At 37.2% G+C, this 63,919-nt stretch overlaps 3 protein-coding genes across 6 annotated transcripts in view; all 3 read right to left on the reverse strand.

Annotated features, from left to right (window-relative positions):
* LOC144964387 (adhesion G protein-coupled receptor A2-like) overlaps positions 1–22,447 on the reverse strand; it is a gene marked incomplete in the record, with an annotated part of 86,879 nt that extends 64,432 nt beyond the window's left edge. The window contains 3 exon segments of the mRNA XM_078898572.1: positions 16,405–16,476; positions 20,266–20,571; positions 22,215–22,447. Of these exon segments, the coding sequence (XP_078754698.1) occupies positions 16,405–16,476; positions 20,266–20,468 (275 nt within the window).
* LOC144964388 (uncharacterized) lies at positions 1,310–8,777 on the reverse strand. Of its 2 annotated transcripts, XR_013643822.1 has the most exons (3): positions 6,906–8,777; positions 2,396–6,683; positions 1,310–2,173 (listed from the first exon to the last, which is right to left on the reverse strand). XR_013643822.1 is itself a non-coding variant. In XM_078898574.1 (2 exons), the coding sequence occupies exon 2, from the start codon at positions 4,471–4,473 to the stop codon at positions 3,214–3,216; it is 1,260 nt and encodes a 419-aa protein (XP_078754700.1). In that variant the 5' UTR covers positions 4,474–6,683; positions 6,906–8,777; the 3' UTR covers positions 1,310–3,213. The 2 variants fall into 2 exon arrangements, 1 of the variants encoding a protein (XP_078754700.1); XM_078898574.1 differs by having other exon boundaries at positions 1,310–6,683.
* Positions 22,448–30,105: 7,658 nt separating the features above from the next.
* On the reverse strand, positions 30,106–56,726 carry LOC144964392 (secernin-2-like). Of its 3 annotated transcripts, none has more exons than XM_078898579.1 (6): positions 56,464–56,726; positions 50,106–50,260; positions 47,996–48,183; positions 45,429–45,634; positions 38,035–38,262; positions 30,106–35,884 (listed from the first exon to the last, which is right to left on the reverse strand). In XM_078898579.1, the coding sequence occupies exons 2-6, from the start codon at positions 50,247–50,249 to the stop codon at positions 35,403–35,405; spliced, it is 1,248 nt and encodes a 415-aa protein (XP_078754705.1). In that variant the 5' UTR covers positions 50,250–50,260; positions 56,464–56,726; the 3' UTR covers positions 30,106–35,402. The 3 variants fall into 3 exon arrangements, with proteins under 3 accessions (XP_078754705.1, XP_078754706.1, XP_078754704.1); XM_078898580.1 differs by lacking the exon at positions 56,464–56,726 and adding an exon at positions 54,425–54,476; XM_078898578.1 differs by lacking the exon at positions 56,464–56,726 and adding an exon at positions 53,199–53,300.
* Positions 56,727–63,919: the final 7,193 nt, after the last annotated feature.

A 63,919-nucleotide genomic window follows, 5' to 3' on the forward strand; every position in this document is an offset into this window, starting at 1 on the left:
CAACATCACAAGTGAACGCAAAGAAGGGATCAAAACGTTAAAGTGAACAACGAAACCCCAGTCCTGCCGTACTCTGGAGAAAAAAAAAAAAACATATTTAAAAATTTGGCCAGAAAACTCGTCCTTCAAATATCGATCGATTTAAACGACCCTCATCTTGGCAAAAACACTCAAACCCGAGATTCGCCGAAAACCCGGGTTTGAGAGTTTTTTTTTTTTTTGCCAAGATGAGGGTTATTTAAATCGATCGATATTTGAAGTACGAGTTTTCTGGCCATATTTTTAAATATGGGTTTTCTGCAGAGTACGGCAGAGTTAGTGCTGTCGTTTTTCTATTTGCTGTATTCTAATGAAACAAGAAGGTGATGTGGAGAGAGAGAGAGAGAGAGAGAGAGAGAGAGAGAGAGAGAGAGAGAGAGAGAGAGTTCCCTCCCAGTCAAAAGGTGAGAAATCATGGGTTGAATACGAAAGCGAGATTCAACTAACTGAAAGGGAAACAACGGGCGAAAATAAATGTGATGATAAAAGCATCCACATTTTCCATCGCGTGTTATCTTTGTGAAAGTGTATGTATGAGGTAAAAATGGCGAGTTTTTAACTTTTATCAGAAGGAACGAAAATGGTGTACTCAAGTATTCTCGTATCCGAACTGTAGCTAGTGAACTATCGTGTTTAACTAGTAAGAAAATAGTAGTCTCTTATGGCAAAGATAATTTCAAATAATGAAGAAGAGTTGTGCTCCCCGATATCAATGTTAAATCTTTCAATATTTTTGTTTTTACACTACAGCCTCTCTTTAATGTTTTTTTTTAATAAATAAAAAAAAAAGCCAGCTTATCAATGGTATTAGTTAGATTTAATTCCAATATTATGTTAGATGTTGTTGGGACGGTGGAGTGACTTCCGTCGATCCATGCCACCACTACATTCGTTTATTCTTGTATTTATCTATGTATTCATATTTTTTATTTATTTTGGTATTATAGTTGTGTATACACACGTACGCCCACATACATAGACACACTTATTACATGCACATATATCTTTTTGTTAATCCACAGCCTCGATTCCCCATTAGTTATATACCACAGAGATTTATCCCGATGACAAATGTGTATACATAGGTACAAAAAAAGCTCTCTTTTACTTTTAACCTAGAGGTAAAAACAAAAACTTGAGCTTTTATATAGCGCAATATCCACTTAACGTGCTCAACGCGCTTTACAAGGGGTTAATAGCAACACTTAACATGTAGGACATCACATGACGCCTTTTATGCGATGTTACAATTTTGTTCGGACAGAGACAACGCTGATAACACACGGGTATGCATTTTACACCCGACCACGGTGAGAGAATGTGAGTAAAGAGCCTTTTCCAAGGACTCTACTATGCGCCGAGCGAGGCTCGAACCCAGGACCTTCCGACCCGAAAGCGAGTGTCAAACCACAAAGCCGCACGAGGTAGGCTTAGTAACAGAAACGGCAACGAGCAATTTCCAACTAGAAGTTGATTTGCTCTTTGTCACAAAGTGACAATGCCAAAGAGTGAGTCGGTGGTCTGCAGAACCTCCGTCCCAGTCAATGGCCTTAAAGGGTTGCTAACGTCCAACAAATTGACCAGCCCAACAAACTAACAATCAGAGAATGATAAGTAAATTTTCATATTTCATATAATTTATTAATGCAAATTACTCTCTCACACTCTCTCTCATTCGCACATGTAATGACGAACACTCAATTCACTCGACAGTAACGATGAACGTGGAACAATGAATAAGTCACATAAGTCACAAACAGATTTACCTTTACAGAACACATAGAACACAATATGAACTGTCCGTCACAGGTCCGTCAGGGCTTCTTCCTCTTGTCGAGATGATGCAGTCTGTCGTCCTTTCTTTCTACTGTCACAATTTGTACTGTCCAACCTCTCTTTGAATCTAAGGCGTCGGCCTTATAACAATACAACTAAAATGTCCACGGCTTTGGCCGGATATGAACAATATTCATATGGTATAATATCGATGGCATCGGCCAAGGATAAGGCTATTAAAATGTTCTGGCTTTGGCCACAAATCAAACGAAGAAAAGTCTTACATCCAAAATTCAAAAGGGTTAAAGTTAATTCATATAATAGTTTCTTTGGCTTTGGCCCCAAATCAACAGGCCCACTAGAATGGGAAAGAAAACAATATTTAATTAACCATAGAAAAACAAAAGCAATAATACTTAAACTAGATCACCTTTACGCATATCACAACACTATAAACTTCTCAACACACGTGGTCACTGCCCTACGTGCTTGGCACAAACTATCAAATTAGAAAATCACTTGTATTAATACACTCATAATATAAGCAGAAAGATAGAATCAAATGAATAATTCCACCAACCGCAAGGCCTGTAACAATTAAAATCACAATTAATTGATTTTAATAAACTGAAGTAAAAACTTCTTGCAAAACAGCATCGGCTGAACTTTGCATAGAAAATAAAATACGCCCGAATCGTCGGACGGCCAACTGGTGACTGGGGAGGATGAAAGTTTTACAAAAACCAAGAAACAGAATTTTAAAAGAAAAGAAATACTTTTTTTTTTTTTAATGGTCTCTCTTTGTGTGCCCGGAAATGACTCGCGGGAAAATCCACGAACTGTGAAATAGAATTTCCGACCTCAAACTAAAGCCATTAAAACGGTTCTACTCAACACCAGGTCCCTATGTCCCTTTATCTATTCCAGAGAAGTCAACCACAAAAGGACGAATGCGATATGATCAACACATCGGGACATCACGAACTAAGGATAACATTGGGATTAGCGTACACAATAAACTTAATAAAATATTAATAATAACATTTCGTGACACAGCCCCCTTCTTAAGACAAAAACACAATTTTTGTTACAATACTTTGAACGAAATGTTCACATCCGAGACAAGAAGTCTGGCCATGGTTGTCAGTTCCCTTAACAGACCTCAGGGTGAACCGATACTGACTCAATAACAGAGCCCAACGCATGAGTCTGCCATTCTCGGACTTTGCTCGATTCAAGAAAAGAAGAGGCGCGTGATCTGTCTCAATGACAAATTGTCTCCCGACAAGATACGTGCTCAACTTCTGTATTGCCCAAACTAGAGCAAGACATTCACGCTCCACAACTGGGTAACGTTGTTACCTTGACAACAGTTTCCTGTTTACATCTTCGAACACTCTACGCCTTGGCGCACCCCAGACAATACGATTCATCTCTCAATGGAACAGTCCTAAGGGGCACTTTGGGTATTCGCCCTCTAGATGCCGATCGCTGACATCGGTCACACGACTGGCAAAATCTCTGGACATCGGTCCACACGCTGGGCCAGAAGAACTCGTTGAGAATCCGGTCAGTAGTCTTCTTAGCGGCCATGTGCCCAGCAGGTATATTTTCATGACCCAACTTCATGACCGTGGGTCTAAGGTCCTTCGGAACGACCAGTTGCCTCATGACATCTCCATGATTGGTCCGCTTTGACCTAAAATACCGGACGAGGACACCGTCTTCGAAACCGTACCAAGTCTCGTTAGATCGGCCAGTCTGTCTTACCTCCCCGGTCTGTGCCATCTGCATGCACTTCATCAGTGTCTGGTCGTTAGTCTGTTTCTCCACTAACTGCTTGACATTGATATCGATATTTGACGCAATCGGCGTCGTCAATGGCTTCATGCCCTTCTTGTGCGCAGCGGACCTCGTGTCCACCACATTCACTTCCCCTATGTCAATTCCTGGGCATTTTGCATTGGGAATATTCCCGACAACCACATCATATAATGTGTTGTCTATTTGCATTGCCGAAACCGGCCCATCGTAGTATGGACATCTCAACTCCGTTTCTACCACGGAAGCTGTTGCAATGCTACCATCTAGGAGCGAAACTGGTACCTTCCTGTCGCTCACTTTAGCTGGTGACAATATTCCCTTGCGTACCACCACGCAGCTACAACCGCTGTCACGCAGAACAGTCACACGTTTCCCGTCAATGAAGCCGGTTGCCACTGGCATACGCGAGAGTTGATGGTTGTCATCGGCTCTGCAAGCTGCAGAGATCACGGGTACAGTACACCCACATTTGAGTTCCATAGATCCGTGGTGATTTTCGCACCCCGGTTCTGTGGTCAATGACGCCGCAGTATGTGATACACGGTCACGTTTCTTCCAGCAGTTTTCTTCGGTGTGACCCCGTCGTTTGCAAAATGCACACGTCGTAACTTCCGCTCGAAGAGCAGAGAACTGGTGTGGCTTCTGTGGGCAATCACGAGCGATATGACCAGGTTTGGAGCATCGATGACAAGTCACCCGCTTGTCCTTCTGAGCCCCCGTTGGACTCGTCTCCACTGTCTTCATATGACGCTCATCCTCCGTCGGCTTAATTGTCAATGATGGCTCCTTACTCGTCCTAGGCATGGTCGAGTGAGGCCTAGAATAGGCGTTCATCGCCCCTGCGCCTCCACATAATTTTCAACCAACTTGACAACTTCTTCCGTGTTCCCAGGTTTCCTTTCCTTGAGAAACACCTGTAAATCCCGGCCACACGAATTGATTAGCTGCTCCTTCAGTATCAGATCTATAATCTCTTCAGCGTCGGATTTGTTTTTCCCCGCTAAAGAAATCCACCTGTCCAGGTACCCAGCAATTCTAATCTTAAATTGGCCCATACGCTCTCCATGCTCTGGCCTACTTGTACGGAAGCGTGCGGCAAACCCATCCTCCGTCAAATTGTAATGCGCGAGCAGCGCGTCCATGACCTTCCCGAAGTCTTTGGCATCGGCCTCGTCCATACGGGTATAAACTTCCAGGGCCTTTCCGGACAGTAGGGCACCCAGGTGGGTTGCCCAGTCAGAACTGTGCCAGTTATTGGCAGAAGCATGCCTCTCAAATCGCGAAATGTAACTCGAGACATCATCTCTCCTATCATCAAGCGGCGGTAGTCGTGGGCTCTTCCCGACCGACGACGACGGCACATGAGTCCCGGAGGATGCATGAGTTGGATGCTGTACCTTCAATCTTTCCAACTCCAATTCTCTTTCCAAAAGAGCGGCTTTCAGCTCCAGTTTCTTCTCTTCGCGGGCGCTCTCCTCCTTTGCCGATTCTCGATCGTGTTCTCTTTGCTCTCTTTCGTGCTCCCTTTGTTCTCGCTCGTGCTCCCTTTGTTCTCGCTCGTGCTCCCTTCGCGCCTTGGCCTCATTCAGAGCATCCGTCTTGCGAGCTTCTTCCTGCTTTATTTGTTCATCTACCCATTTCCTTAAAGCCTCACCTTCCAATGCCAGTTGTGCACCGAGTTTGATTAATTTCTCAACATCCATGATGGGTCAAGGAGGAAAAGACAATGTAGTTCAATAAAATAAAGCAAAGGAGATAAAACACTTGAGCAAGCAAGAGAAACTTAAAAACAAAGTCTTTGTAATTATACAATTAGAAAATCAGTCAACAATATCAACTAGTGGAAATTTATATACCTTCGGGTATAACTAAAGAATGAATTTAAATAGTGCAATAATTACTTACTTCAAGCAATTATCATTTCTTCTCGCCTTTAATGGCAAATAAAATAATCAGCGATGATGTGTAACAACACTTCTCATAATATAACAACCACGGGGATACAGTAGGTATCGACGCTCCCTGTTCCCAACTCAGTTTACAATAACAAGTCAATCTGACCCAATTCACGTAAATCTCAGCCACAGACAACTGGTTTAAGATAACCAACAAGTGACAACAATAACAGAAGGTTGCAACTTAGCCGATGTCTTTTAACAAAAGGCAATAAATCAATGACAGTGCAAGTTCCTATTCAATGTCATGGGATACGACTTTACAGTCTTACGTCAGTCAACAAAATATAAACTGTCTTTATAAGTGAGTAACAGATGAGGTGAGAGTCAGTTACAAATCACCCCCGACCATCAGTATTAGACAAAAATCAACCTGTTAAACGTCAGCAAGAAAACCCGGCAGCTCCACCAAAAATGTCACAAAGTGACAATGCCAAAGAGTGAGTCGGTGGTCTGCAGAACCTCCGTCCCAGTCAATGGCCTTAAAGGGTTGCTAACGTCCAACAAATTGACCAGCCCAACAAACTAACAATCAGAGAATGATAAGTAAATTTTCATATTTCATATAATTTATTAATGCAAATTACTCTCTCACACTCTCTCTCTCATTCGCACATGTAATGACGAACACTCAATTCACTCGACAGTAACGATGAACGTGGAACAATGAATAAGTCACATAAGTCACAAACAGATTTCACAAGAAGGTGGGGCCCCTTACCTTTACAGAACACATAGAACACAATATGAACTGTCCGTCACAGGTCCGTCAGGGCTTCTTCCTCTTGTCGAGATGATGCAGTCTGTCGTCCTTTCTTTCTACTGTCACAATTTGTACTGTCCAACCTCTCTTTGAATCTAAGGCGCCGGCCTTATAACAATACAACTAAAATGTCCACGGCTTTGGCCGGATATGAACAATATTCATATGGTATAATATCGATGGCATCGGCCAAGGATAAGGCTATTAAAATGTTCTGGATTTGGCCACAAATCAAACGAAGAAAAGTCTTACATCCAAAATTCAAAAGGGTTAAAGTTAATTCATATAATAGTCTCTTTGGCTTTGGCCCCAAATCAACAGGCCCACTAGAATGGGAAAGAAAACAATATTTAATTAACCATAGAAAAACAAAAGCAATAATACTTAAACTAGATCACCTTTACACATATCACAACACTATAAACTTCTCAACACACGTGGTCACTGCCCTACGTGCTTGGCACAAACTATCAAATTAGAAAATCACTTGTATTAATACACTCATAATATAAGCAGAAAGATAGAATCAAATGAATAATTCCACCAACCGCAAGGCCTGTAACAATTAAAATCACAATTAATTGATTTTAATAAACTGAAGTAAAAACTTCTTGCAAAACAGCATCGGCTGAACTTTGCATAGAAAATAAAATACGTCCGAATCGTCGGACGGCCAACTGGTGACTGGGGAGGATGAAAGTTTTACAAAAACCAAGAAACAGAATTTTAAAAGAAAAGAAATACTTTTTTTTTTTTAATGGTCTCTCTTTGTGTGCCCGCGGAAATGACTCGCGGGAAAATCCACGAACTGTGAAATAGAATTTCCGACCTCAAACTAAAGCCATTAAAACGGTTCTACTCAACACCAGGTCCCTATGTCCCTTTGTGATCTATTCCAGAGAAGTCAACCACAAAAGGACGAATGCGATATGATCAACACATCGGGACATCACGAACTAAGGATAACATTGGGATTAGCGTACACAATAAACTTAATAAAACATTAATAATAACATTTCGTGACACTCTTGATCCCTAGATGTAGTCAGATGGCTGAAAGTGTGCATCTCATGCCCTTTGACAAGACAACTGCCGTACTCGGGAAAAACACGAATTGAAAAATTTGGCCAGAAAACTCGTCCTTCAAATATCGATCGGGTTTTTCTTTCTTTTTTGTTTGTTTCGTTTTAAGTTGGGTTTTTTTTTTTTTTTTTGTGTGTTTTCTTTTTTGTTTGTTTGTTTTTCTTTCTTTTGTTTGTTTCATTTTAAGTTGTTGTTTTTTTCTAAATTGTTTATTTTGGTTGTTTGTTTGGGGTTTTTTTTTTCGTTCTTTGCTGGGTTTTTTTGTTGTTGTTTTTTGTTTTTTTTTTGGAAGGGGGGGGGGGGGGGTTGTTGCAGGGTTCTTTTTTGGTGTTGGTGGGGGGGGGGTGTTCTCCGATGTTACCAGAAAACTTTTTACATGATCGATAAAATAAATGCCACCCATATAACGTTTTTTTTTTTTTTTGTTTTTTTTTTTTTTAAGTTTCAAACTTAAGAATTCACTTGAAGGCTAAGTGTGAGATTTTCTAAACGAGCATGAATTTATCCCTAATCCATAGATTTATTTGAAATAAAAGTTGACTGGCCAATCTGAAAGTAAAGGTGTTTTTATCAGTGTTCGGGATCTCACATAGAGAATACAGTAGTAGTCTGAGGGACTCCATGCCCCCTGTGTTGTGACCCGGAAAGGTAAAAGATGCGGGATGTTTAACCAGTTAACTGCCGTGCCCCAGAAAAAGGTGTCTTTAAACAAATTTGGCCAGAAAACTCGTCCTTCAGATTATATCGATCGATTTAAATGACCCTCATCTTGACCCAAAAAAAAAAACAAAAACAAAACAAAACAAAAAAAAAACCCACTAAAACTGTGACCTCGCCAGGTCTTCCTTAGTCCCAGGGTTGACTTTTTTTTAATACTTTTTTTTTATTATTACCAAGATGACAGTCGTTCAAATCGTTCGTTATTTGAAGGACGCGTTTTCTGGCCAAAATTTTAAACACGAGCTTGTTTGGGGTTTGTTTTTTATTTCCACAGTACGGCAGTGAACTGATTAATTTCACCAGAGACAAATATTTGACATTAGTTTAGTTGGCTTCAGTACTATTTATGATTATGATTCTACCTGACGTTGCATTCAGATTAGTCATCTACGCAGGGAAGCTGGTGAAGTTTATTGGATTCACCACGCTATTTTCATTTTCATTGTAGCCATCAGTCAGTGTGGTGTTCACAAAACTATGAGAGATTTGCTCGATTAGTTGGTTGGAAAAGAGCAAGCTGGCTACATAGGAGGTTAATGTTCAGACGGCACGTACATGCCCCAACTCTCTCTCTCTCTCTCTCTCTCTCTCTCTCTCTCTCTCTCTCTCTCTCTCTCTCTCTCTCTCTCTCTCTCTCTTCTCTCTTCTCTCTCTCTCTTCTCTCTCTTTTCTCTCTCTCTCTCTCTTCTCTCTCTCTCTCTCTCTCTCTCTCTCTCTCTCTCTCATACACAACACATACACACACATACACAAAGACACATTATATACCGACCGACCTACTGCCCACCTGCATTGACTACACACCAACCTCTCTGTACCCCTCTTATCTCTATTTCCTACCCAGCTTCTTCAGATCAAAATCTATATAATATATTTAATAAACAATCGCTTAACTAAAAGACACCTGTTATTCCACCCGTTCCTCCCTGATTCGTTAAAAAGAAGGAAGAAAAAGAAAGAAAGAAAAGAAAAAAAAAGACCGAAAAAAAAGGGAGTGTGAGTCAGGAGCAAGAGATTAAAAAAAAAAAAAAATAAACGATGGAAAGCAAAGTAAAGTATAGTTCTATATACAAAAAAAAAAAAAATTGATAGTGTTGAAATACCAATTTGTAGATCAATACCTAAGGCGATACCCAGCCGGAAATACCAACGCTATCTCTTAAAACGTCTTCGTTCCTTTCATTTATTTCTTCCTGAAAGAAGGCGAAGGTGAGCTCACATCAAACAAGTTTTAACCCACACGGGCAACGTGCCAGACGAATTATTTGGCAGCCTCGCACGAGTCTTCTTGCAACCATTTGTTCACTTCCCCATTCTTTATAACAGACACTAATATACGTACAAGTAAGTATAGATAGTTCGAAGATGACGTCACTCATGTCTTTGTTATTGTTTTTGCCATCCGCGTTTATGAGTACTTTTCACTAAACTGTATTAACCAGACCATAAACCTTCAAGGTTACATACAGTTTGTGTGTTGGCCAGTTTTACGTCCGGATGGCAATGTTGTGAACTTCTTAGCCAAGTGCATACTATCTACAACAACAACAGCCATGTGTACTTATTCACAGGTCTGATAACTCAAATTGTCATGGGGCCATTTTTTTTTTTTTTGTAATGGAAATACATACTCTCAAACGAACACAAAATATTCTCCATTACAACAATGTGAAATCAGGACCGTAATTTCGTTTGGTTATCAGACCTGATAATATGTGTAACTGGTGCAACAGCCATGCCTGGTTCCCTTTTTTCCCCCCTTCAATTTGCTTCCAATTGGCCAAAACCGTATCTTAACTCACTCAATCCTACAGACTTTTGCTACTTTTCAAAATAGGGGAAAAAATGTATTAAAAATGAGCATGTTATTGATATGTTACTTCAACTACCATTAACATGCAAAAACTAAAAACATTAGCTTTGATACTACGCCTATAATTTGTCTCAGAAAAATGTAATAAATAGGCATGGGGTAAAAGTAACCCGGGTAAACTACGGATATAGTCGGTGTTAGGGTTGAGTGAGTTAATACCCCATGTTCCATGGCACCCAAGACATTTCACCCTCGTCGTTGAAAAAGGAATGCCCTAATAAACTTTAGTAGTTCTTTACAGTTACTAGTGGAGAACTCGCGATATAGGGAATGAGATTAGCGGAAGAGTAGCGTCCCTTGATTGGACGTCACCGGCGGAAAAGTTATTAGAGAGAGAACGTCATGTTGGTTGTGCGCATGCGTCTCTCGTCCTCGCTTCCGGTGAAAGCGGCTTGAGACACTTCAAGACCAAATTGACGTTCTCTCTCTAAGGTGACGTCCAGTCAAGGGACGCTACTCTTCCGCTAATCTCATTCCCTATTGGCGGGGAAATAAAGGCTCCAAAATGCACTCATCTATTTTAATTAATATACTACTGCACTGTGGAAATTAACATAGATCGCGAGACGAATCGTTTGGGTCGTCAACGATCAAAATCGTCTGGTAATACAGTCTGTTGGTGCGCGCAAATGAATCTGGCAACAGGGGACGCCAGATGACAATTCCCAACATCAAATAATGACCAATTATTATGCCTTGGCAGATTTTATAAATAATTATTGGAATCAACGGGTGGTTGGTTGAATTGCCCTTGACTTTTTTTTAAAAAAGTCTGCAAGTTACAAATGTATCAATCTGTAAAAAAAAAAAAATAGTTTTATATATGGTCGGAAGGTCCTGGGTTCAAGCCTCGTTCGACGTATAGTTGAGTCCTTGGAGAAGGCTCTTTACTCACATTCTCTCAACGTACTCAGGTGTAAAATGAGTACCTGGCCGTTAACAGTGTTGTCTGTCCTAAAAAATTTGTAATATCGCCTAACAGGCGCCATGTCCCGTCCTAAATGTTAAAAACGTTGCTGTTGGCCAGGGACCCCATGTAAAGCGCTTTGAGCACGTTTAGTGGATATTGCGCTATATAAATGCTCATTTTAAATTTAATTCAATAATCTTTAGGCTTGCCAGTCACACATAGATATTGTAATATATTTCCCTATTTATCTTGTCTAGATTCTTCCTTCAATCTATTTTTCAGTCGCAGCGAGAGATTTCAAGGCCTGTATCTGAGTGAACTGCTCTCATATTTGAAATCGTCATATCTAATCATCTCGTCACTCGCACATAAAATCCATTGATGCGCGGGCCAGCAATTTAAATTTTATCAAAATAAGAGAATGAGATAAAGATAGAACAAGAGTATACCGTGATTAGGTTGTAATAAACATTTTTCAATCCCTACTCTCTATCGCAAAACCCCAGTCTCCAGAATAATCCTCTGTAGATAGTGTGCGCTTGGCGTGAGAAACTCACAACATTGCCATCCGGAAGTATAACGGACCAACACACAGAACCATGTGTAACCTTGAACGTTTATAGTCTGGTTAATACAGTTTCGTGAGAATTACCACAAACATGGATGGCAAAAAACAATAACAAAGGCCCGAGTGACGTCAACTTTTTTATATCTATAGATAGTGTGCGCTTGGCTAAGAAGCTCACAACATTGCCATCCGGAAGTATAAAGGGCCAACTGACAAAACTATGCGTAACCTTAAACGTTTATAGCCTGGTTAATACAGACAGTTTAGTGAGAATTACTCATAAACGTGGATGGCAAAAAAAACAAAAAACAATAACAATAACAAAGACCCGAGAGACGTCAACTACATTCTATCTATAGAATTTGTTCATTCTCTAACAAAACATCAGGTCATTTTTAGTTCAGATATTCCTAGATTTTTGAATTTTTACATTTTGTTTTTAGAATTCTTTTTTTCATAGAACTTCACCTCGTCATACCAGACACACAACAGACAGCATCACGGCTAAGACAGAAGTAGGGCAGCAGAGGTAACGCCCAGCAAAATAGCATTTTCAGGCCTGCCGACTTGAAAATTTAAAAATTCGTAATTTTTAGGAGATTAAAGTTGTAGTCGCTATTGTTAACTTTTTAAAAATCAACGATTTACTTTCACAAAGGTAAAATAACACTTCAAAATCCTTGTGATTATGTAGTCTGGGATCAACCGTCGTCATCTTCAGTGAGTTTTCATGAGTAACGAAATAGTCATGAAATTCTGAAATTGAAGCCAAAAGTTCGTAATTCTACGAAATTTTTTTTTTTTATAATAGTGGGCAGGTTTGCAATTTACTTCCACCCACCGACACAAACAGACCATGTTTCATCACTTCCAAACAACTTCCATTAAACAAAAATAAAGCGCGCGCGCGCACACACACACACACACACACACACAAGCACATACACTACAGAGACAGACACGGGATGTGGTAAACGAAAGCATGTTCAAAGAGAGATTGGGGTTTGGGGCAAGCAGGTAGTCAGTCAGTCCCGTCTGGATTATATCAACACAACAACAAACAATATTAGTGGGATGAAAGAAAGACGCCTAGGTGACGACGATCTCGTTAGTTTCCGTAAATAACAAACAGAACGGTGGGCAAGACTCAGAATGGGGACAACCACGAACTGTTTTTATTTTTTTTTTTTATCTTTACTGTTTATTATGAAAATGCGGGGGTAGGGGAGGTGGGGGGGGGGGGGGGAAGAAGAAGAAGAAGAAGAAGAAGAAGAAGAAGAAGAAGAAGAAGAAGAAGAAGAAGAAGAAGAAGAAGAAGAAGAAGGAGTAGGAGGAGGAAGAGGAGGAAGGATGTATTATAAAATAGCAATTTCCCAAAAGGATGAATCCAGTTGTTTGCTTATACTCATATATCAATTGACATTCCAAATCGCGTACCATCTAATTACATAATTCACTGCGACTGTTAAAACATGCCCACTCTTTATAAGGAAGGAACAGATACAAAGAGAAATAAGGAAGAGAATTGGGGGGAGGAGACTATAAATACATAGTTCATCAAAGACGGAGTTTCGTAAAATCCGATTTCGTGATAGTATAGAAGATGGAGTGTATTCACTTATCTATATCCTTTTCGTTATTAACTTATTTATTTCCGTGTATTTATCTATCTATTTCTTTATTTATTTGAATTTGTTTATTCGTTTCACTGTATATTTACATCAAAGTGAGGAGCAGACACAAGAGAGATTTGGAGAAGACAAATGTAAATTTACGAAATGGGGGGGGGGGGGGGGGGGTAAAGAGATAAATGAAAAAGTAAGACGGATAGAGGGCGACGTGCACTTATTTGCAGGTCTAATCATCAAATTCATTATGGGCTCATTGTTGTAATGGAAATCTCAAAAAATGACGCAAAATATTGCCCATTACAACAAGGTTAAACCAGGTCCGTAATTGGGTTCCGATGTCAGACCTGCATATATGTTTACCATCGTGTTCATCTTAACAACAACACCACCACCACATTATCTCATTCGTCTGTACTGTTTCATTCATATTGTTTTGTTGATAAAGGGGAAACCCGAAACGTCCATTTTATCTGTTTCCGTATATTACATTGAAGCTTATATTCAATTTCACGTTGTTATTTACTGCATATATGAACACATCGATAGAGGGTACGAAAAATTGGTGTCCATTTCGAAATCAAAGCCGAAGGGTGGGAGGCTACAAACTGCGCGTTATACAAAACGTTATGTGTTAAAAAAGAATGAGAATGCAATGGGTATTACATAATACAGTTTCCCAACACACCCCCATTGGCCACGCAGAACTCAAGATTTAAGAATGAAGAGATGACATCACTCTCTAACTCACGTACTGGTGCCTGATAACTAGTGCCAACATTCGAATAAATACTCAATGATCAAACAACTTTATTAAAGAAACTCATCCGCCCCCCCCCCCTCTCTCTCTCTCTCTCTTAACCCCCCCCCCCTCTCTCTCTCTCTCTCTCTCTCTCTCTCTCTCTCTCTCTCTTACTTCATCGCTATTGCAGGTACAATAAGACAATGATCGACCGCTTGAACAATACAAAGAGAAAGAGAGAGAGAGAGAGAGAGAGAGAGAGAGAGAGAGAGAGAGAGAGAGAGAGAGAGAGAGAGAGAGATATGATGATGATGAAAATCAAGCAAAAACGAACAGGAAGATATCGCCAGGTAAAATCGGGGTGAATGGTAAATTAGAGGATTTTCTCAAGCTTCACTCACCAAGCGTCGCTAATGAATGACCACCACCAGGCGCACTCAGACCAGGGGGGCTGTTCACTATCCAGCTCTAACACCGTTACTTTGTCAACAGGCAGGTACAACGAAGAAGATTAGGAAGGAAGTAGTCTTGAGAAGAGATAGGTAGGAGCATTGCCACAGGGGTTAATGGCGTACGAACGCTGGGATGAGATTGCACAAGAGTCGAAAAAGCAAATAAACCTACACAACAACTAAGCTTCTTCGAGTCATTGTTTATTTAGCATTAGCAATGTACATAAGTAGTGCGTCGTGCGTCTTGCGCAGTCATTATTGTTTATTGAGCGAAAAGTCTTTGTGTATTCACGGTAGAACGAAAGATAAACATTCTTCAAAGACAACGGTATCTTTAATCTTACACGAGAGTACAGTCTCCTGACTTATTTGAATAATATTAGCCAACAAGAGCCTCTACACCTACTGCTAGGTGTCCACGCTTAACGTTCATCTCAATTATATTAATTATGATGTTGTAAAACAGAATCAACTCAACAACCGACTCCCATTGAGTCTAAATGTAAAAAAAAAAAAAAACATTAAAAACAAATTTTAAAAAGACTGCAAATCTATTATATTCGATTTAAAGCGTTTTTTTTTTTCTTTATCCTCCTCTTCATTTTTAATTTTTTAAAATCTTTATTAATTTTTGTTTTTTGTTTTTGGAGGGGGTTCTTTTTGAGTACCCCCCCCCCCCTTTCCAGGCCCATTGTTGTAATGGAAATACTCTCACAAACCAATACAAGATATCGTCCATTACAACAACAATGTTAAATCAAGTCCATAATTGCGTTAGGCTATCAGACCTGATGTGCAACTACCTAGCCCACAACCAAAACTCCTTCGCACATAAAAAGGGCAATCTCTCACTCCCGCATAAAATAGAATAATCTCTGTAGCAGACGACCCGCCTCAACATGAGAAATAGAACCAATGAGGCTATTTTCGTCACAATCATATTATATCCATGATTTATACCTTTGTATGAATTTACCTGCCTAGTACTACGAAAAATTCGTAGAGATACGAATTTTGGGCTCCAGCTACAGAACTGCATTCGCCTTTTCGACTCAATAAATCTTGTTGAAAAGGAAAGTTTAGTTCTTTAGAACCTACATTTAGAACTTAGGAGCATTTTTGGATCATGCTGAGGGCAAATTATTTATTTCTAAAGCTATTTAGAGTGGATGTTCTTTTTTTTCTTCTTGGAAACTACGAATTTTTGAAATTTCAAGTTGGCAGCTCTGTATGAAGTATGAACAACAACAAAACAGATTGACTCCACGAAAAGGGGGTGAAAGGAAAACCAATCGTTTCTTTGAAAATGTTGAGAATTTGATATATAAGCTGGCTGGCTGGCTGGCATTTGAAGTTACATTAGCAAAACATCGCATTAGTTGGATTGGATTAAAAACACTCAGATGGAAAGGAAGGCTTTCATTTGTGTGGAGTCAGCATGTGTACCACTCATAGCAATCTAGAGTGTATAGATAGCATTTGTACCAGTCAATTCAATATCCTCATGTATTTTCCATGGAGTAAACAACACACACACACACACATATATATATATATAACAAAACAAAAGTACAATTACAAGACACGGAAATGAGATTTCTTTGGACTTTCTTTGGCAGTTTGTAGTTTTTGTTTTCTTTTTACAAGATCAGGTGGAAAACAAAAAGAAAATGTTGATCTTTGGCATGCTCCCCCCAAACCCCCCCCCCCCCCCCCCCCCCCCCCCCTTCTCTCTCTCTCTCTCTCTCTCTCTCTCTCTATTTCACTTTTAAGCCCTCATATTTGGGTCATACGATATAGAGGATTTAATAACTTGATTTCAACAACGACAGTTTCTATGTACCTCTAGAGAGAGAGAGAGAGAGAGAGAGAGAGAGAGAGAGAGAGAGAGAGAGAGAGAGAGAGAGTGAAAGTGTTAGAGAGAGACACAGAGAGAGAGAGAGAGAGAGAGAGAGAGAGAGTGAAAGTGTTAGAGAGAGACAGAGAGAGAGAGAGAGAGAGAGAGAGAGAGAGAGAGAGAGAGAGAGAGAGAGACAGACAGAGGGAGAGGGTTTAAACCTTAAATACTCACAACTTTTGAAGACTTGAAAGTTGAATAAAAGAGCCTTTCTCCAGTATGACTAAGGCATTCAAAGATAGATCCCTGGGGTGTGGAAGAGATAGAGAAACACAACCATGAGTAAAATTAAAATGAAATTACAAATTACATGACGACCATGGAGATTCCTCCCACCAAATCCAAGCATCAGTAACACACTTTATAGTCACCTGGAACAACTACAAAAGACGCCTAACTTCTACGTCATGGCACAAGACCGAAGGGCTAGAGCTCAGGTGGTCGCTGGTTCGGATAAGTAAGTAAGACGACCATGGAGCTTGTGATTTAAGATGTGATCTTATATTACTGAGTGAGCTATAAATATACCAGATGTAGAATTTAAAAGTAAAACAAACAAAAAAAAAATTATTTGAGCTTTTTTATAGTGCAATATCCACTAAATGTGCTCAAAGTGACTTACAGAAGGTCTCAAGCTAACAAAAACATTGAAAATGTATGACAAGGCGCAATGCCTGTTTGGCAATATTACTTATTACAGCTTTTTATTGGGACAGAGGCACCACTGTTAACGGTCAGGTTCTCATTTCATACCTGAGTTCAGTGAGAGAATTGAGTAAAGAGCCTTTTCCTAGGACTCAACTATGCACTGCTCAGATCAGGACTCAAACCTTAGATCTTCCGATCCGTAGGTAAGTGTCATACCTTTGGACCACATAGCCGCACAGATATTATTTTCTAAATTTTATTTCTGTGGCTAGGTGGATATTTTAAAAACAAGAAAAGCAAAGCATTTTGGTAATTAGCAAGAAACAGAAAAGATCTTTTGCATATGAAAATATTTTCAATTTAAGATACACGCTGCTCAGATAGTCTAACATTTTATCATAGATACAAGTGCAGGTTTGATAAAAACTGCACTATTACTTTTAAGAATTCAGAGTCCTTGGAGAATTTATTCATTAAAGTGATGTGTTTGGAAATAATGTAAATGTTGCTGCTCGAATGACGATTTCTCATTCGTCAGGAGTGTTTCATTCATCCTGTTTTGTTGATAAAGGGGAAGCCCAGAACGTCCATTTTATCTGATTTCGTATATTAAATTGAAGCTTACATTCAATTTCACATTGTTATTTATTGTGTTTGGAAATAAGAGATGCAAGTGTGATTGAAACTACGAATTCTAAACTCTGAACCTTTTAACTTTACATTCACCTATAAACAAGGATTAGGACTAAAACAAAATTCAGGATTCAAACCTTTAATTTCATAATTGTCAGATAATGGCTTAGACGGTTGACTTAGAAGTTTAAACATGTAATCCTTCCTACATAATATGTATTATGAGGATATTAAAACAAGGATGCCATTTAAAATCCAATCATTGTCAACTTTCTTTTACTTCACAGATCAATGATATGGTTGTACAGTAAAATTTACTCTTGGCATCAAAAGCATCATCAACACATCTTGAATCTTTGAGTATTCAATGTTTATCAATCCACTCAACAAAAGCCAACCGACATTTCGAAACACCATCAAAACACATCAATCACCTTGACGTGTGTCACCCAATGCGTAGCATAGGCTTGGATCTCTTCATGATGAGAACTGACGAATCCACCATATCGCACTTGCAATAGATCTTGGAGCTCAGTCTGTTGACATCCATCAAGCATCTCCACTTACTAGAGGAAAACCTGGGAAGGTTCCGTCACATTTTTGTAAATTATATTACTTTCCAGAGGGCCATGTTTTTCACAAAGCACAAATCCAACTGTCCACTTGCATTCAATTCCTCAGTCAGGACCAGATAAAAGAGTTTGCTTGTCATGTGACACAATTCACAATGCATTTGAATGCTCATTATCAGCTTTGTTCCTGTACTTTGGTGATAGATCGTTTGCTTGTTTCGGTCCCAAGATTTGGAATGAAATGAGGGAGTGTACGTCTTTACCTGCCTTTAAAAAGAATCTCAAGACACATCTTTACTGTATTTGATTTTATTGACACTATGAATCCTTGATTTGGCTATGAATTCTTTTTTTTTTTTTCTTCTAATAATTTATATTGTAAAGTGCCCAGAGCTTGTGTTTTACACGAGTGTGAGCACTGTATAAATGTGTATTATTATTATTATTATTACTCAACTCATATGCAACTTTTACCTATTATCTGAAAAAAAAAACATGTCTTTAAATAACTGACCAGAAAACTGGTCCTTTAAATATTAATCGATTTAAAAGACCCTCATCTTGGCTAAAACACTCAAACCCGGGACTTTAATCAAGTCTTCACGACGTCTATCTATCTCATCGAATGACACAAATTTCATTGTCGTACTACCCCTTCTTTCATAGAATTATGATGCCATCTCAGTCGTCGGTGCTTAGAATTGGAGACTAGCGTAAGGTTAGATGACAATGATGACAGAATGCAATAGATCATCTCTCCTCAATTCAAACTTGTGCCATGCTACATTACAAACTGTGTTTTAACTTTTGATTTTGTCATAAGAATAGTTCTGCAATCGTGTAAGTGTGAGAGCATTATGGGTTTAAAATCAAAGTCATAAATTTCAAATTCACTATGTGCCAATCAGACTATATGAGCCCAATCAATAGGGTCTTGGGGACTAAAGACAAGAAAAGAAATAAGGGGGGGGGGGGAAGAGAGAGAAAGAGAGAGAGAGAGAGAGAGAGAGAGAGAGAGAGAGAGAGAGAGAGAAAATGTCTGGTAGAGTGGATCTTATTTATTTATATACTTTTTTGTCTAATAGACGGACTAGATTGGATGACTGGCAGACACCCTCTCTATATTTTATCGCCAGTCCAAGAAAACAAAGGGCCACATCTTGTCGTTGATTTCACTTACTAATATTGTAAATGCTTAGATTTAAATAATGGCACTTGCAATAGTCTGTGTGAAATAAATGACAATCTATGCTGCATCTCATTATAATCAAGTTATGAGCGAGTGACAACAGCTCATTTTGACCATGGGCAAGGTGCTCTGCACTCACCCTACTGGACTGAAATGTAATTTGTTGATATTGTAAGACTAAGAGTGTTACAAAAGGGCAAATGTGTCCAAAAGGTGATGTGACTTGTAATATAATATATGAAATGACCTTTGGTTCCACTCAGCTTTCTGTGAGAATAAATTGAACATTGCATCAACTGTGGAAAGCCATATTCTATATACATTTAATCCTCATTCTCTATTCAAATATTACAGATTAATTACCAAAAATATTGATCTGGTTGGCTTATTTTAAAAAGTGTTTGCTCGATGCGCACTTATTGGCAGGTCTGATAATTCAATTTATTATTATTATGAGCTCGTTATTGTAATAGAAATCTCAAAAAATGACGCGATATAGTCCATTACAACAATGTAAAACTAGACCCATGAGTGCGTTCGGATGTCAGATTTGCATATATGTGCGGCTATGTGGTCTAGTGGTATGACACTCGCTGTCGGATCGGAAGGTCCTGGGTTTGAGCCTCGTGCTCGGTGCATAGTTGAGTCCTTGGAAAAGGCTCTTTACCCACATTCTCCCACCGTACTCAGGTGTAAAATGAGTACCTGACCGTTAACAGCGTTGTCTTTATCCGAAAAATTGTAATATCGCCTAACAGGCGTTATGTCCCGTCCTACATGTTAAATGTTGCTGTTGACCAGGGACCTCTTGTAAAGCGCTTTGAGCACATTTAGTGGATATTGCGCTATATAAAAGCTCAATTTATATGCACAAGTTAACCTTGCTGCATACATTTCAAGTCATATCTTATATTTCAATACATGTCACTTGAAAAAAGAAATAGGTATCAAATGTGGTTTGACAAAATACTCTAGTTTAGACGTCATACTTACAGATGGACAGTGTCTGGAGGAAATTTCAAATTAGAAAGAGATGAAATGGGATCTGCTAGTTTTCTGCAATCAACATTACGACCTTTCTGTTTTCTTGGAGAGCACTGGCAGGTTAAAATACAAGCATGGCATAAGGATATTATCCATGGAGCAAGAACACAGAAAAATAAAACTCTGTTCTTTAGAACTACAAACGAGCCCATTGTGCTGGGTCGTTCTTCATCCAGCAAATGAATGTAACTTTAAAATCCACAAAAATTGCCAACTCGGTACAGGTACATCTTTCGGTAATCCCATCCTGATAATCTGGAAATGAGATTAACACTTTAATCCAATGGAATTGAACACAAAATAAAGGCAGGCCATATAATTTTCAAGATCAATATGGAGTAGAATGAAATACAGATTGCATTTTGGACATAAATTACAGCTAAAAAATTGACTGCTATTCTCCAGAGATTGCAAATACTGTAAAACTCCTATAATCAAAAACAAACAATGCCTCGAAATATATACCTATCTTATTATTTTTATGTAAAGCCATTTTTGTAGCCAAACTTTAAGTTTCTAAAACTAAAATAAGAAACTATTACGATTGCTTCTAAACCTGTTGTTGGATCACTGGTCTATCGATCACAAAGATTTGTTTCAGCTACTATCATTACTCAATGCCCACAGGACAGCCTGAAAAATGTTATCCAGTTTACACACCATCGCAATGTGAATAATTTACCTATATTTTAGTAATACATATATTATTAATCACCTCCCATATTTTTGAGTATAATCAATAAGACCTTGCAATTTTATGTGTGTGTGAAGGTACTTGGACTTTGTTAGTACAAGTTTTTGTACTTGAAATACTTTTATACCATCCAGCACTTTAAAATTAAAACATGTTAAATGACCGACGAGGACACATATGCAAAGAATTACACATTAATTATGACCCACGAGAAAGGGTGAACAAAATAAAAGTTTATTAATATAACAATAACATAAAACCTTTTTTTTTTAACCTGAATAAAAATAAACATAAATCAGTCATTTTCCTCCAGTTATTATCTTTAATGTATCTGTAGATACATTAAAGTTAAAGATAATAACTGGGGGAAAATACTTGATTTATATTTATTTTATATTAGAAATGTAATATATCAATATTCATAATGAATGCCTATATATTCACTGTCACTGAAACTTAAGTATCTTAGTCTTAATCTTATTGTCGTATTAGTATTAGTATTGACGATTAGACTTTGATTTGAGAGCGGCAGTTATAGTTAGGTACTTATTAAATATAACAATAAGTAAGCAGTAAATCAGACAAAGTCCAAGACCGAAATTTCATAATCATAAACAAAAGAAAGTAACTAACTTATTAAAACTTAAAATTTAACTTTAAAGTTTAAAGACAATAATAATCTTTATTTTCATTCACATCCTCGGTTGCAATCCTGCAACGCCTATTAGTCATTCGTGATCCAATTCGATAGCCAGATCAAGATCTTTCCAATCCCCAGTTCAATCATCAGTTTTGCTCAAAAATAAGGCTGCAATTACAAATTAAATAGTCAATACCCTAGCCCTATCTATCCGAGTTATACCTTATCAAATCAAAACAAAGTTTTCTCGCTTTACTTCCCCTCCACTAAAATACGTGAACCTCGACATTTTAATAATTTGGAATAACTCATTCGGTCGCTATCATCTTGTTTATCAGTAGACATAATTAAATTGTTTTAGTTTTCGGTGAAAAGAAGAGTTTGAACTAAGAATAAGAGGTAAAGACGGCGGCCGACCGCGTCCGCATCTCGTCAACCTCTTCGAGTTCGAGGTAAAGATTATCGGGGGAAGATTGATACTGATACTGATACATTCAAAAATGATCCAATAATAATAATATGAGGAGTATTCTTAAATGTTATACACAATATTCTCAAATATACTGGATGGTTTAGAACAAAAATCACATTATAATCCAAGAATAGCAAGGTAATGCAACAGCATGTCTTCACGTAGTCAACACTGAATTTGGCTGCAATAATGAAAGGCAAGGGTCTATCATCTTCATTTCAGCCTAGTTTTCCCCCTTCGGCCCTCGGTCGTTTCACGGTTCCCCATTCCGTTCGTTTACTGTGTAGCTGGATCCGTGCTTTCACACACTGAACACACACGCGCACACTCGTATTCTATTCACAAACAGTCCCAGTGCGTTCTCGTTCAGTGTTCAGATATAGTGACGTCACAAGTTCGTCGCGTTCTCTCGATCACGATTGGCTAGTTAGTCATATGAGTAAATAAACAACATAGGGTACCTTCCGACGGGTTCCTTCTTAACTGGCACTAACTACCTATCTTCTCATCGAGCTTTTTCTTTTTGCAGTTTACCTTTGAAATATTCAACCTCGTGAAAATAACTAACGCTAAATATTGTCTATTACAACACTGTGTAAATGAAGTCCCTAATTGGGTTCGGTAATCAGCAGACCTTCAAATGTGCATATCGGCCTAGTTAGCTCACACGGCAAATAAAATAAAATTTCAAAATAAGTTCAAACAATCTATTGTCATAATATTATCAATATTTATTAAATCAAATCATGTCTCTTTCACACTTATATGAATAGAGTCTATCTATATTGTTTTGTTGGGGGTTTTTTTGGAGGGGGTGTTGGTTTTTTGGGGAGTTTTTTTTTTTTTTTTTTTTTTTGTCTTGGGGGGAGTTCAGGGGGTTTGTTCTTTTTGTTTGTTTGTTTTTTGTTTTTGTTTCTTTTGTTGGGGGGGGGTGTCTGCTTTGTTTTGTTTTTGTTGCGTGTTAACATGCATCATCCACCAAAGTACTGTAATTTACATCATACAACAACACGTTGCATGAAATTTAATGCACACTTTAATTATTGAATCCCGGCTACCAGTCTACAATAACAGGATGTTTTTTAAATACCCGATAAAGAATTGAAATAGCTTAAAACCTAGAAATGATAAAAGCATCGAGACAGTTTTTTTTTTTTTTCATGGTTTTCCATCACTTTTCTAATTTTTTTTTTTTTTTTTTTTTTGATGTGCAAATTTCAGGAAGATGAAATAAGCCAGTTACAATACAGTCGCGCACGCTGTCCAAGTGAGCAAATGGGTAATAACCTTGCCCAAGGAAAAAAAACGAAAGTGCCTGAAACGGGGCTCGAACCCGGAACCTTCTGGATCACAGTGCAATGCCTTAACCACTTGGTCTCTTCGCCTCCCTTTGTTATGAGACATGCAAGAACACGGCGTGTCGTATCAATGAACACTGAAAGCATTATGATGATGTAGGCTTTTTCTGACTTTTATCATTACAGTCAACACCAGGCGGAATTCGTTTCCTGCAAGATTGTCAAAAGCCGTGAGCCCCCACCAGACTTCATGCTTATTACGTAAGTTCTAGTCATTGTGAATGGCAGCTACTTTAGTCAGCAAGCAACCCCCCCCCCCCCCCCCCAACCCCCATTAATAAAGATCTAAAGTTTAATTTCCGGAAATAATTTTTATGCAATAGATATTCTATAGTCTTTACAGCAGTGCTTACATTTATCATGTTTCGTTCTACACGATGTTTAGTGTTGCTGTTGACAAGGGACCCCTTTTATAGCGCTTTGAGCACATTTAGTGGAAATTGAACAATATAAACGCTCAATTGGATCGCAGCCTTACCTATCGGGTGCATCTCGAAGGAGTTGCCCGGAAGATAGAGAAGCGGGAATAGTCTTCTGAGGAAGTTGGCGGGATCGACTTGGGGCGCTAGCCAAGCGCTCCTGAGAACGTCCGCCTTGGCACTATGCTATTCCACCGCGCACCGCGGAGTATTGCGCTCCAGTGTGGGGTAGAAGCAGAAACGTTGAAAAGGTGGATGTAAAACTTCGCAAGTCGATGCACATAGTGACGGGAACGCTAGCAACAACCCCTAGAGAATGGGACCCGATAATGGCAACGATCCAGCCCCCCGATGTCCGAGGGAAACGATTACGGGAAACTGTCTGAGTAAGATCAAAGAGAGAGGGAATGGGGATACCCCTCTCATGCGCATAATGGACGGTGCCCCCGTTTCGAGCCGAAATAAGTACCGGCAACCCTTGTACGCAGAATCCCTGACTACGGACAGAGCTGCACATACGAGATGGAAGTCGGTTTGGACGAATTCAATCCCTCGTGGGGGCGGGGACCTACACTCCTCTAAGCTTGGTGAGAAGTTGCCAGGCTTTGATACCAGCAAGAGGAGACACTGGGTAGCTGCGGATCGGCTTCGGTCGAGGACCTGCCTAATGGCAAGTGCGTTACGTCGGTGGGGTCTAACTTCATGTCCAATATGTCCACGCTGCGGGCAAGAACCCGAGACGGCAGAGCATCTAGTCGAAAGGTGTGTTGTGACGATGCTACCAGGCGGGTTCGCGACGGTGCACGAATGCGGACCGGACTTTGCTGATTGGGTCGATCGTCATAACATAATAGTGTGAACCATAAGAGGCTGCTGCAAACTTGGTATGAATATATCACTTGGACAGTGAGTTTTGGAGTGGAAATCAAGGACGTTTTTGTTTTGTTTTGTTTTTAAGGGGTTTACGGCGCTTGTAACACATTAAGGTCATATCAGCGCCGGTAAAAATAAAAAGGAAGATAATGGATAGCAAAAAGTTCTACAATTAAAATTAAAGTACCCAAGAAAAGGTAAGACAAAGGGGAATTTCTTGTTTGGTTTTTGTTTTTAAGAGTTTTACGGCGCTTGCAACACATTAAGGTCATATCAGCGCAAGGAAAAAGGAAGAAAATGGGATAGTAAAAAGTTCTAGAATTATAATTAAAGCACCCTAGAGAAAGTAAGACAAAGGGGAATTGGGAACAAATAGGGATGTAGATTCCAAGAGCATACCATCAATGTACTTAGTCTGATATCACCTGTAAGTCTCATCCAGACACAAGCACAAAATCCAACAAAGAGGAAAACACTCAAATGCTTACATTTCATTATACATTAAAAATAACAAATATAATAATACACAACAGAGAGATGATTTACAAGGACAAAAATATCATCTCCCAAAACAATAACTATGCATTTGACTGTTTCCCTCCCAGCCAAGGTCGGGACAAAACCAAGCAATCTCATACCAAGATAAAGACAGAAAGCATGTTGGAAAACAGATATAAGGGGATAGAAGACACGGTATGTACCTCCCTGCCCACTGTGGAGGTAGGGAACCCCACCCAGTGAATTAATATAGGACATTTAGAAGCTGCCAACTTGGTATGAATATGTCACTTGGACAGTGAGTTTTGGAGTGGAAATCAAGGACGTTTTTGTTTTTTGTTTTGTTTTTTAAGGGGTTTACGGCGCTTGCAACACATTAAGGTCATATTAGTGTCAGTAAAAAGGAAGATAATGGATAGCAAAAAGTTCTACAATTAAAATTAAAGTACCCAAGAAAAGGTAAGACAAAGGGGAATTTCTTGTTTGGTTTTTGTTTTTAAGAGTTTTACGGCGCTTGCAACATATTAAGGTCATATCAGCGCCAGTAAAAAGGAAGAAAATGGGATAGTAAAAAGTTCTAGAATTACAATTAAAACACACAAGAAAAGGTAAGACAAAGGGGAATTGATTCAAATAGGGAACAGATGTAGATTCCAAGAGAACAGTATCAAAGTACTTAGTTTGAGATCACCTAAAAGTCTCATCCAAACAGAAGCACAGGTCCCAACTAAGAGGGATACACTCAAATGGTTACAAATCATATATAATATGTAAACAAAACAATACAGTACATACCAGAGAGATGATTTCCAAGGGAAGAAATATCTCCCAAAACTCTAACAATACATTTGACTGTTTCCGTCCCTGCTACGGTATCCGGCCAAGGCCTGGACAAAACCAAGTAATCGCATTCCAAGAGAAAAACAGACAGCATGTTGGAAAACAGATATAGGGGGAGAGAAGGCACAGTAAGTGCCTCCCTGCCCATTATGGGAGGTAAGGAACCCCACCCCACCCATGAAAATCAAGGAACAAATAAATAGGGGGGAAAAATGACCAAAGACGGGGATGAAATACTTCTAGGTAACCATCGGTTTTCATTTATTGATTCATTTTCATCTTTTTAAAAACATCAAACATCTACACCAAATCTATCACTTTTTGTACGTTCACAATAAGTAAAAATAGAACACTAACCAACAACTGAATTTGTTAAAGCACTATATTTGGTAAGATATACAATATTGCACATTGAACATGAGATGCATGTGCACTCACAAATTAATAGCTTGGTTTGTTTTGTTTTTTTAAGCAGCGGCTATTTTTACAGTCCAGTAAAGACGGTACTCAGATCTATTTTTTACACTCATGGATTGTGAGTTCCAAGACCTCTCCGAAATTCCATCCTCAGAAAAGGACCTATCAATGCAGGTCTTATTAGATCAGGGAGTTGACATTTCTGAGGCAAGGCAGTACTTCAGTGTGGAGGCCTGGGCCAAGGTGCTTGATTTAGATACGAGAAAAGGTTTTAAGGATTTTACGGCGCTTGCAACACATTTAGGTTATATCAGCGCCAGTAAAAAGGAAGAAAATGGGACAGTAAAAAGTTCTAGAATTATAGTTAAAGCACCCAAGAGAAAGTAAGACAAAGGGGAACTGGGAACAAATAGAGATCAGATGTAGAATCCAAGAGCATACCATCAATGTACTTAGTTTGAGATCACCTAAAATTCCCATCCAAACACAAGGACAAGATCCAACAGAGGAATACACTCAAATGCTTACATTATACATTCAAAATAAATATAATAATACATAACAGGGGGATGATTTACAAGGAAAAAAATATCATCTCCCAAAACAATAACTATGCATTTGACTGTTTCCCTCCCAGCCAGGGCCAGAACAAAACCAAGTTATCTCATTCCAAGACAAAGACAGAGAGCATGTTGGAAAACAGATATAAGGGGATAGAAGACACAGTATGTACCTCCCTGCCCACTATGGGAGGTCAGGAACCCCACCCAGTACGAGAAAAGAGAAACCCCATGATTGGATTTCCAACATATGTACTGATATGGAACTGTAAAAATAGATCTGAGTAGAGTCTGTACGGGACTGTAAAAATAGCCACTGCGTTTTTTAAAAAGCATAATAAAATAACATTATATATAAATAGGTAACACAAAAATCTACATCTGTGTATATGCGTGCGTGTGTGTTTTGAGAGAGAGAGAGAGAGAGAGAGAGAGAGAGAGAGAGAGAGAGAGAGAGAGAGAGAGGGGGGGGGAGGGAGAGAGAGGAGGAGGGAGAGAGAGAGAGGAGGAGGAGGAGAGGGAGAGAGAGAGAGAGAGAGAGAGAGAGAGAGAGAGAGAGAGAGAGAGAGAGAGAGAGAGAGAGAGATGTGCAAGCATAGCACATTTACTTCGGCTTCATAAATAACTATTCAATGTTTGGCGAAACACCCCAAATTTTATTTGTTGACTTATGAATGAAAATATAATCCATTGTTTGAAATAAAACAGCATATACATTTTTGCACTATGGATGCAGGGCATTGGTTTCAAGATATTTGACAATGCATAAAAATTACTGGAATGATGACAAAGTTAATAAAAAAAATATTAAAAAATATCGCACTTAAAATGGAACTTAAAAAAAAAAATAAAACAATTGTGCATAAAATCCATTTTCTACATTAAAAACAAAATGAGTCAAAAATTAATGAATGTTGTAGGAATGAGTGAATGATGAGCCACTGTGTTAGGTTTAGATGTTTGTTTTTGTTTTTTAAGGGTTTTACGGCGCTTGTTTTTTTGTTTGTTTGTTGCTTTAGGTCTCTTCCAACACAATTGAGGTTATATGAGAGACCGCTGAAACAAAAAAAACAAGCAATCCAACAAAAATAGTACAAATGTAAATCAAAATCATAACCTAAAGACATCATAAGCTAAATTATAAATAACCAAGAACAAACAGGCAGAAGATTTACAGAAAAAAAAATATCCCCTGTCAAAAATACAATCACAAACCAAAGAAGCAGGATAGGCTAGTAAAGAGAAGAAGAAACGACATCACTATCGGATCGTACACCCATGCGAACATCATACGGCGCTTGCAACACATTTAGGTTATATCAGCGCCAGTAATAAGGAAGAAAATGGGATAGTAAAAAGTTCTAGAATTACAATTAAAGCACCAAAGAGAAAGGAAGACAAAGGAGAACTGGGAAGAAATAGGGATCAGATGCAGATTACAAGAGCACACCATCAATGGACTTAGTTTGAGATCACCTATAAGTCTCATCCGGACACAAGCACAAAATCCAACAAAGAGGAATACATTCAAATGCTTACATTATACATTAAAAATAACAAACATAATAATACATAACAGAGAGATGATTTACAAGGAAAAAAATATCATCTCCCAAAACAATAACTATGCATTTGACTGTTTCCCTCCCAGCCAGGGTCAGGACAAAACCAAGTAATCTCATTCCAAGACAAAGACAGAAAACAATTGGAAAACGGGTATGGTGGGATAGAAGACACAGCATGTACCTCCCTGCCCACTATGGGAGGTCAGTTAGGTTTAGAAGTTAAAGACAGGCGCTTGAAACATTTAAAGATCATTTCAGCACCTTTGACAAGGATAGCACAAAACACACATAACAATTAGATCCTCAACAAAAGAAAGAGTAGCAACAAAACAAAATAAAAAATAAAAATAAATGTTTGTTTGCTTTTAAGGGTTTTATGGCGCTTGCAACACATTAAGGTCATATCAGCGCCAGTAAAAAGGAAGAAAATGGAGTAGTAAAAAGGTCTAGAATTACAATTAAAGCATTCAAGAATAAGGCAGACAAAGGAGAATCGGTTCAAATAGGAAACAGATGTAGATTCCAAGAGTACACTATCAGCGTACTTAGTTTAAGAACACCTAAAAGTCTCATCCAGACACAAGCACAGGTCCCCACTAAGAGGAACTCACTCAAATGTGTACACAAACAAAACATAATACGGTGCACAACAGAGAGATGATTTACAAGGAAAAAATTATCATCTCCCAAAACAATAACTATATGCATCTGACTGTTTCCCTCCCAGCTAGGACTCTGGCCAGGGCCAGGACAAAAACCAAGTACATTAATCTCATTCCAAGACAAAGACAGAAAGCATGTTGGAAAACAGATTAAGCGGATAAAGACACAGTATGTACCCCCCTGCCCACTATGGGAGGTCAGGAATAAAAATAAATAAATTAATAATAATAATAATAATAATAATAATAATAATAATAATAATAATAATAATAATAATAATAATATTAATAAAAATAAATAAATAATTAAACGAATAAATAAATAAATTAGATTACAGCAACAATCTACACTGAGCGTCAAAATTAAATGTTCGCTTGTACTTGTTTTTTGTTTTTAAGGATTTTACGACACTTGTGACACTTCTAGGTCATATCATTAAAAAGGAGGAAAAGTGGATAGCCGATCCCCATTAATTCCCCACAGTTAGAAGGAATGATAAATAAACGAATGAAATATCACAAACGATATGTAAAAAATAAAAATACTCAAAATCATGAGAAAATGAAAGACTGTTTGTGTCACCACTGACTAAAATACCAAAGATTTAAAAAAAGTTAATATCATAATAACTATTATAAATAAAATATAGTTTTTGGTAATATCCATGGCCTCGTTATGAATACAACTGTAACATGAGTGTGATGTATAAAAAAGTATTATATTTTTGTTTACAAAACGTGTGAGTGCATGACATAAGCAGACGGAAAGTGAAAAGTTTGGATTAGAATTGTTTTTTTTTTGTTTTTGTTTTTGCACTTTCTGAAAAAATATGCTCCTCAGAGCATTTCAATCTTTATTTGAAGTAAATCGGGTGATTTTTCATGAAGTTATGGTCAGATGAATGGGAAAGGTATCCAGTAACTTTTCTCAAATTTCAAACTTTTTCAACTGGACTAGCTGTAAAAGAATATTTAGAAGTGAAAGTAAGCGTTGATATTTCCCGAAGATGTACTAAAAGGGTTGATTTAATCATTTATGACAAGAACTCATTTTTGATATAAATTGACTTCAAACTAAATCTCAGTTCAAACCTTATCACCATCCGACTGATTATGTCATTCACTGTAACAAATGTGTTAAGACAAAATATGTTAAGTCAAACTGTGATTCAAATGAATTGTGTAAAATAATGATAAGCTTCATAATGAATTAGTCGTTTGTATTGCACATTCTAATTAGAGCATGGCTGAGAAAATCAACAAATAATATTGTATCTTTTTGACTATCGAACTCTTTTGTTTGTTTGTTTTTTAAGGGTTTTACAGCGCTTGCAACACATTTAGGTCATATCAGCGCCAGTAAAAAGGAAGAAAATGGGATAGTAAAAAGTTCTAGCATTACAATTAAAGTACCCAAGAAAAGGGGAATTGGTTTAAATAGGAAACAGATGTAGAATCTAAGAGCACGATATCAAAGTACTTAGTACTTAGCACAATATTAAAGTCTCATCCAGACACAAACACATGTCTCCACTAAGAGGAATACACTCAAATATTAACAAATCATTTTTTTTAAATAAAAAAATAACAGTACATAACAGAGAGATGATTTACAAGGAAAAAAATATCATCTTCCAAGACTATACATTCAACTGTTTCCCTTTCCAGCCAGGGTCGGGAAAAAACTAAGTTATCTCATTTCAAGACAAAGACAGAAAGCGATAGTAAAACAGATACAGGGGGATAGAAGACACTGCAAGTACCTCCCTGCCCACTATGGGACCTATCGAACTGTCCTTCATTCTCAAGAAGAACTACAAGTGACTCTGTCCACAGAATAAAAATCTGAAAAAGTATGTGTGAAACGGTGCCAGACAAAGCAAGCAATAAAAAATACAAGCAAAAAACAAACATCCCATAATATCCGTCTTCCTCGACTGGGTAGGAAGACCGATTTTTATTGGGATGGTTTTTTTTTTTCTTTTGTATTTTTCTTCCTGCTTTGACACTGTTTCATATGTTTTTTATGTTTTTAAGGGTTTTACAGCGCTCGCAACACATAAGGTCATATCAGCGCCAGTAAAAAGGAAGAAAACGTGATAGTAATAAGTTCTAGAATCACATTTAAAGCACATAAGGAAAGGTAAGACAAAGGGGAATTGGTTCAAATAGGAAACAGATGTCCATTCCAAGAGCACACTATCAAAGTACATAGTTTGAGATCACCTAAAAGTCTCATCCAGACACAAGCACAGATCCCACAAGAGGAACATACTCAAATGTTTACAAATCATATGTAAAAATGAAAAGAGTAACAGTACATAACAGAGAGATGATTTACAAGGAAAAAAATATCATCTCCCAAAACTATAACTATACACTCGACCGTTTCCTTCTCAGCCAAGGACTCCGACCAAAGTCAGGACAAAACCAAGCAATCTCATTCCAAGACAAAGACAGAAAGCAATTGGAAAACAGATAAGAGGGGATAGAAGACACAGAAAGTACCTCCCTGCCCGCTATGGAAGGTAGGAACCACACCCAGTCACTGTTTCATACAAATTTTTAAAAATCTTTATATTAAACCAGCACCTGCTCGCTAATTCCTCTGTACATCCCCGCTTGTTTTTTTCTTCAGAGCTTTTACCTTTACAGTATTGGGAAAATTTTAAGGTCATTTCATACGAGTAAAAAAGAAGCGGGTACAATAGACAAATTAATTACCCTACAGTCAAACTTGTGTGTAAGACTTCCTGAGCCAAGTGTCCCTGTCATCTGCATTTTTTGCGGCCGCAAATATCAGGGTGATCCGCAAATTTTGGCAAATTTCCCAAAATTGACAAATCGTGGCAAATTTTGGGAAAATTGGCAAATCGCGTGGCAAATTTTGAGAAAAAAAAGAAGCGAAAACAAAATAACGAAAAAAAAGTGCGAAACTTGAGAAATGTTGCAGCTTTGCCTGGGCCCAAACCAAGGGAAGCTACTCTCTACGGATAATGATCCTTTAAAATCTTTGTAACAACGCTATTCATAATGTAGCCTCCTCAAATGTAATAAATTGTCTTTTATATTTTTTTTTCGGTATCGCGTGTTAATTTTTACTGAAATGCTTAGTTCTTCTCGGCAAATTTTGGTCTTTTTGGGGATTTTTTTGCAGCAAATTTTAGGTCCCAATTTGGCAAAAAATGCAGATGACAGGTGTCCTCCTAACACAGGTGACTACAGGACCATCAACAACTGATTGACATTCTTCTAAAATAAAAGAATTCTGTTCATGTCATATTTCATCAGAAGGATATTCACAGGCTTTTGACTATCATTGGTCCATAAGTACAAGCCACTGAGTATTTCTACCTTTTTCTACCCCCCCCCCCTCCCCGCCTGCCCCCGCCCATCATGGAAGATCAGATGACCACACCTGAGTATAGAGAAAGAATAAATGTAAATCCCAGCAGCAATCTATTTTTGTGATTAAGTCACAAGATTTTAGACAAATATCTTCACAACATAGAGATGCAATAGATATGATTTAAAAAATAAATAAATGAAATTTTAAAAATGGTTCGACACAGAAAAACAGATTTATACATTAAATTACCTCCCTTGAGACAAAACGAAATAGTTTGATTCCAGGATTTGAACAGAAAGCAAGATGGAAAAGGGTAACAGTAACAGATATTGGGGGATAAAAGGAACCGTATACGTTTACCTCTCTCCGGTAGGGAACAGAGATCAAAACACTGCCGTTAATCACCCACTTAAGTAAGTGGAATTGTGGCTCATGAGTATTTTAAAAAGGTAATTCCAATAGAAAGCCCATCTGTCGAATAAGGATTGCATTGTAGTATAAATCGTGAAAGTGAAAGCAATGATCAACCATTGATTAAATAATTGAGAAAAAAAAGTATAAATGGGTTTGCATTGTACGGTATATATAACGTTTGGATTGAATACAAATTAATACTTTAAACAGCTATATGGCATTTCATATTATAAAAGAACTAGATATTTGGTTTAATAGTAAGAAGCTTGTAAATCTATCAATTTAGAAAATTCATGTTATAATTATTTTTATTTCATATAAATTCAAAAAGCCCTTTCTCTAAAAAAAAAAAACCAAAAAAAACTGAAATCATTCTTAAAAAAATTTGACTTCATCTTATGCCGGTGAGTATTTTGGGAGCAATAATATATTTTTCCGATATATTCCGGAATGAAAGGAAGCTTTTTAAAGAGGGATCAGACACATTATCACAGAAAATAAAACATAGGAAAAGAAAAAAAAGAACAACAATAACAATAGAAATTTTATGCAAACATTTACGATTCTAAAATTGCTTATAATTAAATAAATCATATCATAATTATCAGTGTGCGGATATGTTTTCAAAAAGAAAAAAAAAAAAAAAGGGTCAACCGTGATTAAAGATAGGGGGGTCCCAATATCTCAGCTGGTAGAGCACTCGCTTCACACACAAAAGGATAGAGATCAATCCTGGATGAAGTCAAGATTTTTTCCAATTTTCCTGTTCATCCAGCAGTGATTTTGGTAGCTGGGTCTGTTAGATCAGGTGGAAAGTATTTTTTAAAATAGACTAGTGTCCCAGCCAAAAGGTAGAAGAAAGCATTTATAGATACCGGGATAAGATCTGGCTTCGTGGGCTTTATGGCTGTTAAGGGCTAAAGTAAAGAAAGGTGATTAAAAACTAGAAACCTCTACTGATATTACACGTGTAGAGTATTGAATCAGCATTAATCAAACCCATGAAAATAATATAACATAACTATTTAACTACAGAGGACACCGTATTTAAATACAGAGTAGCATAATAATTATAAATGATTGTCTCTGTACCTCTTTTTATAATTCCATGATTGTCTCTGTTTTACAACACCTCTGAAATGAACGTTAATTTATCACACAATTTTGGGACCTTTGATACTTTTTACCATTTATTCTGTGGGAGAGATGGTAATTTTTTGCCCACTTTGTCATGTTTCATACTATTCAGCCATATGGCATGTTTTCTCAAAAGTGCGCGGGTGATTATATACAATATCTATACTTTTTTGAGTTTAAAAATAGCAAAACATTACCATGAGTTCAAATCAGATCAAATCATATGCAATTACCACCCCCTAACATCAACAACAAAAATCTTCCATTCACAATTGTCTCAAACACAAGAAATCGGTGTTGTTTGTTTATTTTGTTTTAAAGGGTTTTACAGTTGATTCAAATAGGGAACAAATGAAGATTCCAAGAGCACACTATCAGTGTACTTAGTTTGAGTTCAACTTGTTTGTTTGTTTGTTTTTAAGGGTTTTACGGCGCTTGCAACACATTTAGGTTATATCAGCGCCAGTAAAAAGGAAGAAAATGGGATAGTAAAAAGTTCTAGAATTACAATTAAAGCACCCAAGAGAAAGGAAGACAAAGGGGAACTGGGAACAAATAGGGATCAGATGCAGATTCCAAGAGCAAACCATCAATGTATTAGTTTGAGATCACCTATAAGTCTCATCCGGACACAAGCACAAAATCCAACAAAGAGGAATACACTCAAATGCTTACATTATACATTAAAAATAACAAACATAATAATACATAAGAGAGATGATTTACAAGGAAAAAAAATATCATCTCCCAAAACAATAACTATGCATTTGACTGTTTCCCTCCCAGCCAAGCAATATGGCCAGGGCCAGGGCAAAACCAAGTAATCACATCCAAGACAAAGACACAAAGCAAATTGGAAAACAGATATAAGGGTACAGAAGAGACAGTAAGTGCCACCCTGCCCACTATGGAAGGGAATCAGTGTTAACTAACTATCAAGTTTTGCATTGTACGGATTTTTGATTCATTCTTTTTTTTCGTGTTTAAAACTAACAGATGAAATGTAGTCAGAAGAAAGAAAGATAGACAAGTTGTGAAAATCTACAGAATCATATAAAGTAACATTTTTAAAAAAATGTAGACAAAATATTAAACATTTTAAACTATCGTAATTCTTAAGATTTAAAAATAATAAAGAAAAGATAATCAAGAATTTCTAGAAAAAAAACAAAAACAAAAACAACTGAATTACAAGTAAAAATTAATCTCCATCGTTGCCATGTGTTGAAAGATTTGCCTCAGTTTGGGAAAACTGGCCTCCTGGTAGGTGTTGATGATTTCATCCACGTCCTCCGTACACTTTTTCTCCAGCTCTTTCAGATGTTCTAGCACACCAATTGCCTTGTCCTCGTGAGTATTCATCAATTCAATCAACTTCTTATGCCCTCGATAAAGAGTATGGCCTTTCTCTTTCTCTCCATTCTCTGCTTTGGCGGGAGGAGATTGAGTTATGGTGCCGATTTCAGCCCCTGGTCCAAAGAAAAACGGTTTGTAGATAGAAGTGGATGGAGTCGGGGTGGCCGTAAACCAATGGACGCTTGGAGACGGACACGAGCTGGGAAGTAAAACGGATACATGACTTCCTGCCGTTATGAAACCACGATCCATCATGCAAATTCCCTTATCCTCATTTCTCAAAATCTTGAACATGTTCTGGTACGTGAATTTGTCTGAAAGTAAATATTGTAAGGTATTAACTCTAATAGATTATGGCCATAAACCAGTGTTTATGGTAACAAAAAGGGAAAATGGAGGAAAATTCTGAGTGATAGCCTTTAACCCTCTCATTACCAACTACAGGAGAATCATCCCATTATGAGCTCATTGTAATAGAAATCTCAAAAAATGATGCGATATAGTCCATTACAACAATGTAAAACTAGACCTATGAGTACGTTCGGATGTCAGATTTGCATATATGTGCGGCTATGTGGTCTAGTGCTATGACAATTGATTTCGGATCGGAAGGTCCTGGGTTCGAGCCTCGCTCGGCGCATAGTTGAGTCCTTGGAAAAGACTCCTTACTCACATTCTCTCACTGTACTCGGGTATAAAATGAGTACCTAGCCGTTAACAGCGTTGTCTTTGTCCAAAAAATCGTAAGATCGCCTAATAGGCGGCATGTCCCGTCCTACATGTTAAATGTTGCTGTTGACCAGGGACCCCTTGTAAAGCGCTTTGAGCACATTTAGTGGATATTGCGCTATATAAAAAAAAAAAGCTCAAAAACCCTCTCATTACCAACTACAGGAAAATCATCCCATTCGTTACGATGCAAACAACAACATTTTTCTGTTTTGTTTGTTTTTGTTTTTAAGGGTTTTACAGCACTTACGACACATTTAGCTCACATCAGCAACAGTAAAAATAATAAAATGGAAAAGTCAAAATATTCTAAATTTACAATCAAAGCACCCAAGAAAAGGTAAGACCAAGGGGAATTGGTTCAAATAGGAAACAGATGTAGATTCCAAGAGCACACGATAAATGTACTTAGTTTGAGATCACCCTACAATCTCATTCAGACACCAGCATCCCACTAAGAGGAATACACTCAAATGTGTACAAAGTACATTACTAACAATACGTAACAGAGAGATGATTTATAAGGAAAAAAATATCATCTCTGAAAACTATAACTATACATTTGACTACTTCCCTCCGAGTCAAGGACTCCAGCCAGGGCAGGAACAAATCTAAGTAATCCCATTCCAAGACAAAGATAGAAAGCAACTCGGAAAATAGATATAGGGGAATATCATCTCCCATAATTATAACAATATATTCGACTGTTTCCCTCCCGGGCAAGGATTCCGGCCAGGGTCATGACAACACTAAGTAATCTCATTCCAAGACTAAGACAGAAATCAATTGGAAAACAGATATAGGGGGAAAGAAGACACAAAAAGTACCTCCCTGTCCACTATGGGAGGGGCAGGGTCTTTGACCACTCAAGGTGGGCAGGAGGTCACTTGCTGTGTCTTCTATCCCCCATTTTTGTTTTCTGAGCTGCCCTCTGGTTTTGTCTTAGAATGAGGTTACTGACCAGAGTCCTTGGCTGAGAGGGAAACAGTCAAATGTATAGCATTAGATTCGGGGGATGATATTTTTTTTTCCATGTAAATCATCTCTCTATTATGTACGGGAACATGCTTTTTTTTTTTGAAAGTCATGTTTTATAAGCAATTGAGTGTATTCCTCTTGGTGGGATCATGTGCTTGTGTCTGGATGGGACTTTTAAGTGATCTCAAACAAAGCACATGGATATTGGTAGTTTTAGTAATACTAAACTCCTAGAAGTTGTGGACTGTAAAAAGTAATAAACAAAAATGAATACAACTTTAAAAAAAAAACAAAAAAAAACTAAACACGGGACATTTCGGGCTCAAAACCCTTCTTCATCCAACAACAAAAAACAATAAAAACAAATACATTACTAAAAAAACCAGATCAACGACTATATATTTTGTACGTCCCGAAATGTTCCATGTTTGGTATTTTGTTCCTATTTGAAGCTGTTATAGTCATATTTGTTTATTACACATTGATAGTAGTAGGCTCTTGTAATCTACATCTGTTCCATATGTCAACCAGTCCCCTTTGTTTTACATTTTCTAGGGTGCTTCAACCGTAAACCTAGATTACTTTTTTTACCTATCCTTTCTTCCCTTTTACTGGCACTGAAATGACTTAAAAGTGTATCAGGTGCTGTATAACCCGAAGAAAAAAAAAGAAACCCCCCCCCCCTCAAAGATTATTGCCGTATAACAAGTTCAAATGCGATGAGATTTTTATGATTTTTCACTGCACTAGACCATACCCTTTGCTATGACAGCTTCCATGAGTTCTTTTCCATTGCGATAGCGATCTGAATGGTTGTCGGGTGTGTCCTTGCCTTGCTGATGAGCACAAAACACAGCTCTGAAATCAAACGGTCCCTTATCATCCGCATACAACTTCAGTTTCTTGGCCTCTTCAATCAAATTAGGATGTGTAAGATCCAATTTTGTCCTTAAACTGAGTTCAGCCGACACATTCCTGACACCACCTGAAGATTAGAAAAATGAAAAACAGGAGTTATTAATCAGGGTTGCCGAACCAGGGGGAAATATTTTACGAATTGAATACTGAACTCCAGGGGGAAGCGTGGCTCAGTGGTACGGTCTTTGCTTCGTACCCAAAAGGTACAGAGTTTGACAACCCGCCTTGTTGTGTGACCTTGATCAAGTCACCTCGCCCTAGCTTACTTTGCAGCCCTGCACTGCGGCTGACGCCTGGGTTATTCCAGTCTTCCTATGGGTCCTAAAGACAAATTTCCCCTTGGGGATGAATAAAGGGAATTTAATTTAATTTTATTTTTTAGTAAAAAGTCATTATGTATTTATTTTAAAATAAATCACATAATAGTTAAGGATAACAATCGGTCAAGAAAGATCTTATCTTAGTACTTGTTTTCTGGTGTCAAATAGATGGAGGTGATAGGTATAGTCTATAGTTTCAGTATCTCCTGCAAGACTTGAGTCTGTAAATAGTAAATAAATAAATAGTAAATAATGAATTTATATAGCGCCTAAACATCCACGTTAATCGTGCTCTGCGGCGCTTTACATAATAAAAATAAAAATAAAAATGTTTAAAAACAACAAAATTAAAAATCACGACACTACATGATACATAATAAGCATGCATACAAAAAACAGAATCAAAGCAACATCCATTTCATGAAAAATAAGCCTCGCGGAACAACTCAGTCTTCAGACATTTCCTGAAAGATGATAAGTTTTCACAGGACTTTGTCCGAGGACTAAGTGCGTTCCATAGGCGTGGAGCTATGAATGAAGAGGCTTTTTCACCGAAAGTGGATTTTGAGGTGGTAACTTTTAGAAGTTGGGACTGAGATGATCTTAGATTTCGAGTGGGTTCATATTTTTTAATCAGTTCCTGCAAATATTCAGGAGCCAATCCATCCAGACATCTAAAAACATAGCACAATATTTTAAATTCTATCCTATACTTCACAGGAAGCCAGTGCAATTCCTGGAGAACTGGTGTTATATGATCTCTTTTTTTCGTTAATTTTATAAGTCTAGCCGCTTTATTTTGAATTTTTTGTAGTTGATGAATTAATCTACTTTGACAGCCAATGAGAAGGGAATTGCAATAATCTAATCTGCTAGTAATAAACGAATTAACAAGCATCTTTGTAATATCTTCATCAATATAATGTCTGATTCTTCCAATGTTTCTAATGTGATAGTTACAACATTGGCATATTTTTTTAACATGATCTTCCATGGATAACCCTTGATCTAAATACACTCCAAGATTTCTCACACAAGAACTAGGTTTAATACCATTTTCACCCACTAGTATCTCATTTGTAGATATTTTTGAGAGTTGATACCTATTTCCAAAAATTATCATTTCCGTCTTGTCATCATTAAATTTAAGTTTGTTTAGTTTCATCCAATCCTTTATGTTGGCAATGCAATTTTCCATAACAGATACTGATGACAGCTCTGGATCATTATTGAGTTTTGTATACAGCTGAGTGTCATCAGCATAAAAATGAAAATCAATGGGAAAAGTGGATAACATATGAGAGAGGGGAGCAGTATACATTGTAAAAAGGAGAGGGCCGAGAATAGATCCCTGAGGCACTCCACACGTTAATATGGATGGAGTTGATACATGGTTTTCTATAATTACTGACTGAGTTCTTTCAAACAAATATTCCTTTAACCAGCCCAAAGCTGTGCCACTGATATAAAATTGATCACGTAGTCTAGTTAAAAGTAAATTTTGATCGATAGTGTCGAATGCCGCACTTAAATCTAGTAAAACAAGCATCGCAGCACTTTTATTATCTATATCATTTACAATATCATTAAAAACTTTAAGTAATGCCGTTTCCGTGCTATGGGAGGCTTTGTAGGCAGATTGAAATTTAACATTTAAGGCATTTGTCTCTAGATGGTTAATAATACGAGCAGCAATGACTTTTTCGATTAATTTTGAAATGAAATTTAAATTTGACACAGGTCTAAAATTATTTAACTCATTGCAGTCAAGATTTGCTTTTTTCTTCAGGGTCTAACCAAGGCATGTTTCAGCATATTTGGAAAATCGGGCAACGTTAGACTTTCATTTACGATAGATGCAATTGCTGGAGCAAGATAATTTGAACATGATTTTATGAGCCAAGTTGGTGTTTTATCTAGCGGGAATGATTTATTAGGCATATCTTACAAAATATTTTTAACTTCCTCTATTGTTACGGGTTCAAACGACGTTAACATTTTATAACAGGTGTTCATAGATTTAGTTGGTCGTGTCGTGCAGGTAAGTGTTGTGTCCTCCTGTAGTGTCTCTTCCGTTGATGTTGATCTTCCAGGCGATGTCACGTGCCTTGTCATTGTTGTTGTTTTCATTGGTGAAGTCATGCTTGTTGTTTCAACTCGTGATGTCGTGCTGGGATGTAGATTTGTGGGGCTGTCGTTGTCTAGTTCCTGTCGGATGTTGGAAATTTTCTCAATGAAAAAGGTGTTGAATTTGTCACAGAGTTCTTTTGGAGATGTATTTGTTGGTAAATTATTTGTATTCGATGGTGTGATCATTTCTTTGACAGTATTATAAAGCTTTTTCGAGTCAAGTTTGCTTTTTATCAGAGTGTCCTTCACATATTGCCGCTTGGTACTGACTATTAATTGATTGGTATAATTTTTGGCTTTTTTATAAATTTGCTTGTGAATTTCAAGTCCAGACTTACGCCAAATACCTTCCTGATGACGTCTGTCATCAAAGCTTCTTCTTCTTGCATTCACCAGGTGATTGGAAAATTTTAATATATTTTTAGCCAACTGAATTCCATAAATATACAGAAAACCAGCTTTGGAATCCGTGTTAATGGTTAAAAAAAAAAAGAGTTGTAAACTAAAAATAATTTCTGACGGCAATTATATGCATTTTGATCACAGGAGCGGAGAGGGATGAATATCTTTTTATTTTTTAATCTTTTTCATTAGAACAATCCTTTTTCTTCAACACAATGAATTATTGAAAGGAACTGGTGCTCATTCTTTTTAAAATGATTTTTCATAAGGTAGCAATGTCTGTTCATTAACGCAGTAAACCTGAAAGAATAATAAATTAACAAAAATGATAACCAAAAAATTGTATGAATAGGACTTTGATACTTGAATATTGTATTGTGTTTTGTATCATTTTGTCTGTCTCACTGTCCTCTATCCACAAGTCAAAGGCAAAATTCTGTGAGGCTTGAGGGTGTCCAGGTATCGGAGACATTAAAAAATCCTACCAGCCCAAGCAAAAATCCTACCACAATTTATCGCAATCAGACATTACAAAATGACACGAAGTCGAAAATTCCCAGACATTTACTTATAATACTATCAATCTTACCATTTGATGGAATTCCAAAGCAAGAACAATTCAGGATATCATGACTCGAGGCTGACTATGCCAAGTAGCTTAGCAATTTTGGTTACTCATATCAAGAAATAATATTGGGCCTACCTTCACATTATACACATACACACACTAAAATATTCTATTCTATTTACACAATCAGTTTTTAGATTCTATTATCTTATATACACAATGGCAGACTAGGCTTCTAGCCTAACTACTTTTCTTTCCTTGCTATTTCTCAAGCAAGACCATCCTTATTTCTACATTTTCAGCCTCTCCTATATACATTGCCCCTGACCAAAAGATCATGTTACATTGTTGAGGATGACTTTCCGGCTTTTTCAACAAAGTTATCTGCAGTTTTGATCAGATTATTATGTCATTTTGAAGTATCTTTTTTTTTTTTTTTTTTTTTGGTCTTTAGCTGCATCACTTTATCCTATTTTTTTTTCTGGTGGTCTCTTTTTCCAGAATATCCCAACTCTCTTTCTTCTCTTTCAGGCCATTAGAATACCCGAGCCATTCTTTGCTGCATGATTTCAGTAGGTCAGGGGATGCCACATCCTCAGAAACTTTCTCTCCATTAATGAATTGGCAAGTAAAGTGTCTTGCTATCAATGACTCTTCAACAAGGTTTTCTATTATTGTGATCTTCTTGTTGATCAAAAATCTGCTTTCGTCATCTGCATTGCAATGAGACAATATCAAAATTATAATTATTAGTTTCTTCAAGACTGGACATTGGTCAAGTTGTCCATTTTTATTAAAGTACCTATCAATCCTTTGATTGGTGTATGGTAGAGCTGTAGCAAGAATTGCTATCGTTTATCAGGGTTCCTACAGCAATTCCATTTTGAAATTCAATGAGCTTTCATGGCGATTTTTTTTAAATTCAAGGATTAAAATAATTATCCCTTTGACGCATAAGTTTCTCCGCTAGTGGGGACAACTCAGCTCCTTAACTACTGTTTCTACTTCAACTTATTTGAAGACATCAATGCATTTGATTGAACAATAAATTTCATGGTATTCAAATGCTCTGTCTTTGCTGCCTTTTCTCAGCTATATTTTTTCCAAAATCTGAAGTGATGTGGTGGTTGTAGTAGTGGCATTAGAGATGGTGATGTAGTGGTGGTCGTAGTAAAGATGGTAGGGATGGTGATATGGTAGTGGTGTTTTTAGTAGAAGTGGTGATGTGCGGTGTAGGGATGATGTGATGATGGTGGTTGTAGTAGTGGTGATAGGGATGGTGATGTTGTAGTGGTTGTAGTAGTAGTAGTGGTGGTAGGGATGGTGATTGTAGTAGTGGTGACAAAGATGGTGATGTGGCGGTGGTGGTTGCAGTTATGGCGATAGGGATGATGATGTGGTGGTTGTTGTAGAAGTGGTGGTGGTTGTTGTAGTAGTTGTAGTAAGGTTGGTGATATGTTGGTTGTTGGAGTAGTGGTGGTAAGGATGGTGATGTGGTGGTTGTAGTAGTGGTTGTATGGATGGTGATGTGGTGGTTGTTGTACTAGTAGTGGTGGTAGGGATGGCGATGTGGTGGTAGTTGCAGTAGTGGTGAAAGTAGGGATGGTGATGTGGTGGTGGTAGGGATGACGATGTGGTGGTGGTAGGGATGACGATGTGGTGGTGGTAGGGATGGTGATGTGGTGGTGGTTGCAGTAGTGGTGGTAGGGATGGCGATGTGGTGGTGGTTGCAGTTGTGGTGGTAGGGATGGCGATGTGGTGGTGGTTGCAGTAGTGGTGGTGGTAGGGATGGTGATGTGGTGGTGGTAGGGATGACGATGTGGTGGTGGTAGGGATGGTGATGTGGTGGTGGTTGCAGGCGGGCTAGTGGTGGTAGGGATGGCGATGTGGTGGTGGTGGTAGGGACGGTGATGTGGTGGTGGTTGCAATAGTGGTGGTAGGGACGGCGATGTGGTGGTGGTGGTAGGGACGGTGATGTGGTGGTGGTTGCATTAGTGGTGGTAGGGATGGCAATGTGGTGGTGGTGGTAGGGACGGTGATGTGGTGGTGAATTTAAGGAGGCCGCGAGAACCCTGTTTTGTGAGAATCTCTCGACCTGGTTTCCTGCTATAGCACAAACGAGACCTAGATGCCTTGTTTTGTGACCTAGATGCCTCTTATTATGTGTGCATATGTGTACAGTAATCTGCTTGCCAGACAGTAACCAACTTCCCCCCCCCCCCCCCCCCCCCCCCAAAAAAAAAAAGAACAAAAAAAAAACAACAAAGCCATGTTTGTAAAAATAAAATCGAAAATTAACAACTTAACCTTTCAAAGACGAATTTCAATCTTACTTTGATCTAACAGTTTTCATCAAAAGACAGTAATGACAATGCAATTATATACCTAGTTTGACTGAAGCCTGAGCCATTTTACTGCTCTTGATGTATAAACGATTTATTCTGAATTAAAAATAATATAAAGGGAAACTATTATTTGAAAACAAAAAAATCAGTGCCACTGGTAAAGGATTAATTGCACCAACACGCACCCAAAAAAAAAAAAAAAAAAAAATGTTAAACGCTTTAAAATGTACCCCTTTAAAGGCGTAATTCGATCTTACTTTGGTCCAACACAAAATCACCGTTTTCATCAAAAGACAAGTAACTGCAGTGCAATTATAGATAATTGAAATCTGAGTAGCAATATTACTGCTCTCTAGGTAAAAACTGTTTATTCTCCATTAAAAATAATAGAGATGAAACATTTAAAAAAAAAAAAAGAAAAATCAGCGTCGCTGTTAAGGGGTTAATAACACCTGCACGACAAGCACCAGCGTCATCGTGACACTCCTATGTACTACGTCATCGTTGTGTTTCATCTTCACATGCCGACTCCCTTCATCCCTTATTCCTGCATTAATGCAAACCAATAGCCCTACATGTGCCGCTAAACCGAACAGATTCATAGATAGAGGCACCAATATCCGTTGAGTGTTTCGTGTTATAGGAATGGCTATTGTGATTGTTGGAGTTTTACTCACAATTGTTTTATTTAAATTTTTATTTATTTGCCTTCAAAGCGAGCATTTTCAATGTTAATAGCCTTATAGGCTCTGATATTTGCTCTGATCTATTTGCAACTGCCAACCTGCGTCAATTTTACCGACCAAATTTTGATTTATCCGACCTACAAATCTGTTATCCGACCAAAATCCGACTTATCCGACCGACCAACGGCCATCCGACCAAAAACCGACTTATCCGACTTGCCTGGACACCCTGGGCTTGTACATACAGTATTTGTTCTGGGCAGACATTCATAAACAATTTGACCTAGAATCAGAATTTACGCTTCAAGAGAAACTGTGGTACAATACTATGAGAAACAATATACAGGACTTAATGAGAATGCCCTAAGGAGTGTCTGAGGTTTGTTCTCACGGTAGTTTCTGTCCACATTCTCAATGAAGCTGCATTTCTCCATCTTTTTCGGAACACCTTCATTTGGTCATCTGTTTACCAGACCTTAAACAAACACCATACACACTACAAAAAATTTGATCCATCTTCTTAACGAAGAGTAATTAACAGAAATGAATACATAGCAGCTTCGGAAAAAAAAATAAATATACGAAACACAGGATGCTTCAGGCTCAAAACCTTTTTAGCAAATAGCAAAAACAATAAAAACAATCAACACAAAATGCAGAAAAGTATTTCGAGATTGTATGCCAAATACTTTTCTACTTAATGATAATGTTAATAGAGTCATTATACTGTTATTGGAATTGACTGATGATATTGTGATATCATTTTTTAAAAAGAAGCAAACCTTCAATCCTTTCTGCAGCCCACAAGTTTCCAGCAGTTTCAAGTACCCAAGCCTCTGTGCTATCAGCAATGAGGAAACTGTTGTGAAAGCACCAGCCTTCTTTCCCTGGTTCTTCAGTAGACGACCCACCCTGCCCTGGTGACACTATGAGAGATGACACAACGTCAACGGCTTCTCTTGCAGATGAGGCTCTTTCCAGTGCTAGCCTGTCATTTTAAAAAATAGTCAATTTAATTATAATTCATGAAACCATCCTCCAAAAATGCTTAGATGCAATTTATCTTTTTTTTTTTTTTCGGGGACAGCGTGGCTCAGCAATACGGTCTCTGCTTCGTACCCAAAAGGTACAGAGTTCTACTACCCACCTCGTCCTAGCTCACTTTGCAGCACTGCACTGCGCCTGATGCCTGGGTTATTCCAGTCTTCCCTTGGAATAAACCCCATAGACAAATTTCCCCTTGGGGATGAATAAAGGGAATTTTATCTTAGTTTTACCAAGCAATATTGTGCCATTATCTTGGAGGTCGATATAATGAGCATTTGTGGTAACAGTTAATAAGTTAAAAACGATTTTATGATACAATCATGATTTCTTTCATCAATCACAGGGTATATTTTTTCCATAACTCTTACATTGTGTGTGTTTATAGGTATTCTAGTTTTTGAAACAAAATTTTGTTTTAGAGTAATGCTGAAACTGAGAAACTGGATTATAAACCTTAATTAATTTTAAAACAATTTATTGTATATTGTCTTTATACCCCCTTATATCCAAAATTCCATCTTGATTAGATTGTTTTTGCACAGATTTCTATTCTTTTTCGAAACTATTGGTGGGAGGTTTAATTGCATTGATTTCATCTTACCAAGTTGAAATAATGAAAACATTGATGCTTGAAGCTCGAAGGAAAAAATAAAGATAAGTATTAAAATGTAAGCTCCAATTTATTAAATGAAGACAGATACTGTGGACGTTTCGAGTTTCCCCTTTATCAACAAAACACAATGAAAGATACACTAAGGACGAATGAAAGATTGAAGTTGAAATATAACAGCAAAAGAGTTCACTAAACTTTGTTGCTGGTGAATAGATGGTATTTTTTGCAAGCTGCCAAGGAAGAAACTATTTCTCTCCATCTCCATTCTAATGATAGAATATTGAATATATATAGGAGTATCTTAAACAATGACAATTTGTTCATTTGCATGGTGTACAACTCTAGTCAGGTCTACCTAATCCAGATCCACAATCCGGATGTCTCTAATATCTAGACATGTCGCCTGGGGACAGTTGAGGTCGATTGATTTTTTGGGATTTTTTTTTTTTTGTATTTTTCTTTCTTGCTTTGTCTGGTAACTTTCATACTCACTTGTTCAGTCTTTTATCTGACAGTTTTTTTTTTTCTTCTTCATTTGTACACCGTAATAAAAAAAATCTTGTTCCCATGTCTGAACACTTATTTTGGGAACAAGGCATTACAATATAGAGGATTTATGACTGTATAATCCAAGCATCACACTGATCAACGTCCTCTATCCACCTACTATGTTTTTTTTTTTGTTTTTAAGGGTTTTACGGCGCTTACAACACATTAAGGTCATATCAGCGCCAGTAAAAAGGAAGAAAATGGGATAGTAAAAAGTTCTAGAATTACAATTAAAGCATCCAAGAATAAGGCAGACAAAGGGGAATTGATTCAAATAGGGAACAGATTTAAATTCCAAGAGCACACTATCAGTGTACTTAGTTTGAGATCACCTAAATTCTCATCCAGACACAAGCACAGGTCCCCACTAAGAGGAATACACTCAAATGTTTACAAATCATATTATATAATATGTAAACTAAACACAATACAATGCATAACAGAGAGATGGTTTACAAGGAAAAAAATATCATCTCCCAAAACTATAACTATACATTCGACTGTTTCCCTCTCAGCCAAGAACTCCGGCAAGGGTCAGGACAAAACTAAGTAATCTCATTCCAAGACAATGACAGGAAACAATTGGAAAACGGGTATGGGGGGATAGAAGACACAGCATGTACCTCCCTGCCCACTATGGGAGGTCAGGATCCCCACCCAGTGTCTACCTACTAGTTCAATTCAATGGACAAACGATTGGTGTATAATCCAATTTAAAACACCTTAACACTTCCAACTAAGGTCAGAAAGGTAACTTATTTGTCTATCCAGTCCAATCATTGACTCCACCTCCTCAACCAGCAACGTGTGAACAATAATCAACAAGCATCAATCACGTGTGAATGGTTAGTTTACACAATACGATATTCTGTGGTCTAACATAGAAGAAACCAAATGAACAACCTAATGATGATAATCACAAAAAAAAAAATAATTGTAGTCGCTTTTTTTAACTTAAAAAAATTAACAATTAACCCTTACAAAGATTAAATAGAACCTTAAAATTATTAACAGCAACTTTAAATTTTAATGACTTCGAGAGGCTCATGAAGTTCTGATATTGAAGTCAAAATGTCGCAATTCTATTATTTTTTCTTAATAGCATACAGATAAACTTAAACGGTCACTTTCTACTCATACCGTACAATATCTGTTCCAAGCAGTTTTGGCTTGACGTCTGCAGGACCATTGAGTCGGGTCCACACAGGAACATTTCCTACAGCAACCCCTTTCTCATTGGCTCCCATTTCAGCACCCCACATCCATGCTGGTTTGCTCAGGATTACTGCATGTGTGTGAGGCACTTGATCCACTTCAATATAAGTGCACTGTTGAATAATTTTTTAAAAAATCAATTAAATCAGAGAAAAAAAATATTAATAAACATAAGATGACGTATAAACGTTACTTAAGTCTGTCAATATCATCATCATCATTGCTTTTTTCACCCTGGATCAGGGTATAGGCCACAGACAAACAGTTTCCATCCTTCTCTATCCCGAGCAAATTAACCAGTAGATTTTTGACCAATCAAAACATGGAATTTGTGACACGTCCTCACACGTGCTCGGACAAACATGGTTGCTTGTTTATAAACAGTAACGTGAATGAAATCGACCAATCACTGATCATTGTTATGGTTTTTATACCACCAAATGGGTGACTAGTTATCACACGGTTTTCTCGATCAGATAATAAAAGTTTAAACTTACACATAGTTTTCTGTGTTAGTTCTATTGATCAAGCGGTTGAACAGTGGATATTTACTTAAGCACATACCATAGATAGTAAAATCTGTGTAGTTTGCTGTATCTACCAATCACTGTCATTGTATCCATTATGACGATTGTCCGAGAGGCTTGGGTATCTACGTGTGTATTGTTTAAACTCTTTGGTCACCCAAGCAAAAAAAAAAAAAGGATTCGATTTGTCCACCCGTGTTTCTGTAACAATTTGAGTTTTACGGAAGGGATGTTACCCTTCTACAACCCCCAACCTGGAGGACCAGGTGACTCAAAACGGAGGGAGTCACACACCATTAGTCGCTTTTTACGACCTGCTGGCTTGGCATTGTGCTATTCTCGCACAGTTGAGGGACCCCGGACACCACAATATAGGGGGTATATAAGGCAGGACATTTTTTGTCCATCTACTTTAATTTGGTCTTCTGCAAAGATTACCAGCCAGCTAGTCTTTCCCTCCAAACTACTCTGCATCATTTTGCTTTCAGCTTTACTTTCCCTCTCTTTTCTCATGAGTTCACTCTATAGCCTAAACACATTCAACAACCCTCTCCATTTTTTAATACAAATACTCAGAATTGAGTCGACTCTGAGTAACATTCAGATGCAGGTAATATAACAAAGCAGTCATTTTTTTTCTCTCTTTCTTCACGAAGTGGCTGAGTGGTTAAGGCATTGCATTGTGACCCGGAAGGTCCTGAGTTCAAGCCCCGATTTCCGCTTTCGTTTTTTTTCCTTGGGCAAGATTATTCACCCCCAATTTACTCACTTAGACAACACGGGTGATTCCTGTTGACATCAGACATCTTGTTTAATGAATGATCTATATTCCTTCATGGCGGAGGTCATAATTTTTTTTTTCTTCACCAAATCCATCTTTTTAAAACAACGGTAACAGCAAGTTTTCTTGAGTTGTCCTTGTGCTTAACGAAATTTTTATGGCCTAAATAAAATGTACATATAAAAGGGCTATATATTATTAAACCTCAGTTGATATTTATTGTCTCTTTTTGACCATATGATTTTCATATTAATCAGGATGAAAGAAAGATGTTTCTATCTATACTTTGGGATGGTGGAAAGAAATAAACAGTATTGATAGGGGCCAAGTTGCTGTAAGCATGAGCAATAATCAGAACGGTGACAATTACAGTAAATTAGTATCAAATCATTACACACTAAAAACTCTTGCAACGCAATTTTATAAAAGCAATCATTCTTTCGGGGGTTCCGATAGCTCAGCTGGTAGAGCACTCGTTTCACACACAAAGGGACCATGATCGATCCTGGGTGCAGTTAAGATTTTTTCAGATCCCCCTGTCCATCCAGCAGTGATTGGGTAGCTGGGTCAATTAGATCTGGTAGAAAGTACTTTGCAATAGACCAGCGTCCTATCCAAAGGATACCAAGCACTTGCTATTGTCCGTTTCACTCTACAGAAACAGGGATAAACTCCGGTCCATGGGCTTAAAGGCTCTGAAGGACTACCTGTTTTAAAAAAATCATACCTTCACTTTTTCTCCTTCAGCATAATCTGCTGCAGGGATCTGAAGAACGTCTTGTATTTCAGACCGAGGTCTATTGCTGTTTTTACCGAAGATGACAGCATTGAAAGCTGTGGTGGGAGGAAGGGCAACAAACAGGTCAGCCATTAGTGATTGTCCTGCAATGACAAAAATTTTTTAAAATATGAATAACTTTCAATGGTATGTTTAATTTCTGAAACAGTGAAAGCTGTTGAATAAGAACAAAACCATTGTGCCAGAATTGTTCCATTGACTAATCGTTATTTATGAATCTTTATAATTAGATTGAGGTGTTTGTCCTATATGGTTTATTTTGAAGTAGCAAAAATGCAATATACAACATTGTCCAACACAAAATAAAAATTGAAAATAAATTATATTTCTTCGATTTGCTTGTCCTTGACCTAAATGCCCTTCACAAATCTATTATCTCGATACGTCAAAAGAAACCATGTTTCTTTTAACAATAATAATGGCTGCTATTTGGCATCTTGTCACATAATGGTGTAGTATTTGAGCCCTGTTTTCATTGCTTTTCATTTTTCATTGAACATGAAAAGCAACTGACTTAGTGCTGCACTGCAAGTGACATTGATTAACTCCAGTAAGTTTTTGAACCCTAAGATGGGAAAGAAATTGTCTTGGGGAAATTTTTAAAACATTTCAAACAAAACCAAAAACAGGCTTATAAATGTACCTCACTACTCATGTCTTTAAATAATCTTTACCTCTAATGTTGATTAAGAAATACTTAATTCTAAGCTCAAAAGATAATTAACCAGTAGATTTTTGACCAATCAAAACATGGAATTTGTGATACACCTTCACATGTGCTTGCTCGGACAAACATAGTTGGTTGTTTATAAACAATAAGACGAATGGTATAGACCTCTCTTTGATCATTGTTATTGTTTCTATACCGCCAAATGGGTGACTAGTTATCACACGATTTTCTCGATCATATTATAAACGTTTAAATTTACACATAGTTTTCTATGTTGGTTCTATTGATCAATTGGTAGAACAGTGGGTATTTTATTTAGACACATACTATTGATATTAAAATAAGTGCCGTTTGCTATGTTTACCAATTGCTGCCATTGTTTACATTATGAGTATTGTCAGAAAGGCGTGGTTATCTAAGAGCCTGTACACTGAGCAAGTTTATATATCAACTAGAACAAGCCGTTTATTGTCAATATGGATGAAAGTTGAAAAACACTTAACAATTTCCACCTTGTGCTTTTAGATGTTTATATTTTGAAAATACTAATAAATTTTTGACCTTATCTTTAAATAATCTGCATTTGTTTGTTTGTTTGTTTTTGTTTAGCATTTCAAACAACTAACGACTGTCTCTTTTCAAATCTTTTTACTATTGGAGTATTTTTGTAAAATTTTACACTACTTTACAGCATACATATATGTGATAGAATTCATTTTCATTTTCAATGTTTATTTATACTTTCAAGTATTTCTGAATACTATTTGCAGATACAGCTGTTTATTCCTTGTTACTAAATAATAATAATAATAATAATATAATAAAAATAATAATAATAATAATAATAATAATAATAATAATAATAATAATAATAATAATAATAATAATAAATAATAGTAATAATAATGATGATGATGATGATGATGATGATGATGATGATGATGATGATGATGATAATAATAATAATAATAGATTCCAAGAGCACACTATCGATGTACTGAAGTTTAAGATCACCTAAAAGTCTCAACCAGACACCAGCACAAGATCCAAATAAGAGGAATACACTCAAATGTTTACAAATCATATATACAACATGTAAACAAAACATAATATAGTGCATAACAGAGAGATGATTTACAAGGCAAAAAACATTATCTCCCAAAAACACTAACTATACATTAGACCGTTTCCCTCCCAGCTAGGGTATCCGGCCAAGGGACAAGACAAAACCAAGTAATCTCATCCCAAGACAAAGACAGAAAGCATGTTGGAAAACAGATATAGGGGGATAAAAGGCACGGCAAGTGCCTCCCTGCCCACAATGGGAGGTCAGGAACCCCACCCAGAAACATGGACTGTACAGTTTAACAGTTTTATACAAATCAAATTAGAGCTTTAATATATTGAAATCAAATGTGTTGAATAAGACAAGTTGAACAGCGCATTTGTGGCTCTAAACCCATGAGACATTATTTTTCATCACCTAGTATTTGGAGAACAATCACATACTATATATATGGGTTCAACCAAAAACAAGAAGTGCCTAGAGATGTTATGCACGTACACATAGTGCTGTTCCCTTATATATATGAGTCACATTTACTCCCTTTATCAGTGCTGATGGTGCCAAAACTGAAAAGGGAGGAAAATTTTAAATGATTGTCTTTAAGCCCCACTATTTTTACAGCACCCCCCCCCCCCCCCCCTTCCTCCTCACACACACACACACACATTTTTAGAGCAATTGAGATGATAAACTATCATTGATACTCTACTAACTTCTAGAGAGTGGGAAACTGCACCTATTTGTTCCACCACACATCAAATCTCTCACTGCCAGTACATTTGATTGAGGGAAATATAACTTTTTAAAAAAAGAGGACATTCCTCCTCTGACTCAAAAATCGCGGATCCGAGGAAAACCATCAGCATTACTTTATCTATCTCTCCATATGGGTACAAACAAACTGGACTGCCAGATAAGAGATAACGAGATTGTGAGGTAGTAAATAAGCAATCATGTTGAACCGTGCCTTACAATATTTATTTTATAAGAAAAATCATTAAAAAAAATATATAGTAAAAAGAGAGAAGGAAGAAATGAAAAATAAATAAATAAATAATAATGAATAAATAAATAAATAAATAAATAAATAAATAAATAAATAAATAAATAAATTAATTAATTAATTAATAAAATAAAGAAGAAAAGAAAAAAAAGCGAAAAGAGGATAAAAATTATTCAACTGTCTTAAAGATGTGTAACAGGAAATTGTAATCTCCTGGTGCTTTTATGAATTTCTTTTAAGCCTCCATTTAAAAGTAATCTGGAAAATAACTTTGACACTTACTTGTTTAATTGTAAATGTTAAATATTGTTATCTAATATAAATACACAATTACACTTCCAAGTTCTGATTTTGTCATACAGTGTGGAAATAGCAAACTGATAGATAGGATCTGATGATGGGTGGTTCTTATACATTTGCCTGACAGTTAATCTCTTTGGGAGAACTAATGCGCTTATGTGGCCACACCCTGAGTCATTCATATGTTTTGCTATCTTTTATTTTTCATCATACACAACTCACTTCAGATAATTGCAACTCTGTTAAAAACAACATTTTTTACTTCTCAAAAACTTTGTCCAGGGAACAGTATTAATTCATAAAATCACAGTTCAAATGCAATTTTGTTATGAAAAATTCAAAAAATACCATACACGGTTCTTTTTTTGAAGCTGTTATATTAATTTTTAAAAATTATTATTATTACTCTTTACAGTCCACAACTTCTAGCAGCCAAGTATCACTTTTTTAAAATAAACATCTCTTCGTCTTCTTTTTTTTTATTTATGACCTACACTACTTGGTTGAAAGCAAGTCTATTTTCTTATAGAAAATCTGACTGTAACAGATGTAGAGACAACATCCGATAAGGATTGTCAGCATGTTGATTATATTTTAGCCATCTTTGATTGAACTCTTGTCATTGTTCAAAATGCCTCTCGCAAACAAGACTCTTTTACAACTGAAGACATGAATATATCATATCAGTCCAACAATTTTACCTTTAGCAGTTAGCACATCATTTTCGTTGTCACCAGGCAACCATCAAATGATATTATTCTTTTTTTTTGGTTTAATTTAATTAAAGAAATGGAATGATTATCGGTAAAGCAAAAACCCTTTTAATGGATCAAAGTGAGGCCGCAGCGGTGGGTGATCAAACTCGGTACCTTTCGGGTACGAAGCAAAGACCGTACAGCTGAGCCATGCTGCCCCCTCAAAGGGACAAATTAGGGAGCAGGCACTGGTTTAAGATAAAGATCTGAAAAAGTGTGTATGAAACAGAGCCTGACAAAACAAGAAAGAAAAATACCAAAAAAAACCCCCAAAAAAACATCCCAAAAGATTAGCCAGCATCTTGCTTTGTCTGGCACTGTTTCATACACACTTTTTCAGTTCTTTATCCTAAACCAGTGCCTGCTCCCTAATTTGTTCCTTTGAAGGGGCAGCGTGGCTCAGCGGTAAGGTCTTTGCTTCGTACCCGAAAGGTAGAGAGTTTGATCACCCACCGCTGCGCTGTATGGCCTTGAGCAAGTCACCTCGCCCTAGCTCAGTTTGCACTGCGGCTGACGCCTGGGTAATTCCAGTCTTAACTAGGAACAGACCCTAGGGATAAATTTCCCCTATAGGATAAATAAAGGGAATTTTATTATTTTATGTTTTCAAAAGTGAGTCCAACAGCTAAACTGGTAGAGTAATTGATTAACAATCAAATATATTAGTGTCAGCCTTGAGTTCAGCAAAGGGTTGTTTTCTTTGTGTTTTTGTTTTTTTGGGGGGTTTTTGGGGGATTTTTTGGGCGGGGGTATTGGGTTTGTATTCTTTGTTGGGGTGTTTTGTTTTTGTTTTTTTTTTTTGGGGGGGGGGGGGGGGGGGGAGTCGGGTGTTGCAGTTCATCCAGCAGTGATTGGACAGCTACATCAATTAGATCTGACAGAAAGTTCTTTGTAATACCTATATTAACAAGCTAACCAGAAGGTAGCAAGCAATGATGACTATGACATAATCATACCAGTTGTAGATCAATCTATACATTTTGGCAATGGACTTCTTACTTGTCTAAAATTCACGTTATTCTAAACCGATCAACAAACTACGAATTTATCAATTCACAAGTTGAGATAATCACATAAAAACTCATCGCTCCTATTGTGTAGCAATCAGCTATAAATAGTTGGTACTTATTCCACTTTTGAAGGATCCTGATATTTCTATCTTTCTTCTTTTTTTTAGGAGGGGATGTGGGGGGGGGGGGGGGGGAAAGGAGGAGGAATTACTATTATAAGGACATAGTATGCCGACTAAAGACGTGGATAGAAGCCACAGAAACATGTGTTTTGGCCATATAAGTGAGTGAATCCATTCATATTATATATATATATATTATTAGCAGCATCCCGTGCCTTCATAAGACGACGCGAAGGATAATTTAAGGCACGGGATACGGCTAATAATATATATATATATATATATATATATATATATATATATATATATATATATATATATATATATAATATGAATGGATTCACTCACTTATATGGCCGAAACACATGTTTCTGTTGCTTCTATCCATGTCTTCAGTCGGCATACTATGTCCGTAAAATCTTTTACGGACATAGTATGCCGACTGAAGACTTGGATAACAGAAACGTTTTTTGGCCATATAAGGGCGTGAATCCATTCATATTTTATATTAGCCCTAACTAACGTTATCGTGCACTCTCGTAACTACAAGTACCCACCAACACTGATATATATATATATTATATTATATATATATATATATATATATATATATATATATATATATATATATATAACAATTTCAAGTGGTGAATGAAATCTAAAACTAAAATACTGTCATTCTTTATAAAATCAATTAAGTCTTACTTCATTAAAACTCTCTCTCTCTCTCTCTCTCTCTCTCTCTCTCTCTCTCTCTCTCTCTCTCTCTCTCTCTCTCTCTCTCTCTCTCTCTACCTATGTGAATATTATGTGGTGATCAATAATATTACAAGGCATTTACTCGTCATCACGAAACACACAGCTAGAGATCTACCATGACATGAGAAGGTCAAATTTCCGACTATTTGGTCTAATACTAATACTATTATACCATAAATAAGCTGGGGCTTGGCTTAGACTTAGGAGGAATAATTTCAGGTCATCACTTTTACAAATGGTCTATTTTTACTGTTAACAATTTTTAAAGGAAGGATGGAGACGAGATGGTAAAGAAAATGGATAATTATGGAGGATGAGAATGAAAAGGAGTCGAAAAAAGAATCTTTTTAAAATTACAAAACAAAAACAAACAATAAAAATAAATAATGAACTGAACGCAAGGCGCAAGGGCTATTCATTAGGCTATGATTAGGCAAGCCTACTCATTAATCTAGGTAAATAAAAGGCGACGATAATACTCAACTTTAACTTACCTACGTTAATGGTCAATATAGAAATTATTTAAATTACCCCTCACAAGCCGTCAACTTCAATACAAACGTCGAATTTGAGATGTAACGAAAGACACTTTCTTACTCACGTTCTTGTTCTTCGAGCTCGATTTGGTGGTGAGTCAACCCTCTGCTCCAATCTGTATTTCAGAGTCAGATGATTAGCGGTGGCGGTGCTATGTCGCCTACCCTATAGCATACGAGGAAAATCGATTTGTATCTATAACAGGCAATTCATCACGTTTCCTTGATTAACTTAGAATTTAAAGTGTATCTGGTCGTGGCTGGTCATTGCTGATTATTCCGGTCGTTGTATGATGACCACTGATCGGCTGATCAGAGTAATTTCAATGGTAGGAATACCAGATTATTTTTTGCAAAAAATGCCAAATAAGTATTAAAACAATGCCAAATGATCTGAAAAGAATGTCATATTTTTCAGACATCGCTTTTTCTGCTAAAACTTTAATAATTAAAGCTTAAATAAGTATCTATTTTCTTATCACGCAACTATAAAAATATCATCTTGTCTAGTTAGTCATGTTTTTCCCCCTTTATTGTGTTTGTTTATGAAAACTGTAAAACGGATTGATTTTATTAAATTATCTAAAATGCCAAACTCTGTTTTTCCATCTCAATTATTTTTCATGCCAAACCGGCAAATATGTTGTCTGGCACTCCACCATTGTCTGTCTGGCACCGCCGCGATTCGAGATGAGTAGACGAGACGGAGCGGACACATTTTTATTTTTTTATTTATTCTTTAAAGTGCCATAGAAAACGCTAAAAGTTTAGACAGTCACTTTACAAGAAAGAGTATAGCTATGTATATATGTGGCCCTCCACCTCGAAGCGGTATTAAGTCGGATTTTTCAATTTTGGGTTTTTGGTTCCCAAGCATAGCTTAATTTATGTTTTAAAATTTGACAACAAATTTATAAAATTCTCATTGTTCATTGCCGAGATATGACCGTTTGAAGTAGGGAGAGTGTAAAAAAACAAGTTTTGAGAAAATCGACTTTGATGTGAGGTACCATTTTCACGCACAGTCAAATCAATGGGCAAAGATAACTCCTTAGATACGGGCATTGGAAACTTGACTTGACGAGAATGCTAAAATTTGCAGAGACGTCAATTTTCAATTTGACTCACAGGAATTTCAAGAAACATTCGGAGGAATTTCAATGCCGAAAGAGGAATTTCCGCATACAAAAAAGGGAATTTGTATGGTACTTGGTATCGTGTTTAAATATTAATGTCATCGATGTAGACGAAATCAAAATGAGCATTTCGGAGGATACAATCCATTAGTCTTTGGAATGCTTGAGCTGCATTTTAAGGTTAAAATGCATGCAATGAAACTCCCATAGTCCGAATTGTGATACATATTATTGCAGTATTGGAAATGGGACTTTGAGCCATGAGGATCTGATGACAGTGGCGGTTCTAGCCTATTTATAGTGGTGGGGCAAAGATGATTCGGTCATATATATATATATATAATATATATATATATATATATATATATATATATATATATATATTATATATATATATATATATAAAGGCCAAGGTCAAAAGGTGCCAATTTTTTTTCTCAAAATAAAAGTGACATAATAGTCCATTTATGTTTCTAGCCTATATATGTAGCAAAAACCCTGTACTTCATGAATCAAAGGCCCTTTAGATAACATTACGGTCAAACGCAGCATAATAACGTCAACAATGCCTATAGGTTGCTGGTGTCACCTGTGACCGGTCACACCAAAATGAGACAAAAGCGCAATAACAAAATGGTTTTTGTTAAGTATCAAACTTTATTTAGTAAGTTATAAACAAAAAGACACAATCAACAACAATCATAGTACAATAGTGTTACCAACTATTGGAGAAAAGGTTGCTTTTTGGTGTCATCCCGCAGGGATCAGTTTTGAGTCCTCTGCTTTTCGTAATTTTCATCAATGATCTACCAGATACCGCAGACTCTTATGCAATATATGTTTGCAGATGATACAAAAATTTTCAATATCATACAAACAGCAGATCATGTGCACACATTGCAAGAGGATCTAGGCAAACTCGCATCGTGGAGTGATAGGTGGTTGCTAAGATTTCACCCTGATAAGTGCAAACATATGCACATTGGAAACCTAAATCCAGATGAAAGCTTCAGATATAATCTAATGGGAAATGAACTTGAGTTGGTGGATGAAGAAAAAGATATTGGAGTTATCATCGATAATGAACTAAGCTTTGAAAAGCACATCAACGAGAAAGTGAAAAAGGCAACTGCAATGTTTGCATCAATTCGTCGAATATTTCAATACCTAAATGAAGATACTTTCATTCCACTGTACAAAGCACCATTCAAAAGTAAACACATCGAGCTTATAGAAGGGGTCCAAAGAAGAGCTACCAAGCAGCTCCCGAGTATGATAGGGATGACATACGAAGAGAGATTAAGAAAACTGAAATATTACCAACACTAAGTTATAGAAGAATAAGAGGTGACATGATAGAAGTGTACAAAATGTTAAATGGAAAGCATGACCAAAAAGCTGGTAATCTACTTAAACCCTGGCCCGAGCACTCCCTGAGGACAGGAACAAGGGGCACTTCTAAGAAACTTTTCACACAAAAGGCCAGACTAGATGTGCGCAAGCATAGTTTCGGTGTTAGAGTGGTTCAAGTGTGGAACAGTCTACCAGAGAAAGTTGTCAGTGCTGATTCAATTAACACATTCAAGAACAGACTGGATAGCTATTGGAAAAACCAAGAAATCTACTATGATTACAAGGCTAGCATCACATTGTGTCTTCACGGTAATCTGCAACCGGAAGAAACAAAGATGAAACCTGAGTCCAGCGAAGAGGATCATTGAGAACCTGTGCTGGAAATCATCTCTAAGTATCTCTAAGTAAGTATCTCTAAGTAAGTAAGTAAGTCATCGGTCACAAGCAACATAGAATGCAAATATATTATTTCATAAAAATGATTGTACATTAACAACAACAACAATATTGCATATGCTTATTACCAGCAATGTTCAGAAACATTTGGAATAAAATGTTGGGAAATAATGTGACCAAAGCACATCGACGGTCTGATGATCAAACCTCTGGCCTCTGAAGTAGCGTTTTCGTGAATCCGTTGGGTTAAAGGTGAGGGGGGTGGGAGGGGGGGGGGGGGACTACTTATCCATGTGAGGACGGTTTCACAACATAAATCATTAAAATAGACAGAGAGCAAAACATTCTAAATGTGCTGTTTATTTACTACTTGACTTGACTTAGATGCCTTTCGCGTCTCGACCGAAAGATCGGGTCGCCTTGGCTGTTTCCAGTATTTCCTGTGTGAGGTGTCTCCAATATTGCCGGTCCTCTGCTAGGGTTCTCAGATTTTCAAGGTCCCCTGCCGTTATGAGACTAATGCTTTGTCCAAGTGTTGTGAGGTTTTTGTTTAGGATCACGGGGAGTGTTGTGATCGGTCTTCCTCTGAAAAGGTTCCCGTGTTTTTGGAAGTATCCCGACATGGCTTGGTTTGCTGGTATGTTTTTGTCCTTGCGTAGTATGTGACCGAAAAGTTGCCATCGTTGTTGTAAAATGTCAAGGGAGATTGGTCTTTCTTTTGTGATCTTATAGAGTGATTCATTTGAGATCTTTTTGGGGTATTTGATGTCCAGTACCCTTCTTAGCTGTGTGCGATGGAAGGCATCCAGATGTTCTTCTTCGGATTTTGTCAACGCCCAAGTGCCGCAGTTATACAGAAGTACCGGTTTTACAAGAGCATGGTACAGTTTCAGTTTGGTTTTTCTCTTTATTTTGTCACCTCTAATCCATACATTGGTGAGTTTACTGAGTGCGGCGTTTGATAGCTGTTTTCTTCTTTGTACATCCTCGGTGTCTCCAATTAGTGAGCCGACTTTCTTTGTTCTTTTCCATTCCTCTTTGTTCCTCGATATTGTTGTAAATTCGGTTTTATTGGCATTGACTTGGAGGTTATATTTCATGAGGGTATTTTGTATGATGTCTATATTTGCTGGTGTTGATCCAATAAAATCGACATCATCTGCATAGGCGATTTCTCTAGGGATTGCGTTCTCAATATGAGTCGTTGGTTTTGGAATGACTTTTCGAACTTCTTTCAGAGCGTGTTCTAAGTATATTGTGAACAGAATCGGGCTCAGACTATCTCCTTGTGGGGTCCCGATGTTACTTTCGAACTGCGTCTGTTTTGTGGCCCCGTATATCCTTGGTTGTATCTTTGTGTTGCTGAGGAGGAATCGGATTATTCGGAGCTCGTCTTCGTCTACTATTTCTGTTAATATCTCCAAAAGTTTTCCTCTGTCGATCGTATCAAAGGCTGCGGACATATCGATTCCGGATATTGTTATGGATATGTTTTCTTTGAGTGCCTTTGCTGCCAACCATTTATGTGTCCATACAACGTCCGATGTGCTTCGGTCTTGGCGAAACCCGCTTTGGCTATGTGATAGATAATTTTCTATTTTCGGTCTAATTCTGTTGAGGACAATAGTTGACAGTGTTTTTCTTATGGTATTCAGTAATGTTATTGGGCGCAGGTTGTTTACGGGTCCTTTCGTTTTTCCTGGTTTTTGTATTGTAATTAGGACACCGCTGTTTATTTACTACGAAAAACGTTTAAGATAATGACCGTAAACAATCGAAGAACCATTAACATTTTTTACCTAAAATAAATTTAGAGAGAATGGTCATTATGTGGTTAAAGATTAGATATTCTTCGAAAACATTAAATAAATAGAGGTGGGGGTATTATAGTCTATCGATTTTTGAAGAAATCATCATAATGACCATTATTACCGCCACCCCATCATAATTACTATCACCAGTAACAAACCATCAATCATAACCAGAACAACGATATAACCATCACTTTTATGTTCTATTCTTATTTATTTTCCCTTAATATAATTAATTACATTGATGATAGCAGTGAAGACAATGGTTTTTGTTCTGAATCCTACTAAATGTGACCTCTGTCCATTCTTAACCATACTACTCAAGACTCTCGTGCTATGGCCAGTGCTATAGTTATGTCATGATTGCGTTACATAAAAGATCCGTTTCTGTGTTTTTATACAATTGATACAAGGAAAAATACTTTTATTATATTTACTGAAAGGTCTAATCGTTGTTGTTTCTTTCTCCTATCCATGTGTGACTAAAAGAATGTAAGTATCAATCAGTTATAGTCATTTCTGTATGTTACGCTTAAGAGCATCGACAATACTATCTATAGGTAACCAAACTGCTCAATACTCTCGTGCTTTGGCCAGTACTATAGTTACGTCATAAGTGCGCTACATAAAAGATCAATGTCTGTGTTTTGCTTCAATTGATACAAAGAAAAATCTTTACTCGTAATCTCTGACCCAAACCAGGTGTAAACTTAGCTTTTAAAAGATAATAGTCTTCAACAGTCGTACTGTCACTTCCTTTCTAATGACGTATGGTAACTTAGTAACACTGGCTCTAAACTATCGGAACAATGGCTGACGCAGTATGAAATATTTCCCCGGCGAGCTTAAACGCGTATCCAGAGGTAAAAAACGCCTTCAATTTGAACATGTATTGACTTTTACACATTCTGATCACAAGGCATATGAAAAGGGAATGAAAAGTTCTAGCCAGCATGAAGAATAAAAAGTAATGATTTTCTTTGTTTAGAACCAAGATGGCCGCCGTTGCCGGGCGGGTGACATCAGACTATTGAATCCAATTGGCATCACCTCTCGTCCTACTTTTTCTGTTAAGCTGATGACTGGGAAACAGCGACATCTATATATGAAGTCCTAGCTGGGGAATCATCCTAAAGCGCTTTGAGCGAGTTTAGTGTATATTGCGTTTCAAGACAAATTAAACAGGGCGTACAAAATTTAAAAAAAAGAAGCTTAGAATGATGTCTCACGGTTCACAAATCAACATTTAGTAAGCAAAGATAGAAAGAGAGAAAGAGATAGATAGATAGATAGATAGATAGATAGATAGATAGATAGATAGATAGATAGATAGAAAGATATATAGATAGAAAGAAAGAAAGAAAGAAAGAGAGAGAGAGAGAGAGAGAGAGAGAGAGAGAGAGAGAGAGAGAGAGAGAGAGTAGGTGGTTTAATTTCCATTAATAAACACACCTAAGGATTATTGGAGAAGATGGGATGAATATGATCATTTAGTTTAATAGAATGAGATACACAACGGTTTTAAAACAATTAAACGTGTAATTAATATGATTTGTGCGTTATGTAGTCTTGTTGTATGACATTCGGTTGAGGATCGGAAGTCCACGGGTTCCATCCTCGTTCACCGTATAGTTGAGTCCTTGAGAAAAAAGCTTTACTCAATTTATCTCAGACAAGTCAGGTGTAAATTGAGTATATGGGTGTTAAAAGATTTGTCTTTATACGAAAATATTGTAATAACCCCTAACTGGCGTCATGTCTCGTCCTACTCGTTTAGTTGAGCTGATGACAGGGGACACCTTATAAACCGCTTTAAGAACGTTTAGTGTATATTCCGTATTACATAATATCAAGTTATTATGTTTCTATATAATTGATACAAAGAAAAATACTTTAACTATATTTACAGTAAGGTCTAATCTTTTTTGTTTTTTCTCCCATCCATGTGTGATCAATCAATTATAGTCTTTCATTTATGGTACGCTTAATGGCACCGACACTACTATTTATGGTTACTGAATATCAATATTTATTATTATCTTATCTGTTATTTTGGTACCATCGAAGCCGATATTAACACTTGCCATAATCAATACCAGCATCAACACTGCTGCCACCATCAATACCAATATTAACACTCATACCATCATCAATAGCAACATCATCAATGTTACCGTAATCAATACCAATATCATCACCGTGTCACCATCAATACCAATATCATCACTGTTGCCACAATCAATACCAACATCAACACTATTGCCTCATTCAATACCAATATCATCAAAGTTACCGTCATAAATATTCAATACCAATATTATTACTTTTGTCATCAATTTCAAGACCTTTGCAACCGTCAGTACCAATACTGCTATCCGGTACGGATTGGTGTAAGAGTGTACAAGATACCTGAATTTTTATAAGACAAAAAGACAAATTAAACAGGTCCTGCAAAATAAAAAAAGAACCTTAGAATGATGTCTCACAGCAAACAATATCAACATTTATTAAGCAAAGAGAGAAAGAGAGAAAGAGATAGATAGATAGAGATATAGATAGATAGATAGAGATAGAAAAAAAGAAAGAGAGAGAGAGAGAGAGAGAGAGAGAGAGAGAGAGAGAGAGAGAGAGAGAGAGCGAGCGAGAGAGAGAGAGAGAGAGAGAGAGAGAGAGAGAGAGAGAGAGAGAGTAGGTGGTTCAATTTCCGGTAGTAAGCACACCTAAGCAATATAGGAGAAATAATCATCTTGTCATGAGCACTGTTGCCATCATCAATACAAATACCAATATTGTTGCCATCATCAATGCCAATATCAACCCTCTTG

This window comes from Berghia stephanieae, chromosome 2 (genome assembly GCF_034508935.2).
Source record: "Berghia stephanieae isolate SIO BIC M18660-M18661 chromosome 2, UCSD_Bste_1.3, whole genome shotgun sequence".
Lineage (NCBI taxonomy): Eukaryota > Metazoa > Mollusca > Gastropoda > Nudibranchia > Aeolidiidae > Berghia > Berghia stephanieae.

What these genes read in the sequence shown, in the direction of transcription:
- LOC144964392 (XM_078898579.1), bottom strand. Translation starts at nt 50,249, where the DNA reads ATGGCTGACCTGTTTGTTGCCCTTCCTCCCACCACAGCTTTCAATGCT. An exon ending in CTGAAGGAGAAAAAGTGAAG is followed by an intron (nt 48,184 to 50,105) that starts GTATGATTTTTT and finishes ATTATTCAACAG; the next exon opens with TGCACTTATATTGAAGTGGA. An exon ending in CTTGGAACAGATATTGTACG is followed by an intron (nt 45,635 to 47,995) that starts GTATGAGTAGAA and finishes TTAAAATGACAG; the next exon opens with GCTAGCACTGGAAAGAGCCT.
- LOC144964388 (XM_078898574.1), bottom strand. Translation starts at nt 4,473, where the DNA reads ATGAACGCCTATTCTAGGCCTCACTCGACCATGCCTAGGACGAGTAAG.